We start from the raw sequence: 59,700 nt of genomic DNA, 5'->3' as shown, positions 1-59,700 counted from the left end.
CTAGAAGGGGCAGAACTAGATGAAGGAATTAAGATAGAACCTAGAGGGGATCGCAGACAAGTGTAGAGAGAAATCAGGCTAAAGATGACCTAAATATGAGAGCAGAATATAAGCTTATAACTGTCACAGAATAATAAAGTATATGGACTAAGGAGTTTCGTGTACATAGATTCATTTCTTTTCATCAAAGATTAATTATCAGCTGGTTGTAGATTCTTCCCGGATCCTGGGAGGGGACTGTCGAGGGGCTGGACGCCCATAGTCCTCGATACTAAATGTGTGATTCTGAACCAGCTAAGCAACCTTCTGGACCTCAGCCTTCTCATCTGTAAAGTGGAGAGATTATGGTGTTAGGGTTCGCTTGTAGATCACCCCACAGAAGACCACCACTCATGTATGCAAAAGCAAGAGTGTTTATTTCTCGAGAGAAGAATTCCTGCATGCAGGGGTCAAGCCACACAACAAAATGGCCACGACCCGCAGAGAAGCTCAGGCTCCTTTTATAGACAACCAGGAGGGGATCAGGTCATCCTAAACATGATTGGCCAAGTGAGCAGCAGCCACATTAATATGTTTCTGATTGGCTAGGACGGTAAGTGCTGAATCATGCCTGGTGTGCAATATCTGCTTTATCAGAAACAGAAACTGAGACCTAAAGAGAACTGAACCTTAACTGTAACTCAGGCCTAGTGGAGGCTGGGTTGGGAGAAGCCCATCATAGTGCTCCAGTGGTCTCTCAAGGACAGCTAACAGTTGTTGAATATTATACATGAGACGCTACCTTGAGTGATATTCCACTGGCTTTCCAAGCATCTCTGTAAGAGATTCCTATTATTTTATTGGATTAACAGAGGAACTAAAATAGTGAAAACTCTTGGCACATGCCTTGAACAGTGTGAGCACACAACTGTCATTTCCTAGATTTTTAAGCAGGGGTGGGTTGAGGAGGTAGATTAAGCTAAACATATTGTCACTAATTCCAAGAGTTTGGTTTGTCTCTAAAGAAAAGCCCTTGGTCTCTGATCTCTTTATCTAGTGGAATTCTATGTTCACAAAAAACAAACTTTAGCGATGGACAGATGGCTCATTGGTTTAGAGTGGGTATTGTTAAAAGGTTTCTGCACCCTGATAGGCCTCTCTGCCGACAATCCAAATTAGTACAAATTAAACCAAATTAGAAATAGCCCCAATTTGCCGGGTGGTGGCACACGCCTTTAATCCCAGCACTCGGGAGGCAGAGCTAAGCAGATCTCTGTGAGTTCGAGGCCAGCCTGGTATACAGAGTGAGATCCAGGACAGACTCCAAAACTACACAGAAAAACCCTGTCTCAAGAAACAAACAAAAAAGAAAGAAAAAAAGAAAGAAAATAAGAAAGAAAGAAAGAAAATAGAAAGAAAGAAAGAAAGAAATAGAAAGAAAGAAAGAAAGAAAGAAAGAAAGAAAGAAAGAAAGAAAGAAAGAAAGAAAGAAAGAAAGAAAGAAAGGAGAAAAAGCCCCAGTTTAATGGGTAAAGTATTCCCGGGTAATTCTCCAGCCCCCCAGAGAGGAGACAGGAGAGACAGAAAACCACGTGTCTGCTTTCTGGGATGTTGCTTAAATACCCTGTGGGAATGGTATTGAGCATCTTTAGGTGAGAAGCCACCATATGGGTGCTGGGAATTGAACTCAGGTCCTCTGGAAGAACAGCCAGCCCGTGCTCTTAACCACAGAGCCATCTCTCCAGTCTCCTCTTCCTGCACGGTCATTCCCCATAGGTCTGTGCACACCCCTTCTGTTCCCTTCCCTTAATAAACTTTTACAGTGGTTTTTGTTGTACCTCGTGGCTTTTCTTGCATGGTAAACAGCGCTTTAGTGAATAACACTGCACTGCTTAATAAATAACAATTGTTCTTCCAGAAGACTAAAGTTCGGTTCCCAGCACCCACAGCAGGCAACTCACAACTCTAACTCCAGCTCCAGGGGATCTGGTCCTCTTCTGACCTCTGCAGGCACTGCTTTCACGTGCACAAACACACAATTTTTTTTGTTTTGTTTCTCAAGACAGTTTTTCTGTGTAGTCCTGGCTGTCCTGGAACTATCTCTGTAGATGGGACTGGCCTCGAACTCAGAAGTCCACCTTCCTCTGCTTCTTCCTGAGTGGTGGGATTAAAGGTGTGTACCACCACACCTGGCTCCACACACAGTACGATTTAAAAATAAAACAAATATGAAGTTGAACCATCTTTTAAAATGTTTTAAGGGGTTGGGGATTTAGCTCAGTGGTAGAGTGCTTGCCTAGCAAGTGCAAGGCCCTGGGTTCGGTCCTTAGCTCGGTTCCCCCTTTCCTGGGGGAAAAATGTTTTAAGTATTTTCTTTTGAGAGAGGTGTAAGGATTATGTCCTTATTACGTCATCAGCCGGAGATGCCGTCCCAGCCTAAAAAGTGGGCGTGCCCTCCTGTTTCCTCTCCCTCTCCCCCTCTCTCTGCTAATAAAGCTCTAGAAAGGTAACCATGGCTGGTGATTCGTTTGCCACTGAAGCATCCAGGGCATGGCCGCTGCAGCGGTGGCCAGCCACAAGCACCGCTGCTTAACTAACAGGGTTTCTCTGTGTAGCCCTGGCTGTCCTGGAACTTGCTCTGTAGACCAGGCTGGCCTCAGACTCAGAGATCTGCCTGCCTCTGCCTCCCAAGTGCTGGGATTAAAGGCGTGTGCCACCACCACCACCACCACCACCACCACCACCACCTCACCCCCCTAGCAAAAAAAAAATGTACTTTTAATTATGGATATGTGTCTATATGGGAGTAGTACATATAAGCACAGATGTCTGAGGAAACTTTTGATTGCCAGACCTTGGTAGTCAGCCTCAGGAGGAGTTAAGTGGCCAAATAAGGGACTAGACCTTGGTGGCTAGCTTTAGGAATGCAGTCTAACGGTTTTTATTTATTTATTTTGGTTTTTCGAGACAGGGTCTCTCTGTGTAGTTTTGGTGCCTGTCCTGGATCTTGCTCCGTAGCCCAGGCTGGCCTCGAACTCGAGATCCACCTGGCTCTGCCTCCCGAGTTCTGGGATTCGCCTGGCTAATGGTTTTTAGAAAGGCAGAGGGAATGAATGGGGCAGATGTGCAAGGCCCGCCAGAGCCACGTGCTCCAGTGGTCTAGGGTCCCCTCAGCGCAGGCTCTTGGGGAACTCACTCTGTAGACCGGATCGGTCTTGACCTCAGAGAGATCTGCCTCCCTCTGCCTCCCTGGGCCTGGGATCGAAGGAGTGCTCCACTACACGGGGCCTTCACTAGTTCAACGGTTTCTGCACCAGCTGCCTCTCAGTGTATTCTATAACTGCAGTTAAAGGAGTCCTTTATGTCACTACTTTAAACCAGAGCTCTAATTTAAAGAAACCAAGCTCTCTAAGTGGCCTCCAGGTCCGTCACGGATGGCTCTCACCCGTCCTTTCTCCTGACTCTAGCCACTTTTGGACACGGGGTTTGCATAGTTGACCTTCTCTATGGCGGCAAGGTTCCTTACTTCAGACCTCGGCTCAAATGCCTTCTGATATAGATGGGGGATGCCTTCTGAGAACACCCAGTGTCATTCCATTTCAACACGTCGTCTCTATCCTCTTTCCCCCTCGCCTTTTTTTTTTTTTGTTTTTTTTTTTCTTTTGAGACAGGGTTTCGCTGTGCAGCCCTGGCTGTCCTAGAACTTGCTTTGTAGACCAGAGATCCACTTGCCTCTCCCTGTGCTGGCGGCGTGGCGTAGCCACCACCTCCTGGCTTGTCTTTTTTGTTGTTGTTGAGGGTGCTGGATACTGAATCCAGGGCTTCAGTCCCGATCAGCAAGCACATCCCCGCTTTTCTACGGCCTCTACCCCCGCAGCCCTCCTCCATTTTCTTTTCCCAAGTTAGCAACTGTCTACCATAAACCTTGGTCATCTGACAGCCTCCCTGGAGCACAAACTCTGAGCCAAGGAATGGGCTGGCTCCCCAAGTGTCCCGGCAACCAGCACCATGCCTGGCTCTCCTCGACCGCCTGCGGCCCAAGTGACCAGTGAGGCCCTTTCACTTCCCGGGTTTTCCAACAACCCTCGGGAGACGCGACGGCCTCCGTACGGCCCGACGGCCTCCTTCCTCGGCATCTGCAGAAGACCGGAGGTCTCGGGACGCAGCAGCTGCTCAGTTCCGCGCAGGAAGTACGGCCAGGCCAACAAAGAAAGCCACCGAGCCCGTTTCCGCAGCCGCAGGCCCGAGGGAGGGAGACGCCCGGTCTAGGGGCGGCCGAGGCCATCGGCGCCCATCGCAGGACGGACGGGCGCCGGGGAAGGCGCGGTGGCCCGCGTGCGAGCGCGTGCACGGCCGCAACGGTGACCACAGCCTGTTGGGAAAATGCACGTCAGCGTGAACCGGGGGGGAAACACGGGGCGTCTATGAGCCCGGCTGGGCTGTCGCCCCCTCAACAGCGCGGCACGACGCATGCAACATGGCTGCGGCGCCAGCGCGGCAAAAAAAGCAACGCCAGAAAATGGCGCCGGGGGGTGGGGTGGGGTGGGGTGGAGGCGTCGCCAGCTTGGCGCCCCCGGGGCGGCGGGAAGAGGGGCCAAGGCCACTCCAGAGGGCCTCAAGAGCCTCCCCGCTGACGCCCGACCAAGACAACACGGAGGGCAGCTATTGTGTCTGCACACGGCCGGCCGCCAGCGCCGTTGGAGCTCGGAATGCTGGGGGAAAAAAGTCTATTCTCTAAACAGAATGCGCTACGCAGACTGCGCATCCTCGCCCCAGTGGGCCGGCCAGCCCGGGTACGTCGCCCCGGAGGCTCGCCCCGCCCCCCAGCGCACGTCCTAGCGCTGGCGGCGCGAGAACGGTACGCCCGTTGCGTACGCTGCCTGATTTGGGTGGGCCGCCAAGGGCGCCCCCCCTGCGTCGCTGACGTAGAGCTCTTCCTAGAATGTCCGTAGCGCCGCGCCGAGCCCTCGGGCTCCTCCAGACGCTGTTTACGTAGCGTCTCGGCCGTGCGTAGCGTTAAGTGGGAGCAGGCAGGGTCTCCGCGGCCGCCGCCATTTTGTGCTAGTCGCCGGGCAGGAAGGGAGACGCCTCAGCCGCGGCACCGCCCGGTTTGAGTGTGACCGGGCCTCCCCCCCCACCCGTACTCACCACCCCGATTCTCTGTGGTTTTGCTCCCGTCTCCGACGAGAGAGGCGGCGACGGTGGCGTCTGCGACGGGAGACAGCGCGTCGGAGCGAGAGAGCGCCGCGCCTGCCGCCGCCCCAACAGCGGAGGCGCCGCCGCCCTCGGTCGTCTCGAGGCCGGAGCCGCAGGCCCTTCCTAGCTCGGTCATCCGTGCCCCGCTCCCAGATCTCTATCCGTTTGGGACCATGCGCGGAGGCGGCTTTGGGGACCGGGACCGGGACCGGGACCGTGGAGGGTAAGGGAAGGAGCGGGAGGGGGGGCGGGGTAGCCCGCGGCCGGCTCGCCCCGGACAATGGCGGCCGTGCGCCGGCCCCTGGCTCGGGCGGTCGCCCCCGCGGATCGCCGGCGGGGTGCGGAGGTGGCAGGCCGGCCTCGTCGCCTCGCTCATCCTTGGGCCCCCGCAAAGCCGCAGCGTCTGTCCGGGAAGAACCCGGAGGCCCCAGTCCAGGAAAAGCGATCTCGAGATGACGATTTTCCTTTCCGTTACGTCTCCAGCCGTCCCTTTCGAGGGGCTGCCGTCGAGAAGGCCTTTTCTGAGTCCAAACCAGATTTTACTCCCCTTGCGGTCATATTTCTGTTAATTAGAAAACACGTTGGGATGGGAAGTGCGGGAGTTGCTTTTGAAAAGATCGAAGTTGGGAGAGCCAGACAGGGCCCGTGACGTTTCATGTTTGTTTATTGCCTTTTAAAGATCCAGTTACGCTGCAGCATTAACTTTTAAGGCCTAAGCTAGGGAATTTTGTTTTTACGTTTTTGCAGGACTGAAAAGACCTGGCTTTATATTTCTTGAAGAGTGTTTCAGAGTTTTGTTAGTTGACTGATTTACAAGTGGGGTGGAGTGGAAGAAGACATTGAGCTGAAAAAGTCTGGGGCCTTCTGAAACTGACGGGTGTACTTGGCTGTATATAGTTTTCTGTTGTGTTGGTTCAGCAGTGGTGTTAATAAAATTACCCCAATTCTGCCTACTGAAGATAGATATCCAATGAATCCCAGTAAAATTTCTTGCCATAAGTCTTGTCTGGGTGCCTTAGTCTGCCCCGGTTGACCTAGAATGCACCATATTTGAGTGTCCCAAACTCTGGGATAGCAAGTGTCGGCCACCACACCAGGCTCCACAGAAGGGGATTTGAGGCTGTAGGTTTTGTCCCACTTCTCCCTAACTGGCTGGTCTTGAAATTCTTCAAAGTAGCTACTATTGAATTGTCTCTGACTGTGGAGTCTTTTACACGAGGAATAGGAAATGAGGTTTTAAAATGCCCCATTTGAAGCTGGGCGGTGGTATCGCACGCCTTTAATCCCAGCACTCTGGAGGCAGAGGCAGCTGGATCTCTGTGAGTTTGAGGCCTGCTTGGGCTTCAGAGTGAGTTCCAGGAAAGGCACAAAGCTACACAGAGAAACCCTCTCTCGAAAAGCCAAAAACAAAAAAACAAAAAAAAATTTTTGAGTAGCAAATAAAGCTCTGTACTTTGACATAGAGTAAGGCAGATTAAGGGTGATACTTGGATTGTTCCAGGAATAATTAGCTTCTAGTTTCATACATTTTGGGTTTAACAAGTGGCCATATCTATTCTTGTTTGGCTTACCTGTTTGTTGTAAAAGACATATAAAAAACAAGACTTAATTTTAAATCTATCTGAAGGGGGCTTTGTTTTGATTCAGGACCTCATAGTCTAGATTGACCTTGAACTCTGTTCTTGCCACCACCTTTTCAAGTGCTAAGATTACACCTGTTCGGTACCATATATAGCTTTGAATTTTATTAAACAAACAAAAAAAAACCCTAACCTACATACTGATGGTTTCTTCTTGTAACTCAGTATTATTTGAGCCTGGTGTTACCACCAGGAGACTGAGGTAGGAGGATTGTGAGTTTCTGGGGCCATGTGGCTACAGGGTAAAGGAGGTTCTGCCTCAAAACAAGAGTAGTACTATTAGGGAAAGAAAAGGGGATATAAAGTAAAATATATTGTTATAAAGATGAAGGCTAGAGAGGAAAGGATTACAACTTTTTAAAAAATATTTATTATGTGTACAGTGTTCTGTCTGTATGTATACCTGCACACCAGAAGAGGGCACCAGATCTCATGATAGATGGTTGGGAGCCACCATGTGGGTGCTGGGAATTGAACTTAGGACCTCTGGAGCAGTCAGTGCTCTTAACCTCTAAACCATCTCTCCAGCACCCACAACTCCTTATTTTGGTTCTTTTGAATAGAACACTAGTTCCTGATGTCCCAGTAGTTTGCAGATTAGCTGAGAAGTACTTGCCCCAGCAAGTTGGGGGAAGTTGGCCAAGAAGCTGTTGTAGATTTGAGGGGCTTGCATAAAGTATGTATGTTTTCCTCGAGTCCACAACCTTGCTCTTGCAGGTAAAAGAGTATCTTCTTTGTTCCGAGGGCAGGGACCTGTTTAGGTTTTAGTCCATGCAGAGTCTCTAGTCCCGCTTAAGCCACACTGGGTATGTAGTTGATAGCCAGCAGTTTTGCCAGCTGGATAGAGCTAGTGGTAATGCTGTTCTCTGCATAGAAAACTAGGGGGCAGAGAAGTAAAGTGTGCTCCCAGATTACATAGTAAGTTTCAGAATTAGAATTCAAGCTGGGGGGTGGTGGCGCACGCCTTTAATCCAAGCACTGGGGAGACAGAGCCAGGCAGATCTCTGAATTCAAGGCCAGCCTGGTCTACAAATCGAGTTCTAGGATAGGCTCCAAAGCCACACAGAGAAACCCTGTCTGGAAAAACAAAAACAAAAAAACAAAAACAAAAACAAAAAAGAATAATTAGAATTCAAGAATTCAAGCCTTGTGAGGTTCCAGAATCTCTTGAGATGATAAGATGAATGGTCTTTCTAAAGGGCTTTCCAGAAGCCACCACTTCCTGTGCTTTCCTGTCTCATGAGATGGATACTTATGCATCAACATTTTCTGGTGTCTCTAGGTTTGGAGCAAGAGGTGGTAGTGGCCTTCCCCCGAAGAAGTTTGGTAATCCTGGGGAGCGTTTACGTAAGAAGAAGTGGGATTTGAGTGAACTCCCCAAGTTTGAGAAGAATTTCTATGTGGAACACCCAGAAGTAGCCAGATTGACTCCGGTAAGGGGGTGGGGGAATGAGAGGGTTTAAAAGGGGTTAATCCGAGTGCTTTATATTTTGCTTTATATTAGGTCATAGCTTTTTCATGTGTTGTAGAGTGTTTTGTGTTTTAGGTAATCGTCCGTCCTGGTCCATCGTTGTCCCCTCCCCCAGGATTTCTCTGTGACAGCCCCTAGCCGCGCTAGAACTTGCTTAGACCAGGCTGGCCTCAACCTCACGGATCTGTCTGCCTCTGCCTCCTCCCAAGATTAAAGGAGTTTACCCACTATGCCCGGCCATGTGTTGTGCTGTTTCTTCAAAACAGGGTTTCTCTGTGTAGCCCTGGCTGTCCTGGAACTTACTCTGTAGATCAGGCTGGCCTCGAACTCGGAGATCCACCTGCCTCTGCCTCCTAAACCATGGGATTGAAGGTGGTTGTCACCACCACCCAGCTTGTTTTATTTTTTATTTTCCTTTCCCTTTTTGGTTTTTCAAGACAGGGTTTCTCTGTGTAGCTTTGGAGCCTGTCCTGGAACTCGCTCTGAAATCAGGCTGGCCTCGATTTCACAGAGATCCACCTGGCTCTGCCTCACGAGTGCTGGGATTAAAGGTGTGCGCTACGCCACCACGTCCGGCCGTTTAATTTGTTTGTTTGTTTTAAGATTTATTTATTTATTTAGGTATATGAATAATGTCTTCATGCATGCCAGAAGAGAGCATCATATCCCATTATAGATGATTATGAGCCCCCATGTGGGTAACTGGGAATTGAACTCAGGACCTCTGGGAGAGCAGCCAGTGCTCTTAACCTCTGAGCCATTTCTTTATCCCCTGTTTTTATGTTTTTTAAGTAATGTTGTTGTTGTTGTTGAGATAAGGTCTTGATTTGTAGCCCTAGCCAGCCTGGAACCTGCTATGTATCCAAACACTGGCCTCAGACTCGAGAGATCCACCTGCATCTGAGTGCCGGGCTTGAAGAAGGACACCACCACGCCTGGCTTGCCTTTGTCATTTGTTTTGTTGAATTTTTATGTGATAAAACTATTCTGTTTGTGGCATGGTCTCATTATGTAATTCTAGGCTGGCCTTTAACCTGCTATCCTGCTACTTCACCTCTGGATGCCAGGGTTATAGGCATGGGCAGGCACATCAGATTTATGATGTTCTCTCTTTGATCAAACCCTGAGTTTTGTCCAAGAAGGCCAGTTCTTCTCAACCATTGAGCTAATTTTCTTTTAGCAGTGCTGAGTTCAAACCTAGCACCATATGCATGTAAAGCTTAAACTTTACTATGGAGCTACACCCTCATAAAATTAGTTTTTAAAATAAATTAACATTGTGTGTTTGTGTGCTTTTAACCACTTGATAGTGTATTCTACTCAGAAATGATTGCTTGTCCAGAAAAGCTCTGTAATGGAAAGAGCATTTGGGCCAAGTTGTACCTGTTCTCTTCCTCATTGTAGTTTTAGGTAGAAGTGAACTGTTTGTAGTAGACTCTCACTAAGTAACCCTGACTAGTCTGGAAGTGTTTTGTAGATAAGGTTAGCTTTGAACTTGGGCTGATCCTTCTACCTGCTCCATTGGGATTACAAAGCACCTTGCCTGGCTAGGACTTACTTTTGAGAGATTGTTCAAAAGCCTGTGGAAACTGGAGCTCTTTAGTCAAGTACATCACAAACTTGAATTCATGTAAAAAGTATTAGTATTTACCATTGTGATAATAAAACTTAAATTGAGAAGAACTTTTATTGTCTTCTTTTTCCACCCTGTAGTATGAAGTTGATGAGCTACGTCGAAAGAAAGAGATTACTGTGAGAGGGGGAGATGTTTGTCCAAAGCCTGTCTTTGCCTTCCATCATGCTAACTTCCCACGTGAGTGTTCTTTAATCCTGCATTAAGTGGTAGGTTGCTTAAAGGTTTTGAAAGGCTCAGAATTTTGTTAAAAAGACAAATAGAAACCTTTCAGAAAGACAAGATAATGGCTCATGCCTTTAATCCTTAGCACCTGGCAGGCAGAGGCAGGCAGATCTCTGAGTTTGAGATTAGCCTGGTCTACAGAGTTTCCAGGACAGCCAGGACTCCACAGAGAAAAGCGGGTGGGTGGGGGGGTGGATAGTAATTTAGTGTCAGATGGCTCAGTGGGTACCTAAGTTTAGCCGTGGAAGGTCTCCTCTGACCTTCACAAACTCACTCTGGCATATCATGCTTGCACACACAAAATATTAAAGTTCAAAAAATTTTTAAATAGGGGAACCCGTGGCTGATATGTAGAACTGAATGGTATTGTAAAATAAAATAAAAGAAAAAATTTTTTTTTTATTTTATTTTTCATGACATAGTCTCACTATGTAGATCAGGCTGGCTCTGTCTCCCAAGTGCTGGGATTAAAGTCAGGCACCACTACCACCTGGCTTTAAATACTAATTTTATGTGAATTTCAAATTTTTTTTTTTTTTTTTTTTTTTTTTTTTTTTTTTGGTTTTTCGAGACAGGGTTTCTCTGTGTAGCTTTGCGCTTTTCCTGGAGCTCACTTGGTAGCCCAGGCTGGCCTCGAACTCACAGAGATCCGCCTGCCTCCGCCTCCCGAGTGCTGGGATTAAAGGCGTGCGCCACCAACGCCCGGCTCGAATTTCAAATTTTTTAGAAGCATGGAAACTACTAGTATTAATAATACTATTTTTGTTTTGTTTTTTCGAAACAGGGTTTCTCTGTGTAGCCCTGGCTGTCCTAGAACTCCCTCTGTAGACCAGGCTGGCCTCGAACTCACAGAGATTCACCTGCCTCTCTGCCTCCCCAGTGCTGGGATTAAAGGCGTGCGCCACCACCGCCCGGCGCTGTTTTTGTTTTTTAAAAGATTATTTGTGTGGGGTGAGGTTCCTGAGGAGGTCGAGAGGACATCCGATTTCCTAAAGTTGGAATTACAAACAGTTGTGACCTGAGATGGGTATTGGATACCAAACTTGAGCCCTCTGGAAGAACAGCAAGCACTCTTAACAGCTGAGCATCTTCTCAGCTTTGGTTTTTTTGGTTTTTCGAGTCAGGATTTCTCTGTGTAATGGTCCTGGCTGTCCTGGAACTCGCTCTGTAGACCAGGTTGAACTGGAACTCAACAGAGATTCACCTGCCTCTGCCTCCCGAGTGCTGGGATTAAAGTTGTGCACCACGACTACCACCCTGCTTCTGCATTGTTTCTAATGCCAAAACTTGTGGTATTTTGCCCTGTGTTTTACAAGGCAGCAGAATATTGCTTCTAGGATATAGTATAAACTTTGGGAACAGTCAATGACTCGGGCTGTGCTGTTAGGTGTGTTAGGATAGTAGTTCTCAAAGGTGGTAGTGGACTGGAGAGGTTGGGTTTCAAGTTCTTGATCAGTTTGTCTTGTCTTCAGTAACTGCTACTTCTTAAGACCTCATGTGTGCCCTTAGTTTGCCTAATAAAAGTAGTAATGCATTTCCTTTTCTTTCAGAGTATGTAATGGATGTGCTGATGGATCAGCATTTTACAGAACCAACTCCCATTCAGTGCCAGGGATTTCCTTTGGCCCTTAGTGGCCGTGATATGGTTGGCATTGCACAGACTGGCTCTGGGAAGACATTGGCGGTAGGTACCAAGTCTTTGACATTGTAGTCACTTATTTTGTTATCCTAGTTGTCTTAGATTTTTCTCAGGTTTCCCCCACCCCTGTCCTGAGACTGGGTTTCTCTGTGTAGTCTCTGCTGTTCTGGAACTGGCTCTGTAGACCAGGGTGGCCTCCAACCAGAGAACTGCCTGCCTCTGCTGCCTCCCATGTACTGGGATTAAAGTTATGTGCCATCATGCCCAGCTCACATTTTCTCAGTTCTTAAACTTAAATTAAAAAATACTATGTGCAATCCTGGAATGGTGGGGCACCCCTTTAATCCCAGCACTAGGGAGGCCGAGGCAGGCACGTGGACCTCTGTGTTGGAGGCCAGTTTGGTCTATGCAGTGAGTCATATAGTGAGACACTGTCTCAAGGCCAAAAAGTAAAATACGTGTGGTATTTCAGCTGTGTGTTTTTATTGTACTTGAGTGTGGGAATGTGTTCTGTTTTTCCTCACTTTCTAGTAGGGCATTGTTTATTACTGATTTTAATTGGAACCCGTTGAGATTATGGCTTGAGTTTGTATAACATTGTTCATTCTCATTCCTCCTCAGTATTTGCTGCCTGCGATTGTTCATATAAACCACCAGCCATACTTGGAAAGAGGAGATGGCCCAATTGTAAGTGTGTTACAATCTGTAATTTTTAAGAATAACTACTTCAAATGATAGTTGAGTTTTAGGCACTGTGTGTAAAAACCCAATTTAATTCTTTTTTAAAATGTTTATGGGTATTTTGCCTGCATATGTGTCTGCATGTGTGTTGCCATGGAGGCCAGAAGAGGGTATTTAATCCCCTGGAACTGGAGTTACAGTTGTTACCTACAATGCGGTTGTTAGGAATTAAACCCAAGTCTTCTGGAAAGGGGGCCACTACTCTTAATCATTCCAGTTCCTTCCCTAATTTAATTCTGAACCTTTTTCTCCTGTCTTATTTGGAATTAAATGACTTACCCAAAGTTACACTGACACTGAATTTGAGGCATTCTTCCTCTTTTCTGTTTGTGGTCCTGGGTATTTTGTTTGTGTGTGGTAGGCATATATCCCACCACTGAGCTCTACCTCCCTGAACCTAGTCTTTGAACCAGTCTTTGCAACAAATTCAAGTACAAGTCTTTGTTTTAGGGTTTGTTTTTAGTACTGGGGGGGGTGGAATTTAGGGCCCGATGTATGCTAGGTAAGTATTCAACCACTGGGCTACATCAACAGCTCTTAAACACAATTCTGAATTACTCATTTTTATTAGTTTTGGTTATTTTTCTGTAGGGAATAAATTCAGGGTCAACTTGTTAGGGTCAGTTCTACCCACCATGTGGGTCTCAGGATCAGGTTGTCAAACTTAGGGGCAAGCCTTTTTACTATTTACGTAGACTTGGCTGGCTTGGATCATCTTTCCTCTGCCTCCTGTGCTGGGATTAAAGACGTGCACCACCATTCTTCCCCCCCCCCCCCCCCACTGTCTTACCTGACAATGCTCTTAACTTCTGAGCCATGTCTCCAGCCCTCCCCCACTTTCTAAGTAATTTAAAAAAAAAAAAATTATGTGCATTGGTGTTTTGCCTGCATGTATGTCTGTGAATAAGGGTGTTGGATCCTCCAGAACTTGAGTTCCAGGCAGTTGTGAGCTGTCATGTGGGTGCTGGGAATTGAATCAGGGTCCTCTGGGACAGCAGCCAATGTTCTTAACCACTGAGCCATCTCTCCAAGCTCACCTTTTATCTGTATTTGCTGCTGATATTTATGGTTTTCTTGTTTGGATTCCACTCCGGCCCCCTCCCCCGCCCCCCCAGGGTTTCTCTGTAACAGTTCTGGCTGTCCTGGAACTTGCTTTGCGGACCAGGCTGGCCTCAATCTCACTCAGAGATCCGCTTGCCTCTGCCTCCTGAGTGCTGGGATTAAAGACGTGTGCTACCACCACCTGACACATGGTTATTTTGTTTTGTTTTGTTTTTGTTTTTGTTTGTTTGTTTGTTTGTTTGTTTGTTTTGAGTCAGGGTTTCTCTGTGTAGCTTTGGAGCCTGTCATGGAATTTGTTCTGTAGACCAGGCTGGCCTCGAACTCACAGAGATCTGGCTGTCTCTGCCTCCCAAGTGCTGGGATTAAAGGCGTGTGCCGCCGCTACCACCTGGCCAACGTGGATATTTTTTAAGCTTGTGAGGTTAAACATTGGTCATACAAAACTGGGTGTGATAGTGTATGTCTTCAATCCTAGCCCTAGTAGATAGAAAGAACTTTAGGGTCATCTTCAGCTACATAGTTAAGGGCCGGAGAATCTATATAAGACCCTTTATTTGTTTGTTTGTTTATTCATTCATTCATGTATTTATTTGAATTACATAATACAACCTAAGGGGGTCATTTATACTTCACCTAATCATAATGTATCAGAGTAACCCAAGTGGAGAGGATGTTGGTATCATTTCCATTTCTAAATGGTAAATTATATATTTTTCATTTTGAGCTCCATTGCTCAAATAACTTGATGTGCTAAATTAGACAATAAGAGGAAAATGAGACTTCCTGGTGGTTCTTAGGGTTGTTTGGGTGTTTTTATTAAACTCGGGGTGGCTTTCTCACTTGCACTTGCTGCCCGTCCCCTTGTCTCAGTGTCTAGTGCTGGCTCCGACTAGAGAACTGGCGCAGCAGGTGCAGCAGGTGGCTGATGATTACGGCAAGTGTTCTAGGTTGAAGAGCACATGCATTTATGGAGGTGCTCCGAAAGGTCCTCAGATTCGAGACTTGGAAAGAGGTAAGAAAAACCTTTTCATGCTTGCTAATTTCTGTAAATGAAATTGAATAAAACGGGTTCTTGTGAGAAAATTCAGTATTTTTAATAGTGTAGAAATTCTTGGGATGCAGTTCTATTAGCTACTTTGTTGGGGGCAAGCTTGTGGCTAGAGCTTAACCTACTCTTTGTGAAGTTCTCTTTACGTCATGCTTTCCAGATCCTGTTAAGTTTAGCCACTGCTGTAGCATTGAATACAGCCCCCAGGGCTGCTACCTCCTAGTTTCTGTGGACTGAGGTCTGGATACTTCATATCCAAAGCTTCTTCATGGCCTAGATCTTGAATTTTGCTTTCCAGGCGTTGAGATCTGCATAGCCACTCCCGGGCGCCTGATAGATTTCCTGGAATCGGGAAAGACAAACCTTCGCCGATGTACTTACCTTGTGTTGGATGAGGCTGACCGAATGCTTGATATGGGCTTCGAGCCGCAGATCCGTAAAATTGTTGACCAAATCCGGGTTCGTAAAGCTGACGCTTCTTTGTTCTTTCTATTCATACCTGTTTGACTGTGTAGAGTCCCTTAATCTAAAGGAAACCTTCATTTCCTGATAGCCTGACCGGCAGACACTGATGTGGAGTGCAACTTGGCCAAAGGAAGTAAGGCAGCTTGCAGAGGACTTCCTGCGTGATTACACCCAGATCAATGTGGGCAATCTGGAGTTGAGTGCCAACCACAACATCTTGCAGATTGTGGATGTCTGTATGGAAAGTGAAAAAGATCACAAGTATGAAAGGAGACTTCGTTATCCTGTTTTTACGTTTGGTTTATTTCTGAGACAAGGCTGAACTAGATATCCTAAGGTTGCCCTCAAACTCCTGACCCCTCCTTCCTTAGCCTCAGAATGCTAGAATTACAAGCTATACTGTACCATAGCTGAAAAGGCCAGGATTTTTTTGAGATTGAAGCATTCTTTGGGTGTCATTCATTGGAGCATTGAAGTTAAATGCATGATCTTGGATTGTTGGATTTGAATCCAGGCTTTTGTTTAATGGCAGCTGTATAATTTTAAGGCAGATTTAAGTTTTGCTTCTCATGGCCTCCATTTGTCATTTTCAGATAGGTAGAATGTCAGTGCATCAGGCCTGCTGGAAGCAAGTGGGAATTGGTGGGAATCAGTTTTGTTCATGGATCCTTGGCAGGCTTGGAACTTGAGGTGTAACAGAAGATTAGATTTAATTCCTGCCTCCCGTGTGCTGGGATTTAAGGCATATGCCTCCTCCACACTTCGTTAAGGTGTTGCTGGGCATTGAATCCAGGGCATCATGCATGCAGGGAAATAGTATAACAGCCAGAGTTCGTTTGTCTTGTTTGTGTTCATGCACTGTGCTCATAAAGGTAAGGAAATAGTTCAGATCCCCTGGTGCTGGAATTACAGGTGGTTGTGAGTCACTCATAGTGGATGCCCAGAGCTAGATTCAGTCCCCTCCGTAAGAGCAAAGACTTAAATACAGATGTATGTGCTTATTAAAGTATCTCTCAACAGGCTGGGTGTGATGGCAGGTGCTTTTAATCCCGGCACTCAGGAGGCAGTTTGAGGCCAGCCTGCCTGGTCTACAGAGTGAGTTTCAGGACAGAGCTATACAGAGGAACCACGTCCCCTGCAAAACAAAAAACAAAAAAGTTAGTTTTTTGTTTTGTTTTGTTTCCTTTTTGGAAGAAAATATTCTTGTTGTGTATTGAGGTTGACCCTTGAATTCTTCATCCTGCTTCAGCCTCCTGAGGGATACTGGGATTGTAGGCAAGTGCCACCACACTCTAAGCTTTGGGAGTTAATAGCATCTGTGTGATTGATGGAAGAACTTTACTGTGTGAGACTGCATTGTTGGTCTTTTCAGATTGATCCAACTGATGGAGGAAATTATGGCGGAAAAGGAAAATAAGACTATAATATTTGTGGAGACAAAGAGACGCTGTGATGACCTCACTCGAAGGATGCGCAGAGATGGGTGAGTACAGCACCTTGATAGCTGTATACCAGCAGATCACAACCTGTGGGTCATGGCAAGGTTGGCGGGGCCAGGCAACCCTCTCACAGTAGTCCTACATCAGATGTCCTGCATATCCGATAGTTTTTTTGAAATTTATTATATATATAGTGTTCTCCCTATGTGTGTGCTGCATGCCCGAAGAGGGCACCAGATCTCATGGATGGTTGTGAGCCACCATGTGGTTGCTGGGAACCAAACTTGAGACCCCTGGAAAGAACAGTCAGTGCTCTTAACTGCTCCACCATCTCTCCAGCCCCGCATATCAGATATTTACATTATAATTCATAACAGTACCAAAATTACAGTTAATGAAGTAGCAACAAAATAATTCTATGGATAGGGGTCACCACAGGAACTGTATTAGAGGGTTGCTGCATTAGGAAGGTTGAGAACCACTGCTGTGCTAAGGCTGATACATGTGTGTATGCTATTTTAGCCTGATGTATAATTGTGTGGATGCATAAACGAGCAGTCTTATTATGTAGCTTACAGAACTTGATCAAAATTATGTACTAATACTTTTGTAAACATTTCTAATATATAATATTCTTCTGATAGTTGGCCAGCTATGTGTATCCATGGAGACAAGAGTCAACCAGAAAGAGATTGGGTACTTAATGGTAAGAATAAGACTAAGCATTTTCTTTTGAGATAGGATCTCACTATGTAGATCAGGCTGGCCTTGAACTCAGAACTATCCACCTGCCTCTGCCTCCTAGGTGTTGCTGGGCCTAGCACAACAATACAGTTTTTTGACACCTGTCCTGCCTCTCCCCCTTCCCCATTTTATAATGAATAGATTACTGGGGCTTTGTACACCAAACAGTGGGTTCAGTGATTTCTACACAAAAACGAGTGTAGATAGGACTGCAAACATGGCCTGATTGCATTCCCAGAAAGGTTTGTTTGCAGAAAGAAGTGTTGTACTCAATTTTATTTGGAGATGAAAGTCTACCCAGCCCTGTTCTAGTTAACCGAACCCCGGGCATTTTGAGTACATCTCCAAAGTTCTTTAAAGTTTGTAATAATATAAATACAAATAAAACTTTTCAAATGAAAAGGGCTAGAGAGGTGGCCCAGCCTTAAGAGCACACACTGCTCTTGGCGGATCCCGCCTCCTCTGTTGAGTGGCTCACAACCACCTGTAATTTCCCCTACAAAGGGATTCGATGCCTCTGGCCTCTGAGCACCTACACTCAACATACACAGACACACAGTTTGAACATATTTAAAACACTTTTTTTTCTTAATTAAAATGAGTGTGCTGTGAGCTGTAGATAGGTGTACAAAGCCAACATTATGAAAGGCGTGTATCTTGGGTGGGTGAGGGGAATTCTTTTTCTTCAGTTCATGTCTTCTACGGATGTTCTTTATGGCCTCAGGTCCCTAACTTGGCACCTTTTCTCTTCTTCTTCTTCTTCAGAGTTTCGATCTGGAAAGGCTCCTATCCTCATTGCCACAGACGTAGCCTCCCGTGGGCTAGGTTTGTATAGATAGGTGTCTCTGTTGATGGTTTGTGTATCTTTTGGTTTTAAAATGTTTTTTGTCATGTCAAATTTAGAGTTGTGTATGTATATGAGTTTAGTCAAAAGAGAGTGTGTGATTCCCCCCTTGGAATTTTTTTTTAACCTTTGTGGGTTTTTAATTTTTTTTTTATTATTTTGGGTTTTCTGCCATCATTCAACCCAACTCCCTGTTATTTTCAGAGTCTCGTTGGCTCCTGACAAACAGGCTTTGGTCTGCAGCAAGGCCTAGGCATGACTGTTAAGTTATAGGGAGAGGAGACATTCCTTTACAGCTTCATTTCTTTTTGGTTTTGTTCAGTTTTCTGGCTGGATAGAAGGAGCCTAATTAAACCTAGCTAGCAAAAGCTGGTTTCTTTAGTTTTTCCCTTATACCAGTCCTATCTATTATAGATACAAACATAGAGGCCACTTTCCATGAATATTTACTAAGAAGGGTTTGATTACTCTGTACTATAATGTCATTCTATTGAATCTGCATTGCCTGGTGTCACTTGAGTAAAATGATGGGCAATTTTCCCCTCTTCTTACCCATCATTTGGCCATTGATGTGTTGTCCGTTTAAGAACTTAATCTGAAGATGTTCTTTGGGAGTTTGAACCCACGATTTAAGATACATACAAGTAGCCTGTGATACTTTGGCTTATTGTTTTGAACTGAACAAGTCTGACCCAAAATGTTTACATTCATAAAGATTATTTCAGCTGGGTATAGTAATGCATGCCTTTGATCCCAGTATTTGGGAGACAGAGGCAAGTGGTTTCTTTAGTTGGAGGCCAGCCTGGTGTGCCTAGTGAGCTATGGACCAGCTAGGGGTACATTGGGAGACACTATCTCCACAAAAAGATTCTTACAGCTGGGCATGGTAGTATATGCCTGTAAAATCCAGCACTTGGAAGGCTTAGGCAGGAGAATCGATAGTTTGAGGCCAACCTAGGTTATATAGCAAGATCTTGTTTTTGAGAGTGGGGGTCATGTCTGTTGTGAGGAATCCATTATTGCTGTGTTTAATTTCCTGTTGAGGAGGGTGAGAAGTACCAAGTTTCCCTGTGCACTTGAACATAGAATGCATAACAAGTTTTGAATGCAGCAGTGATGGAGCTTTTTTATCCCGTGAACTCCTTCAGAGGTTGTGACCTGCAGCCATGGCGGGGGTTTCGCTTCCCTCTGAGGTCATGTCTGGGTCTGTGCCATTAGAACTTGGGCCTGTTGGGAGAGGAGGCAGAAGCCTGAAAGCAGTTTATAGAAGCGCTTTCAGTAATGGTGGTTTTTAAAACAGGCTTGCTATGTGCTGGTAGCTTCTTTGTGCATCTTGCCTAGACAATTAAAATCTTTGTTCTATGTCCCCTTGCATATTTTAACAAAATCAATTGGCTGCCATTAGAATAACTTAGACTCTTGATCCCACCCTCCCTCATTCCGGTGAGGGAGAGGGAAGGTGCCTGAGTCTGTTTCTTGTTACTCAACATCAGTGCTTGTTTTGGGCCCCTTTGTTTGCTGCCTTGTAAAAATCAAAAGGAGGGAGAAAACCCACCACAATGGCAGATTCTGACCAAGGTCCTACAAGATCCTGGAAAGTGAAGGCTTCTACCTCATAGACAGGGGTGCGATTTTCAGCTGAGTCACCAGGCCTTTTTTCACTTGTGTGGAGCGATGGTCTCTTAAATGATCCCTTCAGGTAAGTTCTTGGCCTCCCATAGTTTCATGATAGTCATCTGCAGGCGACCACTGTTCCCTTTCCACTGGGATATTTTTTATTTCGCTTTTTTTCTTTTTCTTTTTTGTTTTAAACTACAGACTGTTGAACTAAAAGTATTGAATTGATTTTGTTTTGTTTTTTAGCAGAAGCTTTGATATCAGCTGCAGATCACTCAGTACATGGCTGAGGCAATCTCCATTGGCCCGAAGCCGCTCTAGATGAGCCTGCTGGCTAGTCTTAGATTCTCCCTCCCAATTAGTGATTGACGCTGCAGGCCACGGCCTAGGTTCTCCTAGGCCATTGGCCAAAACATGGCACTTTCCATTTCTTACCCTGCTACAGCATCTTCTATAGACAGCAAGATAATATTGTGGGTGCACCAGTAGCCTCAGGGCAGCCTGGCCTGGGGAAAACCAGACTCTGGGCTTGCTCTCAGGTGGCCTCAGTCAGCTTTGTGTACCCCGGACACCTTTGTAGTATGAAGACCTTGCACCGTGTGTGTCCACCCTTTATCGAGCCTCTCCAGAAGTACTCCCAACTTTAGCATCTGGAGCCCGCCCAGTGCTTGCTGCTTGGAAAGCACACTCCTGTGCATCCAGCGCAGTCATTCAGCATGGTCTGTTGCCCATGGTCACTCAGTGGGAGTGACGGAGGGCCATTATCCAAGCTCTGAAGATGTGCTTACGGAGTTAACCCCCCACCCCCACCCCCGCCCACCCCACTCTTCCATCCTTGCCCTATAATATTTTTTCTTTGTGGCATCAACGACCCAAGCCGGAGACTCAAGCTGCCCCCTGTGATAAGTGCCTTCTCGTCTTTCTGGTGTGATTCAGGACTTTAGGGGTCAGTAAAGACTGAGGAGCCTTTATTGTAATAAGAAACAGACATAATGCCCCTACTTCACATGCCCCTAACAACAGCTGAATTTTTGTTTTTTAATCATCTCCCCTTTCCCCTGAAATTAATCCAGTCTGGGCAATAGATGCGTCTGACCCTTTGGATGTAACTTTTTTTTAATTTTTCTACAATCACCCCAATTACCTTGGGGAGGCGTTGGAGGACCTGAAATTTTTACCTGAACCCAGGTTCTCCGGCGCTTGGCAACCAAATGGGGCTACAGAGAAGCATCTAAGCCAGTTCACAGAGCGAGCGTGTGTGGGGACTTCTCACTGCCACGGACCCTTGATGCATGCTCCCCGCGCTCCAGTGGTCCCGTGTCAGAAGGCGGAGTTTTCGAAAGGAGGCCGCCAAATATAAAAGACAAAGAGACGGGATCGGCTGCAGCGGTTTCCCAAAGGAGGAGGGAGTGTGCATCGGTCTGGTAACAAACAGAGAATGTTTTTTAATTATTTCTATCACAGAAATCTGTGTTTTATCTAGGATATCTTCGGAATATTCTTTGTAAAATGCAGATTTTTTTCCACAAAAAATTAGGATTCTGTTATTAAATTTGTTTGTTAAGTAGGTTAAAAAACTACATTTAGCTGAAAGCATTACACTAACATTTACATGATTTTAAGTTTTAGGGGGTTACCCAGCCCAATTCCTAGCCGTGTACAGAATATTCAATGTGTGTCTCAAGGTTTCATGGTTTTCCCCACATTGTTTGGCTATTGAATCTCCAGGTCACTTAGACAATCTGATCATTGATGATACAAGTACTAAGTTTGCAATAACCTTGAGTTGAGTGGAAAAAACCTCACTTGAGAAGCTGGGCTTGGTAGTACAGTGAAATTTTAGTGTAATGTGTTCTTGTGACTGCAAAGGGAAAGATAATGTGGGTGTTCAAACAAAGCAAAAGAGGTGTGTACTTTGGCTTTGGTTTGCTTTTTAACTACTACACAAGCGAAAAAACCCTAACTGTATATATAGTCTGAGAATGTAGTGAGTAGCTTGAGTGCCTTTCCAGGTTGCTCTGTGACTGGTCTGAAGGTAAGTTGGTTGTTGTTGGTAGTCTGTGCCAGGCTTCTCCCAACAGAGTAGAAGTGATTTGGCCCTGCACTTTCCTGGTGGTTACTGATTCCTTCTCCATCCCAGTTTTGAAAGGGGTGGGTGGCACTCGAGTGTGTCCGTCTGAACTCTGGTCTAGTGTAGCTCCTGTCAGCATACGGTCACAGAAGAGGCAGGAGTTTGGGGATTCAATGGGACTCCCTGGGATTATAGCAAATCCAGGCGCAGTGCCCGCTTGTGTCCTGAGAGTCCCTGATCCTCTTTTACTCTGTTGGGATGAGTCTTTTTTGTGCCTGCTCAGAGTGGTCACTAACTTGGTCCTCTCTCCTCTTGCTGTCATCTGCACTCGTGCTCCCCTCCTCTTGGCATTGTCCTTGACCTTCTCTTTCTCTGCCACATCACCTTACACGACGGCTCACCATTGACTTGGAAGATGTGGAAGATGTGAAGTTTGTGATCAACTACGACTATCCAAACAGCTCAGAGGATTACGTTCACCGTATTGGCCGAACGGCCCGGAGCACCAACAAGGGCACTGCCTATACCTTCTTTACCCCGGGGAACCTAAAGCAGGCTAGAGAGCTGATCAAAGTGTTGGAAGAGGCCAATCAGGCTATCAATCCAAAATTGATGCAGCTGGTGGACCACAGAGGCGGTGGCGGCGGAGGGGGTAAGGGTAAGTCCTGGAATTTTCCAGGTACTACCAAGGACTCCTAATACTAATTGTGCCTTGTTTTTTGCTGGTGTGTTTTCTTCTTCTCCTTCTCCTTCTCCTCCTTCTTCTTTTTGTTTTGTTTTGTTTTTCATTTTGATCTGTGAAGGCTCTTGCTTGGAAGTCAGAGAATACTTAGTGTTTTTTTGTGACCTCATTTGTAAGTCAGAAAGCAAAATTTGTCATTATGCTGCCATTACTATTGTAGCCTGGTATGTGAGAATCTAAGACCCATTATTTAAATTTTGGGTCACATGCATATTCAAAATGAAACTAGTAGTACATTCCAGTAAATTTTTGGGGAGTGGGGGGTAGCTCAAGAGGTTTCTGTGTAACAGCCCTGGCTGTCCTGTAACTTTCTCTGTAGATCAGGCTGGCCTCAAACTCAAAGAGCTACTTCTGCCTCTGCCCCTTTCCCCCAACTGCTAGGATCAAGTGTTTGTCACTATATACCCAGCTGCCTAGAATTCTTGACACCTGGAGGTAAGGCCAGCTGTGACTCTTTAGGGACAGATTGAGCTTCCTAGAACCTGTCTCTTAATAAATACATGTGAAGCTAAACTCTTGTTGGCTTCTTGATACCCTTAAACTGTTTCTTAATTTTATTAAGGTTTCAATTTTGCATGTGGAGAATTTGGTAATTTTTCATCATTTCATAACATAGTATTAGCTGAGGCATACAGCTGATGTAGAGTTGTGAGGTACACTCAGCTTTATTCTCCTGGCCAGATTGTTTTTGTGGTCTGGCAGTGGTGGCGCACATCTTTAATCCCACCACTCAAGTGGAAGAGGCAGGCAGATCTCAAGTTCAAGGTCAGCCTGGTCTACATTGTGAGTTTCAGGACAGCCAGGGCTAAACAGAAACCCTTTCTCATAAAGCCTGTTCCTGGTGGCACATGCCTTTAATCCCAGCACTTAGAAGGCAGAGGCAGGCGGATCTTTTGAGTTTGAGGACAGCCGGGGTTACACAGAGAAACCCTGTCTTTAAAAAACCAAAAAAAAAAAGATTGTTTTTTGTTAACTCAAGAAGAGTCTAAAAGGCACCACGTTGAGTGAAATATTAACTTAACTTAGAGACTAGCATTGCTGACAGTGAAGACGTGGTGAGTAGTTCTGTTCCCCTTTATGTGCAGTTTGTTCCGATCACATACTAGCATTAAAGATCCCTTTATCCTCCCACCAGGAGGTCGCTCTCGATACCGGACTACTTCTTCAGCCAACAATCCCAATCTGATGTATCAGGATGAGTGTGACCGGAGGCTTCGAGGGGTGAAGGACGGTGGCCGGAGAGATTCTACAAGCTACCGGGATCGCAGTGAAACCGATAGAGCCAGCTATGCCAACGGCAGCGGCTATGGCAGCCCCAATTCTGCCTTTGGGGCCCAAGCAGGCCAATACACGTATGCTCAAGGCACCTATGGGGCAGCTGCTTACGGCACCAGTGGCTACACGGCCCAGGAGTATGCTGCTGGCACCTACGGGGCCGGCGGCACCGCCTCGAGCGGGAGGAGCTCCCAGAGCTCCAGCCAGCAGTTCAGTGGTCTGGGCCGAGCTGGGCAGCAGCCACAGCCACTGATGTCCCAGCAGTTTGCACAGCCTCCAGGAGCTACCAATATGATAGGCTACATGGGGCAGACTGCTTACCAGTACCCTCCTCCCCCTCCCCCTCCTCCTCCCTCTCGTAAATGAAGCTGCTTGGTGGAGTGCCTCCTGCAGATTCATTCCATCTAAAGGAATACTGTCTATTCTTTTACCCTTGTAGCCCTTTGCGTTTTTATTTTTCCTTTTTCCAACCATTGTGGTTTATCTTTTTTTAATGCAGATTAGTTAAAATTCACTGCCAGGTTTCTTCTGCCCACCCAAAAGATCCAGTCTGTAATAACACATTTTGTAAGGGAAAAAAATACATATATATATATAACTATATATATATAAAACTGACTGGAAAAGATTAATTTCTTCCCCCGAATTAATGCATGTTGAGGATATTGAGCTATTTTTCATCTTAAAGGTATTAGGCATTTTTGTTGGAGCCTGTTGATAGGGAAGGAGGGGAAGGCGGGGAGGGAAGGATGAATGGTCCCGCAGAAGATGGTGGCATCTGCTTCAGACTGTTCTCCTTCCTGGGAGAAGCCAAGAGGGACTTCCATGCGCATTGTCCATGGTGGGTTTTAAGTACTGGAGTTAGATTACTCAGGCCTGCCTGATGGATTTTAAGACAACCAGTCATTTTGGCTGATGGCTTATGACATGCATTTGACAGTTAAAAAATTCCTAATTGGTTTTGACTCTCCTGCAGTTATTAAATATTAACCAGGTTAGTGTTGAGTTAGAAATTAAATTTCTTGAGTTCAAGCAATTTTTTTTTTTTTTTTTTTTTTAATTTAAAAAGTACAAGACATTGTTTTTGCTGGGTAGACTGGCATCTGGGTAGAGGCTGCCTGGCCTGCCGCCCGCCGCCCCCCCCCCCCCCCATATAACCAGGGAACATCTGCAAGTCAGTTTCTAGCCAGATAGCCATCATGAGCCGTAAGCATCAGTGCTTAGCAGAAGCTTCCTGAGCGGCTGAGTCTACGGTGTAGAGAGCGCCTTTAGAAATGATGGAATCCAAACAGGCAGATCTTCCTCTTAAACTCAGTATTTTTAAAGTAAGAATGACTCATGGGCTGCTCTGCACGTGGAGAGCTAGTCTCCACAGCCTGTTCTGTGGTACTTTGTAGCAGCTGGAGGCACTCATCCTCGGAGTCCCTTTGCACTCAGCTTTTCCAAGGTAGGTAGTGCTTTAGGAGGCACTCTGGAGGACTAGAGCCCACCCCACCTTACTCTCCAGTGTGAAGGTGGGTGCGTTTGTCTCCTCGTCCATTTGTTCAGTGTTTTCTTACTGAAACTCCCAAGAGCAACAGATGCATCTGAAAGAATATTCTGCTCTTGTGTCACCTAAGAGGATAGGACGACAGGAGATGGCCCCAGTGCCCGTGGTAGATCAGTGGTGGGTGGGCGGTTCATTCACAGAACAGTTAAAGGGAGGAGGCCCCACTGCATTCCTTGGCTGTGCCCTCAAGAGTACCCTGCTGCTTTCTAACAGTCTCAACAATACTCTTGAGGTGTCCTTCAGGAAGAGGAAAGGGGTGGTTTTGAGGGCTCTGAAAGTAGGATTCAGTGTGCGACATAACAGGTAGGTTGTCAGCATATGTTGGCTATACGCATATGAACGCTTGGCATCCTTTTGTTTTCCTTACTATTTACAGAATGTTAAGCTAAGGGAGAATGGTGGGCACAGATGTGTAGCAACCCTCCTCTGTGCTTTGGAACCAAAGTGTGTGTCTGTCTCTCACCCTGCTAAAAGGAAGCAGTGTCTAACCAAGGACACTGACCAGCCTGTTACAGATAACTCTTTCTACAACCAAATTCAGATGTATTTATTAAGCATTATACCATGGGCTATCCTGTGGTACTGTAGCTCTTCAAAACGCCTCTTCTGTTAACACCTCTGGGGATGAAGCAGTGGCACCTCTCCTCCCCATCAGAAGCATACTCCAGATGAAATTAACATCTGGTTTCCTAGTTCATGAGCTCTTTTGGCCTGGGTACAGCAGAAAACTAGCAGTTTTCCTATTTAGTGCAAATGACTTCTGCCTCCTTGTCTGTCCTTTTGAGTTCTCAGGACAGACTAGGCAAACCCTTGGAGCTGGGTTGATTGCCCTGGTGGTTAACTCACTTAGGGAAAGGGCTTCGGTATTAAGCTGTGGGCTGCTTCCCCTACCCCTCCCAAACAATTCATGTGCAGACTTCTCATCTAAAAGGTTGGTGGCTTTTGCTTGGGATCAGTGCTCTGCTAATGCCTTTGCTGATCTCTCCACACATTCCTGTCATTGAGACTTGAATTGTAGGTGTGATGTTAAGGCACAGGATGATGCTAAGAGCTGTTACTACTATTCTTAGTTTGTAAATTGTCCTTTTGATACCATCTTGTTTTCTTTTGTAGGTATAAATAAAAACAATTGACAATAAAGGTGTGAATTTTTATTACATTCAAACCTTTCCAAGAGTTGAGTGTAATCTTAACATTTTGCTCCAGACAACAAATATTGATAGTTGAATGACTAATTATCCTAGTTAGCACCTCAAACTGGGAGGGGAAAGTGGGGTTGATGATGGGTCTTGGCACAGGAATGAGTCACACAGTGAGATGACCATGGTGGACACCTAGGCTGGCAACTGAGTCTAAGATGTAGTGTGGGAGTGGGTTGTGTGATATCATACACACATCCAGGGTCTTCAGTTCCACACTGACCTAGGAAGGATCTTTGTGAATGTGTCTACGAGTTCCGTGGCATGAGCCCTCCACTGTAGTCAAAGGAGCAACTGTTGGTCATTCATGGAGGAAGTATCTTGTGGCTCCTTATTTTCACTTGCCCATTGTAAGGCCTCACACTCGGGCAGTTGGACCAGGCATTGATGGTATGTAAGTAGTCCTGCTGCTGATGGTAAGAGGAAGGTCTGCCAGGGCTTTGCTCCAATTCACACCAGCCATGTAAGTCACCAAGGAGATCAATCCAAGTGATTTGCTCTGGGTGCCTTACAGTGTGGCCCATCTCTTCAAACTGGCATTGGTAGGCTTAGCTTCTTTCCTTTGAGGACTAGAAGAAAAGGAAGGTGAAGTTACAGAATATACTATACTTAAAAGAATTGTTTTCACACACCCCCTTCCTTTTTGAGAGTTTGACTGACCTGACTCCCTAGTCCTAAGATTAAAGGCACAATCCACCACAACTGTGTTCCTTCAAAGTTGTCATCTGACAGGAGGGGTTGCCAGAAGTTCTCTTTCAGGTTAACCATGGGCTCCATGTCCCTCTGCCTGTTTTGGTTACTGGTGCTCCTTCCTTCCCTACATAGTTGTAGACTCAGCAGTTGGCCTCAGTTCACCTCTGTTCCATTGCCATAGACTATCTTGATCTCTTCACCCTGCACTTAGCTGCCCTGACTACTCGGCCTGCATGGCAACTAATGGGTTGGCTGAAATGAGTTCTAGATGATGCTCTTGGTGATGGAGTCACAAACCCGAGGCCTCGTGCGAACTTAGTTGGTTTGCATTTCAAGGTTTATGACTTTCTAAAGCCCGTTTTGGATCTTAGGAGATTCTCCCAACCAGGTCTGTCAAAAGTCCTCTTCCAGTTCTCTTACCTGTACACAAGTATCATTCCCACTGGTTTGTGCCTCCCCCATCCAAATAAGCTCCAGAAGGGATGAGCCTTGACCCTGCCTCAGACCAGCTGGAGTACCAGAGTGTGTAATGACTTAGGACAGTGCCTACCTTTGGTCACATACAAGTAGAAGAAGTCACAGTAAAAGATCGTTTGTACTACTCCAGACACCACTGAGATCTGATCATAGAAATTCTCTGTCTGGTACCGCCAGATCCAGTTGGCTAGATAGAGTGCCCGATACAGCCCCAGGAAGAACAGGTAGTGAGTGGTGATGGTCTCAGCCTCTCCAGTCTTGCTGATCATGAAGAGCTGTGGCAGGATGGCCACCGACTCCAAATAGATGGAGAAAGTCCAGAGGACCTGTCAGAAGAGCAGAGAAGGCTGGAGGGTCCACTGCTTGGGACGACCCATGTGTAGTGAACGTTGAGAACGGTTGTCGGGGTCCTAGTGTAACAGTAACCCAGGTAGGCTTTGAGCTAACGGTCCCAAGGAAGGGCTGGGGTGACACACCAGGCTTAAGAACTTGTTATTTGTGGCTTTCTGGTGTTGGGGACAGAAGCCAAGGTCAGACGCGTGCTGGACAAGCACTCTTCCCCATGGTGTCCCCAGCCCTGAACTGCAGTAGCTGTTCCTTGCCATCGCTGTCTATGGAAACAAACTCGGGGATGGAATGCCTGCTTGTTTTTTAAGTGCAAACATGTCCACACCACAGTTTATAAAGGACATAATTTAAGCCACAGCTTGTCAAGGGTCCATCAATACCAGCAGAGGACCTCCAGACATTCTCTTGAAGCCCTAGTCTGCTGAGTTAATAGTGGCCTGGACTGCTCTTGGGGACACAAGGTCCTAACAGAAGCAGGGTCACCACCTGCTTAACTGGAACCTCATGACTGAACCGATGTGCCCCTTAACGCTGTGAATGGTAAGAAATGGGCTTGCAGTAGGCAGGCTGAAGAGGGTGCTGGGAGGCACCCCTGCCTTGGGATCAGACTCACCTCCGTTGGTGCGTAACTGTAGTTGACCAGAAAGGAAAGGCCAATCACGGGGACCAGGAGGAACTCCAGTCGGAATGTGTCGTTCTCACTGTCAAATGTTTTCCGGAACTTCCAGTAGATCATGTACACCGTGATGTAGGCGCAGAGAAGGAAGACCACCTAGGGAGGGGCGGGCGGCAGGAAGTCTCTAGTTTTGGAGCCTGTGCTGGAATTCACTGTAGCCCAGGCTGGCCTCAAACTCACAGAGATCCGCCTGCCTCTGCCTCCTGAATGCTGGGATTAAAGTGCACCACCACCACCCAGCTTGAAATCATTTCTTTCTTTCTTTCTTTCTTTCTTTCTTTCCTTCCTTCCTTCCTTCCTTCCTTCCTTCCTTCCTTCCTTCCTTCCTTCCTTCCTTCCTTCCTTCCTTCCTTCCTTCCTTCTTCCTTCTTCCTTTCTCTCTCTCTCTTTTTTTTTTTTTTGGTTTTTCAAGACAGGGTTTCTCTGTGTAGCTTTGCGCCTTTCCTGGATCTCGCTCTGTAGACCAGGCTGGCCTCGAACTCACAGAGATCCACCTGGCTCTGCCTCCTGAGTGCTGGGATTAAAGGCGTGTGCCACCACCGCCCGGCTTGAAATAATTTCTTAATGCTCATGTTAAGCTGTGATATCTGTAACCCCAAGGACCAACATGTTATTGTCCCCCAACATGCAGTGTGTGTGTGTGTGTGTGTGTGTGTGTGTGTGTGTGTGTGTGAGTGTGTGTGTGTGTGAGAGAGAGAGAGTGTGTGTGAGTGATAAGTTCCTGGGGCCCCTAGTCTTGTGGGCTGGTGGTCACTGGCTTCTCTAGTATTATTCTCAGGATCTTCTCTTTTGCAGGTCTGGACAGCCTTGGAATTTGCATTTTTTTTTCCGGTTTTTTGAGACAGGGTTTCTCTGTGCAGCTTTGTGCCTTTCCTGGGACTCACTTGGTAGCCCAGGCTGGCCTCGAACTCACAGAGATCCTGGCTCTGCCTCCCGAGTGCTGGGATTAAAGGCGTGCGCCACCACCGCCAGGCTTGGAATTTGCATTTCTAACAACTTCCCAGGTGGCGCTAATGCTGCTTAGCTGGCACTAGACTACACTGGCATAGAGAACTCAATTACTCAAACGTCACTAGAATGACATGCTGTCACCACAACCTGTAGCGTGGGGGTCACATGCCCTGCGAAGACGTATGAGTCTGTCTCCCCTACAATAGGACACACTGGCAGGACTCTCCTCTGAATCCCCCAGCTCCTTACTCAGCACAGATTAGCGAGGAAGGGAATACAGGAAGTGACGACCACTTTTCCATTCCATTCCAGACTAGACACCTCATCCTGCCACACAAGGCTGGGTGTGCAGAGGAAAGAACTGAGCAGGTGAGGAGTCTAAGTAGGGGGTGATGTTTAGACCCCAAATTCACACCGTTAAAATGCTTCACAGGTGACATCTCCCCCACCCACCTCCCCTGCTAGGGATGAGCTACCTGGACTACCAAAGAATCTCTGAGACAGAATTCCCTTTAGTGTACCATATCCTCTCTTGGAATCTTCACAGTTACCCTGTAAGATACAGATAAGACACTCCCACTCCACACATGAGCAGGTAAAACTGGGACTTCAGATATAATGCACTCAACCAAAACTACATTTCCAGAGTAGGCGGGAATCACGGGGGAGAATTTTCAGAAAGGCTTTGGGTCTTTTGTTTATTTGTTGTGGGGTTTTGCTTGCTTGTTTGTTTGTTTGTTTGTTTGTTTCAAGACAGGGTTTCTCTGTGTAGCCCTGGCTGTCCTGGAACTTGCTCTGTAGACCAAGCTGGCCTTGAACTCACAGAAATCCGCCTGCTTCTGCCCCCCCAGTGCTGGGGTTAAAGGAGTGTGCTACCACCATGCCTAGCTATTTGTTTGGGTTTTTTTTTTAAAGAGGGTGTGTGTGTGTGTGTGTGTGTGTACGCGCGCGCGCGCGCTGCGCGCGCGCGCGTCACTTGAGATTTTGGATAAACTTTCTAAAAAGAGCTTTCTCCAGATGGGTGATGGTGGTGCACACCTTTCATCCCAGCACTGGAGAGGAGATCTCTGTGAGTTCAAGGCCAGCCTGATCTACATAGTGAGTTCCAGGACAGCCAAGGCTATATAGAGAGAACCTGTCTCAAAAACAAACAAACAAACAAAACCAAAAACACCAACAACAACAAAAAGCTTTCTCCACAATCCCAGCATATGGGAAGCTGAGGCAGGATGATTTCAAGTTCAAGGCCAGCCTTTACTATGTGTTAAGATCCTATTTCCAAACCAAGAGAAGGTTGAACTGGGCGGTGGTGGCGCATGCCTTTAATCCCAGCACTTGGGAGGCAGAGGCAGGGGAATCTCTGTGAGTTCGAGGCCAGCCTGGGCTACAGAGTGAGTTCCAGGACAGGCTCCAAAGCTACACAGAGAAACCCTGTCTCAAAAAAACGAAACAAAAAACAAGCAAACAGGGTTGGGGATTTAGCTCAGTGGTAGAGCGCTTGCCTAGCAAGCACAAGGCCTTGGGTTCAATCCTCAGCTCAAAAAAAGAAAAAGAAAAAAAAAAAACAAGCAAACAAAAACCAGGAGGCTGGAGAGAGGTGGTGAGTGCTTCCTGCTCTTGCAGAGAAGCCAAGTTTGGTTCCCAGCACCCATATGGCAGCTAGCTCACAATGGGTGTTAACTCCAGTTTCAGGGAATCCAACACCTTCTTCTGGCCTCTGTGGGTACTGCATACATGTGGCGCACATACACACAGGCAAACATTCATACATAGAAAGTACAACTAAACCATTAAAAACTAAAACAAGCCAGGTACAGTGGCATACAGTGATTGTAGCATGCAGGAGGCAGAGTCAGGTGGATTTCTGTGAGTTCCTGGACCCCCAAGGCTACATAGTATAACCCCATCTTCTTAAAAAAAAAAAAAAAAAAAAAAAAAAAAAAAAACTTATCTAGCTGGTAGGTACCTTACTGGGCCACCAATACCCTCTGCCTTAGGAGCCACACACACACTTGGTAACCCTGTGGTAACGGAGAATAGATATGCTCATGACTAGTCACACAACTTACTTTTTGGCCCACTGCCAAATGAAAATGTGAGGCCCTTTGTTTATAACTAGGAATTTCAAGATGGCAACAGCAGAGGCGTCAAGCAAGTGCCGGGCTCTGCTGGACAACTGTATAGTTTAACTGCCCACGAGTCCTGGCCACCCCAAGGCTGTCGAGCCAAGAGTTACAAGGAGCCTAGGAGTCCAGGGGACTGCCAGGCCTGCCCTGGACTGCTCACATCCAGATGTTAGGTAACAGGAATGTGCCTTTGCTCAAGTCACTCATGCTGTTAGCATCTGAGCAGCTGCACTCCACTCTGCTGAACTAGCAATCTGTTCTTATCTCTGATGTACCTGCCTCAAAGCCAGGAAGGTTGATGAGAATCTTCACCCCCAAAGCACCCAACCATGGCACAGAGATGAGGCATGGTGGTGGGACTGAGAAAACCAGTCTACACTTCCAGACCATAGCACCACCAAAGCCTTTGGTCCCTGTGGCTAACCGAAGTCACCTGGCACTGTGCCTAGTGCCCCCTGGCCTCTCTCCCTACAGCCATCCCCCAGGGTTCCCACTGCCTCAGCCTCACACCGCTTCTCTCAAGAGGCCAGCCTGTTCCTGTGCTTCGAGGGCCCTTTGCCCTGGCTACGCGTTTGGTTTGGTACTCGTCCACTGATCTCAGGTCTGTCGCTTGTCACAAACACCTCGGTTAACTCCTCAGCACCTGCCCACACTCCCTGAAGTAGCTATGCCGTGGTCCTCTATCAGATGACCCTTCAAAACTTTTTAAAAAGTCAGATGTTAATACTTTGCTTAGCCCCCTCCACAACCAATGTTCTCATTTGTTTCCGGTGTTCCCCGCAGGATCCATGAGTCTTGCATGTCTCCAAGTGCCTGGCACAGCAGAGGCAGAACATGCTTGCTGCAAGCCAAGTTCACCAACTGTCCAGGGTCCAATAAACAAATGTCTGAATTGTTTGTTAAACCATTCTGTGTTACGGCTAGTTTTTAGGAAATGTTCAGTCCATGGTAGAGTGATAGTATTTACATTTGTGTGTGTGTGTGTGTGTGTGTATAGTGTCGGGTGTTCTTTTGAGACACTGTCTCATTGTGTAGCCCTGGAACCAAGTATGTCAACCAGGCTGGCCTTGAACTTGCCGCAATCCTCCCGCCTCCCTGTTCCCCCAGGGCTGAGACTTCAGGAGTGCATCATGATACCTGCCTCACATTTAAATATGTGACCTTGATGAATTTCACAGCCCCCCTCTGAGCTAAATATAGGTACCACCTTGGCCCTGAGGGAACCGTACAGAGGCCCGTACCTGAAAGGCCCTGACAGCAAGGCAGGTGCGAGAGCTCCACCCCTGGCCTGAAACTTCCCCACACAGCACAGCCCCCCAACCCCCACCCCACCCCACCCCATCCCCCCACCCCACGCTCTCACCTTCATCACTGTGTTGTAGATGGAGATGAAATTGTAGACGAGGTCCAGGTACCTGGTGGTGAAGACCAGAGCAAAAAGAATCTGGCTCTTCCCAGAGATGCCTGTGCGGGGTGAACAAGGGACCATGAGAACACAGTCTTCAGGTGGCCACACAGGCGACAGGTACGCCTGTCCCCGCCCCGCTCCAAGTCACTGGAGTTCCTCTGCCTCTCGTGGAGCTGTGATCTGTCACCAAATAAAGATCTGAACACTACGTTCCCAGTCACCCTGCGTGCGCCACCTTGGTGCTTCTCTGTGGAGGATGCGGGGGTAGTGTGAGTCGCCCCGGGTGGGGGTGTTGAGGCTGTTCTGTGAGCCACCCCCGGAGCTCCAGTGGCAACCCCAGAGCTCCATCCTGGGAGAACAAGGCACTGACTCCAGGTGCTGATTCACCGGGGAGACAGGCAGGCAGATGAAGACGCGGGCCAGCAGCACTCTGTTTCCCAAAAGGCACAAATTTAAAAAGCCCTTTCCTGACTTACAAAGGTTATGCCTATTTTTACTCATTATAATACAAAAATCAGGGGTGCAACTCAGTGACTTGCCAAGCATGTGCAAGGCCCGGGTTCCGTCCCAACAGTGCAATTAGTAAATAATAAACACCAAATAGAGCATGCACAAGCAACCAAGCCTGAGTGCACAGACCTCGGGCCACTGCTCACTGTATGCGCCTGAGTGCGTGACCCACTGGTGCCTTATTCTCCACGCTGTCTCTTTTTTCTTTCTCTCTTTTGAGACAGGGTCTTGCTGTGTAGTCCTGACTGGCATGGAGCTTGCTATATAGAATAGGTTGGCTAGCCGGGCATGGTGGTGCTAGCCTTTAATCCCAACACTCGGGAGGCAGTGGCAGGCCTTTTGAGTTCAAGGCCAGCCAGGGCTATACAGTGAAACCATGTCTCAAAATTAATTAATTAATTAATAAGTAATAATAATAATAAATAATAAAAAGGGCTGGCCTCAAGCTTCTAGCAACTCTCCCTTCCTCTACCTTTTCAGTGCTGGGGTGTAGGTGTGTACCACCACCTGCCCAGCTCCAAGGTCTGCCTGTCTGTCTGTCTTTCTTTTTAAAAAGGACTTATTTACTTTGAGCCGGAGAGATGGCTCAGTAGTTAAGAGCACTTACTGCTCTTGTAGAAGACCAGGGTTTGGTTCCTAGCCCTCACAAAGTGGCTTACACCTGCCTGTAACTCCAGTCTCCAGAGATCTGATGTCCTCTTCTGACCCCCACCATCAAGGCAAGCAAACAGACTCAGGTACACACACATACACATAAAAGGAATAAATAAGTGTAATAAAATACTATTTCTTTTAGCTAGGTGTGGTGGTGTACACCTTTAACCCCAGCACTCAGGAGGCCAAGTTGGGTGGATCTCTATGAGTTCCAGTCCAGCTATAACATGTTTCAAAATATAAACAAAAAGATTGTGTGTGTGTGTACTGCCGGCGGTGGCATATATATATATATATATATATTCCTTGTGTAGCCCAGATTGATCTTGAACCCTTTAAGTCCTCTGTCTCTGCATTCCGAGTGAGAGAGTTATATACCGAACCGCTGCACAAAGGTCCAGCCCTTGTTCTTGTCTTCTTTTGAGAACCTTTATGGCCACTAGGTGTGACGTCAACCTTAGTAGACGCTGAATGAAAGCTCAAGGGAACTCTCTGGACTCTGAAACTCTTTCATCTGAAAGTCCCTGGTAGGCCGGGTGGTGGTGGCGTACACCTTTAATCCCAGCCCTCAGGAGGCAGAGGCAGGTGGATCTCTGTGAGTTTGAGACCAGCCTGGTCTACAGAGCGAGTTCCAGGACAGCCAGAGCTGTTAATGCAGAAAAACCCTGTTTTGAAAACCCACCACCACCACAAACAAACAAACAAATAAGGATTGGGTGTGGCCTAACGGTAGGGCACTTGCTTGGCATATACAAGGTTCAGGGTTTCATCTCCGGCACCAGAATAAGTGATCAAAACAAACGGGGAAAGCTCTCTCCTCCTGACTCCACTCCCACCTCCCCCCCCCCCCCCCCGTGCCCCCCACCTTCCCTGCTCGGACCCTGAAACAACAGGTAACCCTCTGCACTCCTCTGGCCACTGCTGGTGGTCACGGCGGTGGTGCCAAGGGCCAGGTGCCTCGGTTCCCTTCTTCCTTGCCCTGTCCTCGTCAGTCTTACCATTCCCCTTCACAGTGCCCATGTCTCTGCAGCCACGGTCAACTGACCTCACCCCTGGTCTCAAGAGCAGCTAAAATCACTGGCCCGCCATCCCTCTCCTGGCCCGCTCTACCTGTCTCTACCAAAACAGCAGCCCCCACCCATCCTGCCCATGACGTCCTCTGAAGCACAGGCACAGGTCCAGGGGACTTCTGTCTTGGGCCTCCAGCCTCCAGGTGCCCTGAGCCAGACCCTGAAGGACTGTGAGTGAGTCTCTCAGGAGACTCCAGGCCCCGGTAACTTCCAGTTTGGTGCAGAGCCACTGGATCCAACCTTACTCAGCCCAGTCCTTCTCCTATCCAGTCTCCCAGGTGACAGACATCTCAACCTCCATCTCCTGATTCAGGAGAGACCTGCTGTGCCTCGTCCTCTGCCTCTACACCTTCCATCTCCATCTTCTGAATCGTCCATGGCTTCCTTAGTCCTGGATCCTGAGCACCTCTGGACCACCCTACCTTCCGGATTCCTCTCCCTCCTGTGTGTCCTTCCCAGGATATGCCCTATGCCCTGTGGCTTTTATGTGTCTGCACTGGTGTCCTCAACTCTGTATCCTGTTTCTGGGGCACACACACTGCCCATCCTCTTCCTCCACGTAGCGCTCAGCTGTTCTCTGCTTCCTCAGCCCTGGGGGAGTCTGAGCTTACCCCATAGCCCCCATGGGAATGCCTAACACGGGGACAAAGATGGCTGAAAGACAGTTGGGCAGCTTTTCATCGCACCGCGGGGGACTGCAATCATCAATCCAACCTGGAAACTTCTCCCACCCCAGCGAGGCAGCAAGGCAGCCAGACCAATACCTCCAATATCTCCCATCTTCCCTCGGGGCCAGCTCCAGCCCCCTGGGCCAGACTGGGGTCACTAGCACGCAGGAAAAGGAAGACTCTCCCTGGGGAGTGGAAGGCGGGAGAGTGGATGGAAAGACCCTAAGACGAGGGGTCTTCTAAATACGCACTCTTCCCTCCTAGGGAGGGGGAGGGTGTCCCCCCCCCCCCAGTCCTCGCCCAGGAGCAGTGGCACCGCCCGCTTGGAGTGGAGGACAGGGCGAGGGAGGTGCGGGAGCAGTATCCGTGGAGGCGGAAGCCACGCTCGGGCAGAAGCTCCCGGATCCTCGGGTGTCGAACAACTTCACTGAAGTCTTCGGAAGCGCGCGCGCCGCGCGGCTCCCTCGGAGCCCGAGCCCCCACCCTGGTCCCCGTCCCGCCCAGCCCCGGGCGCCGCTCACCGGCGCAGCTCTTGGACCTCCAGATCTTCCCCAGGAGCAAGACCATGGCCAGGAGGTGGCTCAGGTCGCCGAGGATTCGGAACACATTCATGGTCCCGCCCGCCGCTTCCCGCGCCGCGTCGCGCGGAACTCCCAGGGAACTTTCTGGAGCGCCGAGCGCCGCCGCTGCCACGTCCCCGTCCCCGCGCCGCGCGGTGCCCCAGGCCGCTGCCGCGCCTCCTCGTGCGCGCGCGCGCGCGCGCTCCCCCCGCCGGAGCGCGCGCACCCTTGGCCGCGCGCGGTGACGTGGCGGGGCGGCCGGGCGCGGGCGAGGAGCCAGGAAGCGGCGCTTCCCACGTCCCCAGGCCGACGGGCCGGGCGGGTCGCGCGGCCGCTGCTGGCCTACGCCCCTCTCCGGGCGTGCATACGCACCCAGGGGTCCCACCCCATCCCCAGAAAGCACCGTCACAGCCTGGCACTTGGCTAAAAGCGGAGTCCCACGGCCAAAGCTCGACTGGGGCCTGGGAGGTGGAAGCAGGCTCTCTGCGGGGCTGTCAACCTCCTGGGTTGGAACTCCTGGGAAGCGGGGCTGCAACTAGCCCGGAGCCTCTCACCTGTTGATCTGGATAGCTCTGGGCTCACCTTGTTGATGGCTTTGGGTGTGGAGTCAGGCTGACCCCGACTCCCCTCTCTGGGCCTTAGTATTGACCCCCTTACAACCGAGCTGCTGTCGAGAGTGTGAACGAGGCTAAGTGTGTGGCTGGATCCCACGCCTTCATTTCTGTTCCCCTCTTCTTCGTGTGAGAAGACGCTGGAAAACACTTTGCTGACCAGGAAAAACTCCAAATGGCAGAGAGGTGGGCAGGGTAGAGTGGGAAGAACCTTCAGTGGGCTTGAGGCCTCCCCCTGTGTGGGTCCTTGAGCAGGGCAGCCGCCCTCTCTGGGCACAGGTCTCTGAACCTGTAGACATGGAATCAAGGGTCCTACTGCCCTCTCCTCGGTCCCGGCATCCCTCCCATTCACTGGAGCGCTTCATCTCTCCTCTTCCAGCTCCCACTGCTTGCAAGAGAGGCTTTGGCAGGATGCAGATCTGCCACTACCACGTCCACCAACTCTTTCCATGTCCCCCCTCCCCAGTGCCCTTCACCACCACTTCCCCCACAAAGCAGTCCTGGGGGCTTGTGGTGTGACCCCGAGGAGTATCATGGACATGGTCTGAGGGAGTGCAGCATATGACTGGCTTGCTGTGAATCTGCAGGTAAGAAAACACACAACACACACACACACACACACACACACACACACACACACACATGCACGCACACACGCCACAGTAGGGCTAGGCTTGTGGCTCAGCTGGTAGGGTGCTTGCCTAGAACACACAAAAGCCTAGGTTCAATCCCTAGCACCACATAAAAACCTCATATAAGGCCTGGTGAGATGGATCGGCCAGTAAAGTCACGTGATAACCAGCTTGACAACCTGAGCTCAGTCCCCAGAACCCACGTGCTATGGCATGTGTTCACAACGTAAATAAAAAACAAAACAAAGCTGGGTGTTGGTGGTGTGTACCTATAATCCCTGCATTTGGAAGGTGGAGGCAAGATCAGGAGTTAAGACCGCATAGTGACTGGGCTAAATGTCACACACACACACACACACACACACACACACACACACACTATTGTGTGACAAAACTTTTCCTGGGGAGATGAAACACACTCCTCTACTCACAGATAGGGAGCCCACCACAGACCAAAGTATGGATATCACCAAAGTCCAATTGGTGAAGGAGTGAGTTTTATTGGGGTCACTTACAGGAGCAGAAATGACTCAGCCAGCTGCATCCCCAGCGCTCACCCCAACTCCGGGGACAGCTCACACAGCTGGGAACCTGGAGCTCACTGCACAGCCTGCAGGCGGCTCCACGGGGGGGCGGGGGGGGGCCGGGGGGGGGCGTCCTTTCCAGGGGCCTCAGTTGTCCAAGCCTCTTCCAGGCAGCTCTTCTGGTTTGAGTCTTCTAATACACAACACACACACACACACACACACACACACACACACACACACACACATCGTGTTAGCCCAAGGCCCAGCCCCAATCTGACTGCACTGACCTGCTAGTAGACATGATGAGGTGTGCGTGGGGGGGGGGGGTTCCCAGTCCAGAGCAGAGAGTGAGGAGGTGGGACCCTGTGTAGCAAGGATTCCCACGTGACAGGGAGCTTTCCCACAATGAAAGCCACAGGCTTGCGCATCTGCGGGAGGGTTGCACACCCATTGCGTGCTGGACCTCATCAGGTGTGCTGGGCAGCTTCTCCCAGTTCAGCCTTCAAGCCTGTGGGGCAGGCAATGGAGCCTGAGGTCAGTGAAGTGAGAGATGCCTGAGGTCAGTGAAGTGAGAGACGCATGACCGCATGACCTGACCGTGGCCCTCTGAGAAGATAAATGATCCTCAGCCCTCTCTGTCCCCTGCTTTCATTCCACCCTGCCTAGATGCCTTCCCGAAGTCGATGCCCAGAGAAGGCAGTGGCTATTTAAATCCCTCAGGTGAGGCTACCCAACCTGCTGGCATCTCCTTCCAGCACCCACGTCCTGCTCAAGCCAGAGAGAAGTGTGTGTAACACATCTGTCCTCTTGGGAAGCAACCCAGCTGTCCATGGGGCCTGGGGGCTGGGATGGGGCTGTGTCTTCAGCTTCCTGTAATTCCTTCCAGGAGACCTTGGCAGGGGAGACTGGCCAAGGCCAGCAGGCCTGAGAAGTGGACACTGTGGTGCCAAATGGGAAAGGTTGAGAAGCCGCAGGCCTTGTCCTGGGCCTGCCACTGTGGCCGTGAGCCTTATGCACGCCTCTTCTCTGGGCCTCAGCTCGCCTGTCTGTTAAATGGGTCTTCCTGAGGCTCCTGCGAAATGAATGCTAAGTCTGCCTTTCACAAATGGGGAAATGGGTGGTCCGAGTTGTTTGTGCCAGCAGCCTGCATCAGCATCCTTTCCCCCAGGACTCTCCAGCCTATCCCCTGCCTCCAGCCGCCTGCACCATCATCGTTCCCCATCAGTCCCTGGCACCGTCCCTGGTGAGTGGGAAAGAGTGCCTCACCCTCCATGCCTCAGTTTCCACACACCACCCCCCCCAAAAAAAATATACTTGCTAAGGTGAAGCCAAGAGGGAAATTTCCCTCAGCTCAAAGGGTGAATAGTGTTCCTTCTCATTACCAGAGAACCTTGTGTGTTCAAGGTCAAGTTGTGGGAGAGAGACTGAGGATCACTCAATTATAGAAAAAAAGATACACAGGCATAGTCCCATAATAATGTTTTCCTTATTTCCCCCTTACTGACCTCCGTGCCTTGTTAGATTTCACCATTGTGTGGGCTGACTACCCAGCAGAGTCCCAGAAAGCAGGGAGACTCTATTCTATGGGCTACTGAGACTCACTAAGGGGGTCCCAGGCCCCTGGGGCATGGCCTCAAACAGCCAGCCAGGGTTCTCTCCCTGTAACCTGGCCTCAAGTGTCCCAAAAGTTCAATCCCTGGCAGGTTCAGAGCTGGTGGCATTTTACAGATCAGACAGCCAAGGTTGTGAAACCTCCTTTCCACGTTTAGTGCCAAGTGTATTTATTGAAGACCAGCTGTGTGCCAGGCGCCCTGAGGACTGAAAAAAAATCAATGCAGCCTGCAGGATTTCTTTGGGTGCCCAGCGTGGAGGAAGGGACTATTCACAAACAGGGCAAGACCCAGGGGATGGAGTAAGAAGCCTCCTTAGAGGAAGTTGCGAGCAGGGTTGTAATTAAGGAAAGTGTCAGGGCGAGTGAGCTTTGAGATGGAGTTTGCCTCAAGAACAAAACCTGAAGAGAGGGCTCCAGGAAGTAAAGACCTTGTCTAAGGACAAGAAGATAGGCTGGGGCCCACTGTTTCAATGCGTCCTGTCTGCCGTGCTTCTAAAAGGATGTCAGCAAACGGAACTTGAAACACAGATGAACTTCAGGCTAGGCAGATGAGCTGGGAGTCTTGGGCTTCATCAGCCGGGGAGCTACCCATTTTAAACTATTGACTCTCTCACGTCCATAACCTGTGTGGGTTTTTTTGGTTTTTTGTTTATTTGGTTATTTGTCTGTTTTGTTTTGTTTTAAACTGACTTGGGGGATGGTCACAGGGCCAAACAAAGTTAGCAAAGTGTCTAAAGCGCCTTGCATAGAACAGGTAAAGTTCACGCGCCAGTTCCTCGATCCCCCTTTGCAGGAAACTGAGGCCCAAAGAGGGCCCGAAAAGCGGACCTGAGAGGAAACACGGAACCCGTGCCGCTTCAGAGGGCAATTCCCGGTAAGCAGCGCCTTCCTGGCGCGTTAGATTTTTGCCGCTGGAAGTGCTCGGAATTGACCGTGCGGGGGTGACATGGGTTTACGCACTTCACGGAGCCGTGCTTCTAAGGTGTGTGCGCTACGCTGGGAGCGTTACTCTAGGGACGGGTGTCGTTTTCTGAGACCCCAAACGCCGCGGTCCTCTCGGCTGCTCCAGCCTGGTACCGCGAGTCGTGAGCTGGGCCTGGCCCGGGCGGGGTTCCCACGGCAACCGCAAAGCCGCTCCCCGCGTCTCCCGAGTGACGAGGCGCGAGCCAAGACCCGGAGCCTGGATTTCTGGAGCCGAACCACGGAGCGAGGCTGGAGAGAGATCGCGGCTGGCCAAGAGAGGAGGGGAGCGACGCTGCCTTTCGTCCTTGCGCTGGCGTTCCCGAGGGCATCCGGCAAACGCCACTCCCACTCACCCCGGCCTCAGTGTGGTCACCAGCTGCGGCCCGGCCGGATACCCGCCTGGGGATTCCTTCCCTGCTTTCCAGGTGGGGAGACCGAGGGCTGGGCTGCACCCCAGTGTCACTGGGTGAAGTGGGCAAAGCCGGGACCTACTCTTGGTGGCATCCCGACCGAGAACTGTGCAGAACCACGAGCATCTCCTCGGTTGGAGACCAGCCCAGTTAGTAACCCGCTGTGTGGTCTCGAAGTCCCCACTCCTCTCCAGGGCTAGGAGATGGGACATTGCCACCAATGTCTCAGAGAAGCTCTCACCAAGTGTGGGGAATAGTCACCAAGTTTAAAAGAAGGTGTCGAACTGCAAAGTGCCTCGCACATGCCAAGGGCCATCTCCGTGTCGGCTCTGGTCCCGTCTGTCACTCCAGCCCCAAGGGCAGTCTCTGTGACAGCCAGCTGCACCCTGAAGTTGGGTCTCAGAACCTTCCATGCCTAGAGGTTCCAAGCCTGCAGGTGAGTCCACCCTTACCTTTTTTCTCCCCATGGACAGAGCCCAGGGCAGTTCTCCTTAAGACTCTGTGTGCCCCAGATGTAGAGGGGTTCACAGAGGCATGGCCTTCCACCTACTCACCCACCTGTCCCCCTCAGCTGTGACTGAACAGATCAAGCGCCTTACTCATTGAGGTTGTCTGAAGCCCAGGACCTGGCCCCTGGACAGAGCCCATCTGGCACCCCAATGTCCTTTGAGAGCCACGTGCTGGGCATGTGTTTGGATGGATGTATCTGTGAGCCTGTGTGTGTGTGTGTGTGTGTGTGTGTGTGTGTGTGTGTGTGTGTGTACACGCGTGTGCGTGCCCGTGTGCACGTGTGTGTTGGGGGGATGTATACATGGGTGTGTGTCTGTGAGCCTGGCATGGCAGGCCTTCGTGTGTGTGCACTTTGGTTGGATGTGTGAGTCTGTATATGTGAATGTGTGTATTTATGGCTGTGTGGAGTGTCATGTGGTATGTGTTGTTCATTCCTGGCATATGTGTTTACCGGGCATCTCCGTGTGTCTTTCTGGTGCGGATGCCTATCTCGATAGGCTTGTGTGGGCTGTGCTCATGGTGTGCTGGAGTGACTGTGTGTGGCTGCCTTGATCTTAAGTGCTGTGTGTCTGGGAGTGGTGTGGGGGTGTGCCGAGGGTCTTGGGAGTACAGGCTTCTCCCTCCCTTCTCTGCTCACCTGGTGACCTTCTTCCCCAGCTAAGGACTGTGGCGAAGCCACTGGGCAAGCAAAGGCCACCTCCTGCTCCCTCCACAGACCTGTGGCTGCTCAGGTCTGTGGCCACAGTTGCCGCCCGCCCGCCCCGAGGCTAGGTTGGATGGGTGAGCCTGGGGCCAGGGCTCATGTGACACCCCTCACTGCCTTGCCTCCTCCCCTCCCCACAGCAGGAGCAGCAGCAGGAAAGGTTGGCGGAGGGGGGCTATTTTGGGAGCATCTCCTTAGCAACAGCTGCCACTGCCGTCTGTGGCGGTTTTTCTATAGGTGCTAAAATATTCCACCCTGGTGACTGAGTGCTGGGCGGTGGGTGAGGATGGGGATTGAGGGTGGGAGAGACCCCTCCAGGCTTCCATCCCAAGGGCTAGCATGCTGGCATGATGGACCCCTAACAGCCCTTTTCCTCACTCCGGACCTCTTCTCTTGGAGCTGACAGGACTGTGGAGCTTTGAGGCAGGCCAACTGTGTCTTGATCTGATGTCTCATCTAAACAGCTGGTGGCCTCAGTTTGCCTCATCTGTGGAATAGGCTGGCTGGATTCTCAGAAACTTTCTAAGCTCAAAAGAAAACAAACAAAAAAAAACCACCTCTGGAATCAGTAATACTGATATTTCTGAGTGCACTCCAAACCCCACCTGTCCCCACCTGTCAGCCCCTCCTCCCCTTCACCCTTCCCAGATCTATGCACAGGCCTGAGCAGGCTCCCAGAGTGGGCGGGTAAGTGAGCCAGCCCTCTGCCAACCTGGAATGATCCTTCCTTAGGACCTAGGCAGGCGCCAAACCCAGCTCCAGGCCTGGCATCTGCATTTGTTCATGCCCACTGAGCCAAGGCAAGCCACGTCCTCTCTGTACCTCAGTCTGTCTCTGCACCTGGAACTGAGTCCAAACCTCTGCTTCACAGAGTTGTGGGGGTCAAATGGGGGCCGCGGCACAATGAACAGACGGACACCCTTCGGCATGACACTTGTTTTTCCAGACGGTTGTCCCTGGTGCTGAAGCTATGCGTTCAACACAATGCTGTGCCTCAGTCTCCCCACTGGAACGGTACCTGAAGTATAGAGTTCGTGTAGAGATTGAGGCAGTGCTTCTAAGGACCCGGAACAGTGCTGGGCTGATGGGATGAGTCTGTGGAGTCTCGGACTGCCCCATCCCGCCCACCCCGTCAGGGCTACCCTATCATGCTTCTGTATTGGCTGAAGAGAAGTCCATTGCCTTTCAGGGCTACAGAAGACTGTCCCATTACAGATGAGGCCTCTGAAGTTGGTCCAGAAAAGATAAACAACTTATCAAGGGACACACAGGTCCTAACACCCAAACCGTTCTCCTTTCTTTCTCCAAGACCCCTTACACACACTTACGCACACATGCATGTACACACACACTGGCATATCAAATGAGGCGTAAGCTACTGGACCATGACATGGCCTGTGGCTAGGTCTTCTGGAAGCATTCATTCATTCTCAGAACAACTGCTTACAGTGGGAAGAGTCTTATTCTTCCCACTTAATACAGGGAGACCCAGAGCAAAGAGACTCCCTGCCCAGTGGCACTTGGGTGTTTATTTGATGGTGAAAAGAGGACTGTGTTTCCTGGGGTCCCTGGACCTCTCCTGGCTTGGAGATGCCCTATCTCTTGCTCCCTAGGTCTAGCCCTGCGGCTTTCCGGGGACTCAGCAGTTGCCCCATAGTGCAGTCCAAACCCATCCAGGGGGCCCCATCCCTCCCTCAGACTTTTCTTGCCTAGTGACCTGGTGAGGGACACATAGCCCCCAAGAGCAGCTGTGATGGGATCTAGGGACCCCTGATTCTGTCTCCCTCTCCTTTCTGCTCTCTCTTTCTCCTGCGCTCACCCCTCCCGGGGCAGCCAGCCACCAGGGGAGGAAACTGCAGGTTACCAGTTGTCCCCGCATCCTGCTGCTTTCAGTCCACACAGAGGTGCAGTAGATCCCAGACATCTGTCAGCTGCTAAGTGAACACTTATTTTGCTGGAAGACGGGCGTCTATGCATCAACACACACACATGCCAGGGAACATTAGTCCTGGCTATCTGCCCGAGGGCACAGCAGGGTAAGGAGAGAGAATGGCAAAGAGAACAGACACTGTGCACAGTGAAGGTCCACAGTGCTGAGGATGGCACCCAGGAGACAGCATGGGCACCTGCTGCTGGCACCCACCTACCTTCAACAGCCTGCGCACAGGGTCTGTTAGCGCTCACAGTTTGTGGACAGGCTAAACAGAATCTCACTCAAGGTCATTACAGTTTCTAAGTGCTTTCAAAGCCAGGTTGGTCTGATTTCCAAGCTTATTCATTTAGAACCCTGCTTGTGCCCAGCCCAGGGGCTGGTGATAGGTGGGTCCCCAGTGCTGGCTGATGGAGTGAATGGGTCCTGCCTTACTTGTGTCTTGGGAAGTGGTGCTGAGGCTGGGCTTGGAGAACAGCCGAAAGGCTCTGAAGGCAGAGAAGACCAGGGGCATTTCAGGCAGGGGGGGAACACAGCACGCAGGCAGAGAGAGGTGTGAAGGCATCTGGTACGTTCTGGAATCCGTGGGAATCGGAGGACATGTGTGAATATATGGTGTGCGGGAGCCGACAGCGTACGTACCACACCGAGGAGTTGAGGCGGGGAGAGCCCACAGAAAGACGGTTGTGTGGCCTGTGTCTTGTCCTGGGAGGTCTGCTTGGTGTAGGAGGTCAGAGATTGGAGACAGTTCTCCACAAGCGTGTTGTGCCCCGCCACCGGTCAGGTCTTCCTCTCTAATCTGGACCTAGTCCTCCATGACCAGACTCCAGCAGGTTCAAACGGCTATCTGCCTGCAAGTGTTCTAGACTCCTCCGGCCACAGAGAAGCACTGTCCTCTCGTGTTTCCTCAGAAGGCTAGATCAAGGTGGTAAATGCTCAGGAGAGTGGGTGACTGGCTCCCCAGGGACTGGGAGGTGCTTCCAGAGTGTGGGACCCAGACCTGGGCTCTCTGGAGGTGGTTGGGGGAGGAGGGTCTGGATCCTTGCCTATCAAGACAGCTTAACAAGGGCTGGAGAGGAGGCTCCATACAGGTTTGCTCCACACAGGTTAGCCGAGGACCCAAGTTGGGTTCCCAGCACCCATATGCCAGCCACAACTGCCTATAATTCCAGTTCCAGGGGAGCTGACAATCTCTCCTGGCATTCACAGGCACCTGCACACACATGGTGCACATATAGTCACACGGGCCCCCACCTACACACACACACACACACACACACACACACACACACACAGAGAGGCACCTGCACTCACATGGTGCACATACACACACACACACACACACACACACACACAGAGGCACCTGCACTCATGTGATGCACACACACACACACACATACACTCACACAGGCACCTGCACTCACATGGTACACACACACACACACACAGAGGCACCTGCACTCACATGGTGCACACACACAGGCACTGGCACTCACGTGGTGCACATACACACACATACACTCACACAGGCACCTGCACTCATGTGGTGCACACACACACACATGCACAGGCATTTGCACTCGCGTGGTGCACATACACTCCACAAGGGCACCTGCACACACGTGGTGCGTGCGCACACACACACAGACACACAAACACATTCACATAAATAAAAAAGAAAAGACAGCTCAATACGATGAAGAAGAAGAAAACAGGGACGAGGGTTTGTTTGACTTCCACCCCACTGGATGACCTTTTGCGAACTTAGGGGCCTCTGTGGGTCCTCAGTCTTACTAAGTGACTCTTAGGATCACTCCAAGAGCGACCTCGATCTCCTCAAGTGGGCACGGTGCTTAGGGCCCTTAGTTGCCAGCGCTTCGGGAGGGAATACAGACCTCCCAGGAGAGGGTCAGGGCCAACTGGACCCCAACTGGACCGGTTCCCACCTACCCCTCTCCTGGGCTCGGAGAACCCTCCCCACCTGCCCCCGGGGGCCTCGCAAACCCGGGAGCGGATCCTCGGAACGGATTCCGGGAGGAGCGCGGCAGAGTGAGGAGGAAAACCCGGGCAGGATCCGGGCGAAAACGGGACGGCGCAGCCCCCCAGACCCCTGCCCGAGTCGCGGGTCCCGGGAGCGAGTGGCTTGCCCGCGTGGGCTGGGCGCACCCGGAGGGCCAGGGCGGGGTCCGCCTGGGGCTGGAAGCCGGGGCGCGCGGCCTCCGCAGCGGGGCGCGGGTCACGTGTGAGGAGGGGCGAAAGTCTCCGAAGCGGGGCGCGTGCTGCGAGTTGGGAGTTCTCGGCGCGCCGCGGGCGGCGGGAGCTCGGGCTCCCGGGCGAGCCGGGGACGCGGCGGGGACCGGGTCCCAGACGGAGGGGGCGGCGGCGGGAGTGGGAGGGACGGCGACAGAGAAGGACACAGCCGGCTGAGGAAGCGGCGCGGGGCGAGCCGGGGCCGGGGCAGGGGCCGGGGCGCAGCGACGAGGTCCAGAACCCCGCGGGAGGAGAGGCGGGAGCGAGACGCAGCGGCGGGGACCGTGCAGCAGGCGCGAGGTGGCCACAGAGCCCGGCGACCCCAGAGCCGAACAGCGGGAGTGTCGCGGGGCTGTGGGTAACAGCGGGCGGTGGGGCGCCCTGGGCCCAGGGACCCCACAACCTGAGCCCGGGCTCCACGATGCTGCCGCCCGGGCAGCGCCCAGCTCTTGGCGCGGGACAACGCTGAAAGTTGCGCAGGAAGAGGCGCGGGACGGCGCGGAGACCCCGAGACCCACGGCGGCCGCCCGGGTCAGCGGCGACATCGCGGGCAGGCGGCGCCCGCGCCCCGAGCCCCGCGCCCCCGGACGCCGCCCGCCGGACTCCGCCGGGGGATGTAGCGGCCACTCGCCGCCCAGACCCTCCTCGGACCTTGCGCCCCGGGGTAAGCTCCGGCTCGCCGGTGGCGAGCGCTGTCAGTCCGTGAGTCCGTCGCAATGTCTATCTAGCCGAGGGAGTGTCTGTTTGTCCTACCGCTCTGGCCATACCCACCCTGCGCTCATCTCTCTGACCCCGGTCCTGAAAGGTCCCTGTGTAGTCCTGTGACTTCCCCGAGTTGGCGTGCCCTGTCCATTTGGCCATTTGAGCGTCGCCTATGGGTTGCGGCTGGCAAAAGAAAGGAGGAGATGGATGGAAGAGATTTTTGACCTCCTGCCCTGGCGATGGCCCTTCTCTGCCCCCCCCCCCCGCCCACCTCCATGCCAGGAGCTTCAAGGCAGGTGACTTGCAGCAAGATGGGAAGGGGGTGTCTCTACTTTTCACCTCCCACCTGCGGTCTCTGTGAATGGTTCTGAGTAGGACAAAAATCCCCCTTCAGCTGTGTTGAGTACCTGCCTTGAGCCAGATAACCGTAGGGTAGGTGAGCGGGGTTCAGTAGATGAAGCATTTCAGGGTTTATAGTGGTGGAAACTGAGGCTGTAGAGAGAGGAGGAGATGCTTCTTTTTTCCCCCTTCTGCAAAGGGAAAACACAGCCAAGAGTGAACCTTGAGCTCCAAGCGGAGAGAACTTCCCCCACCACCTGCAGAATGTTCCTTAACCGGGGTCAGCCTCTTAGCACCCCTACACACACACACACACACAAACTATGCAGGGGAACCCAGACTTCAGGGCAGGGAGAGGCAGAGCCCAGAGAAGCAGGCACCAGTGCCCTCTAGGCATCGGGAAGCAGGATGGCTGGGCTTCGCTGACAGACAGGGCCTCCAGAGCAGGGGAGCGCCAAGTGGTAGGTTGAAGGAGGTGGCGATAAGAGGGAGTGTCTGGCCTTGGACAGAGAGGGGCTGGACCCAGGGATGCCATATCCACTCCATTCCCCCACCCCCATCCAGTCCTGCATCTTCCAGGACTTGTGGGGACCCAAGAGCGCTGCATAGGCTTGACTTGGCTTCTGATGAGGAGCAAATGGGGGGGGGGGGGCAAGCGTTTCCATGCAGTGTGGTAAGGGCAGCAGCTGCTTGGCCGTGGGGCTGGAGAGTGGAGGGCTGGATCTAGAACATCCAGCTCTATTCTCCCCCTTGGAAGAGGGGTCTCTTTCTGGAGTTTTCCGTGCTGGGCATCATGCCTCATACGGCACTCGGTCCAGGCTTCAGAAATGAGCCCAGCTAGCTGAGAAACTAGCATCCTGGGCAAGTTATGCTTCCCGAGCCTCTGCCAACACATCTGTGGAATGGGGACACCAGACCTGCCCCACTGACCTCCAGTGGAGGGCCCTGAGCTCTGTGAGCAGAGTCCTGGTGGGCTGGGGAAAGACTGGGGACATGGGAGTAAGGACTCGATTTACTTTGAGGGGAAATGAGTCGCTAGCGAGGGGCAAGGATATGGCTGGAAATACAGACTGACGATAATGGAGGTGTCTAGGCATTAGAGACTTGGGAGAGGTGCCTAATGATCCCTTGTGTCACCTTTGAGGAAACAATTCCCTGGGGAGGGAGAAAAAAAACATAGAGGTGACTAGCCAGACAGAAATGTCCGTGGGCTTCTGCTGGGGTGACCTTGGGCAGTTGGCTTTTCTTCTCTGACCTCAGTTTGTACCAGTGGAAAATGGGAGTGTAGCACTGAGTTCGCTGCGATGTCAGCGGCTTGCACACAGTGCCAGGGCCCTGAGAAGAGCTTGCAGAGAAAGCCAAGGCGTGCAGGTTCTCAAGCGTTTGTGGATCAGAGGACAAAGTCACTCTAGGATGCTGTGGGAAGATTCGGGGCTCAGGATGAGAGGGAGGGGGAGGAGGAACTGTGTGGGCTCACACGGGGGGCGGGCTGGTGCTTAATGTGGATCTGGGGGCGGCGGGGGCGAGTGCTAAGGGGGGTGTGAGGAGGTGGGGGCCCCTCTGCGGGGACCACTGAGTCACGAGGACATGTAAGCGACATGACAACCAGCAACATGGTAACCAGGAAACTAGCGGTGGGGAATTGGAGCTGGAGCAGTGTGTCGGGGTGGGGGAGGGTGGGCTGGCAGCACCCAGGCTCGGAGGGTCCCTGGTGTAGGTTAGGCTGGCTGGCCCGCGGGGGTGGGGGGGGAGATGCGCGCCAGGGCAGGCTAGGGAAGGAAGGGGGTGTAAGCAGAGGAAGAGGAGGCACCCGGGGGTCTGCTGGGCAGGGGGGCTTCTGTGGTACCTCCCCAGGCTCCTCTTCTCCTCCACATCTCCACTTTTCATGCCTCTCCCCCTAGGATGCCAAATTTGGCTCACGCAATCTGTCGTCTCTCTTCTGAGATTGGCACGGGGACGAAAGCATTACATCAGCGCCTGATCCCCCTGCACTGGAGGAGGGAGGGGAGGACCGAGGAGCGGTCCAGGCTGGGAGGGGAAGGGCAGCAGCCAGACTCCAACTTTCTTTGCCTGTCTCTTGTTTGCTCTTCTTACCCTAATCTTAGGTGTAGGGGGAATTGAGGCGCGTGGGGGGGGGGTGGCGGGGGGCATGCAGAGCCTAGAGGTGGGACCAGGACTCCAGTCTTGGGGAGGTCCTGAGGCTCGGGCAGGAACTCAGGCCCTGTTGTCCCTCTGGCTAGGTGAGGCCTGAGAGTTTCTCAGGACCTGGTGTGCTATGGCCTGGCTGTGTGACCTTGGGCAGAGTCCCTGCATTGAGTCCACATCTGTATAGCGAATGTTGGCCACTTGTAGTATTGGCGATTCCCCCTGGGAGGAGGGGCCCTCCGCCACTTGGGCATTCCAAGGGCCCCAGGAGGGATCCTGTGACCTTGAACAGCAGCTCTGCCCCTTGTGCCTCCTCCGTCTCCTCACCTGTGAAATGGGAATGGCGGAACGTTCAAAGTGACCCCACCGGGACCCTGGACATGAGTTGTGGTGCAGGAAAGAAAGCAGCCCCCTGGCTCCAAAGCCACAGATGTGTGGGAGTCCTGTGGCCTTCCACATGCTGGCCAGAGGTGTGTGTGTGGGGGGGGGGCAGGCCAGCCTCACCACCATGGGGCCGGGTGGCATGGGAAGATGGTTTCATGCATGCAGAGACTTGGTGCTTATATCATTGGTCTGATGCTGTCATGTTACAAAAGTGAAAACTGAGGTCCTGGGGCCACACTGATGGCCTAGGAATAGCCTAGGGGCTCCGGCTCCTGATTCTCAGCCCACTCTCGGGGACGCAGGCAGACAAGAGCCAGGCAGATCAGGAGCGTCCCCCCTCCATCCCTATTCCCCCCCACCTCCCCACCCCCCGCCTAGCTCTGGCCTCGGCCCCTCCTCTCCCTTTCCTTCTTTCCTACCCATCTCCACCATCAAGGACTTCGCTCTTATCCCCTACTTGGTCTGCTTAAGGGATTCCTTTAGAACCCCTTTGAAAACTAACCTGGGGCTGTCCCTGTGAGGGACTAGCTGGGTGTAGGGTTAAGCTAAAAGGTTATGGTGCATTCTAGAATATTGCTTTCTAGAACATCCCTCTCCCTGGCTGAGTTTTAGGCAGGAGATGATTTATCTAGTCGCCTCCAACAACATAACACCTCCTCAGGGATCCTCTGGGGGAAGAACTCGTTTTTATAGATGGGAAGATGGGCTTAGTGACAAGGACTGAGCTGGCCGGGTTGTCCCGAGTCAGCCAAACGGCCTGTTACCCTCTGGGGGCTGAGAAAGATGGGGGTACCCGAGGTTTGGCAAGAGAGTGAGCACCCTAATCAGGCAGAGGCTTCCTGCCTGGTGACTTTCACCTCATGGGTGACTATGAATGACCTGCCCCACCTCGGGGATCCTCGTATGTATGATCTTCCCAAAGATGGCCAGGAGGCCATGCATATCGCTCTGCTGCCTCACTGGGGGATATACTGCCTGACCACCTAGGAGGCTAGGAGCTTCAGCACATTCTTACCTAATCCCCTCCATGAATGATGTTCTGTCCCTGTATTACAGATGGAGAAGTGGCAGCCCAGAGGGGCTGTGCTACCTGCCCAAGGTCACACAGCGAGGAAGTATGGAGGGACTGGGTCTGAGTTTAGATGGATCTGGTTCCCCGGGGGCCGTCACTGGGGCTTCCCCAGAAAGAGTGGAAAATATTCCTCCCCTGGGCCGGGGTTTGGCAGGAGATGGTCTAGTCGCCCCCACAGCCCAACACCCCCTCAGGGATCCTCTGGGGGCTCCATTCTAGAGACAGACGCAGTCATGAGCCACTGGGGAGGGCTCATTCTATAGACAGGAAGACTGAGCTGGCCCAAGGTTGACCAGAGTGTCAGCGTTCAGCTGGGCGGCCTGTTCTCTAGCCTGGGACTCCTTGGGTGGATGGTGACATGATGTGTGGATGTGGATTTGGGATGCTGAGATGTTGATGGCTCCGGGCTGGTACTTCCGGGAGAAGAGTCAGGTTCTATCATTCCACGGAGTAGAGAGAGCAGGCATGGCAGGTCCTGTCTGTAGTCCTCCTGCCTTGTCCCTAGACCTCCTGCATCAGCACCATGGCCTGATGAGGTTTGGGGATGTGGGAGTCAGAGACCTGTCTGGAGTCAGTAACCTGATTGTGGTTCTCTGTGTGACCTTAGGTCAGTCAATCGCCCTCTCTGAGCTTGGCCCGACCAATGAGGTGACAAAGTTCTGGGAAGAATTAAAAAAAAATCTCTATGCCCCACCCCACCCCCCGCCCAGTAGCTGCCACTAGGCTGTGTCATCTCTAAATGCTCCTCCCTCCACTTGGGGACCCTGGGCCCTGGAAGGGGCAGGCAGGAACCCTGGGGGCTGGCATAACCTTTAAGCCTCCTCAGGCGGACTCAGTCTTCCTTGGGGTGTGTGTGGGGGGGCGCCTTTCGGGGCTCAGCCCTTCTTCTCTTTTTCATCTTTATTTTTTCTCCTGCTGCCCTCTTCCCTGGCGACGTGGGCTGATCGCTGCTCAAACTTTTAATTCACATGGTAATTGTAATAATAACATGGGCCGAGGCCCCTCTGCCTGTGACACACTGCAGCTGGCAGAGCTCAGCTATGAATAGAGCCTGAGTCACACACGCTCGCCTGGCGGGCACGCGCTCCCGCAGGCCGCGCGCGCACGCTCCGCTGGCTCAGGGGTGGGTGGGTGGGTGGGGTGAGCCATGGGGGCAGGGGGGCTCACACTCAGGCTGGCTCTGGATCCTGACCTCCTACTCCCCAAGGCCAGTGCAAGATCTGTCCCCACAGACTGCCCTCTGGTGCCTGGGTGAACCTGTAAGACACAGGGCACGGTTACTTCTCATTCGCAGAAGGGGAAATCGAGGCTGCCTTAGAGAGCGTGGCTGCTGGAAAACCTGTGGGACGGGATGTGTGAGTTTGGGCTGATCCTGAGGCCGTGGTTCTGTTTCAGGATACACAAGCCGGGGGAAATGGGGGGTACGTGGGGTTAGGCTGCTGCCCCTGCAGGGCCCTCCCCACAATCTCCTCACAGCCGCCTCCCACCTGCAAGCAGCAGGTGCACACCAGAGCCCTGCCTGGAAGGATGGTTTCTGTTGTTTGGCGACACAGAGATTGTATGCGGCAGAGAGACCTCAGACTTCTGATCCCCTGCCTCCACGTCCTGAGTGCTAAGATTACAGGCGTGAGCCCCCATGCCTGGCTCAGACGGTGTTAGGAGCTGTTCCGTGCGCTCTGCCAACGGAGCCACATCTCCAGCCCTTATAGGTTGTCTTGAGGGGGTGAGCAGAAGGTGCTGGGCTTTCTGTGCCGTCCCAGTCAGTGCTCCCCAATGTCCCATGAGCACAGCACCCCGTTTTCGGGTGTGAAGACAGAAGCATGGTAATAGGGTTTGTTCCCGTAGGTATGTCCTGTGAATCAGCACATGTGCCGGCCCCAGCCCTTCCCTTAGCCGGTCTCTGCCTCCGACTGCTCCCCCTGTGCCTCTCCCACCAGTTCCTCGTCTCTTCCCTGTAGGTATCCGGCCACTCCTTAGCCAGCACATGGCCTCAGCAGAAAGGGTGAGGTGAGGTGAGGTGAGGTGAGGTGAGGTGAGGTGCCCCCGGGAGACACTGTCAGGCCCTTAGAGGCTACCAGGAAAAGTGAACTTCTGTATTTCCCACCCCACTAAGAGCCACGCTGTGGGAGGTGGTGTCGTCATGGCGACCTACCCCTGAGAGCATGGGCTGGAGATGCCTGGAGGCCTGGGGGGCCTCCAACTGGGCAGAGATGAGCTAGGGTGTGGGGATGCAGGTTGAAAAGATGGGACGGGGCTGAAGAGAAATTTCACCTCAGCGTCAGGCCTGTCTCCTACACCTGCCCTGCCTAGAGCAACTCACCTGGGATAAAGGGCCCAGAGACCACGCAGCTTCGCTTGCCTCCAACGACAAGCATTTGCCTAGTAAACGTGGCAGAGGTGAGGCCGGTCCTGCTCTTCTCCTGAGGGCCTCCAGCGTCCCTGACACCCTTCCCCATTCCGTCAGGTACCCATATCTCTCCATGCTCCTCTCCCGGGCAAGTCCATGGATGCCGGACAAGGGAAGATGCGGTGGGAGGAAAACTCAGCCACTCACAACTTTTGGTGACCTTCACTAGGACCTCTGTCACTCTGGGAGGCCCTCTGAGCTCTGTGAAGCCAGGGCCACCGGAGGGGACATGGGTCAGTGAGGTGTGCTTAGCTTTTCCTTCGGCCTTCCTTCTCTGTTGCTGGAGCAGGGATGGGAGGGGAGAGAAGAGGGACCAGGTGTCCTGTGGGGCTGGGGTCATGCCGTCTGGAGGAGGTGTCGGCGTCGGCACCGGCACCGGCCTTCCTCATCTGACCTCTTCCCACTCCACAGTGTAACTCTGCCTGTGTGGAGATGTCACTGGCCTGGGTGCAGACAGGGTTGGGGGTCAGCGAGGCACAAACAGAGGCCATTACTTTCAGAAACCTTGCCTCCAGTCACTTGGTGTCTGTCCCCCCCATGCCTGCTGAGCCCTGCCCTTGCACCCCAGCTCTCTCTTCCTGTCCCCAAACCTGCTGCAGCGGGGACGAGAGGCACTGAGTGGGCGCCAAGCCATGCAGCTGCAGATTCCAAAGCCACCCGACCTTGGAGAAGTCCTAGATGGGTACCAGGGCCATCCCCCAGACGCCAGACAGTGACTGGACAGGAGAGCAGACGGTACAGCCAGGGCAGAGAGACCAGGGTCCCGTCCGTCTCAGGGCTGCCCTGGGTCCCCGAGTCCTTAGATGAACCAGCCAGCTGAGCGTCATGCCTCACAGTCAAGCGGGCTGCCTGTCCCAGGAGGTTTGTGAACAACCGCTGAATGGTACCTGCTGAGGGACAGCAGGGAGTCCCAGAACAGGGCCCTTGAAGGGACTCAGAACCCAAGTGAACATCTTGCGGGACCTGAAGTATGGGGACCACAAGCAGCCCATTGTCTCAGCTTTTCACTTGGCCTTCCTGAGGCCCCTGTGCCTTTGCCTCCAGAGCGCACGGCATCCCCTGAAATGCTCCTGCTTGCTTGCTCGGGCAGTCTAGGGATTGAACCCCAGGCCTCAAGCATGCTGTCTGCCTCCCTAGCCCCCCTTTCCCACTCCCACCTTCTTCCTTTTACTCCCTGTTTTGAGACAGGGCATCCCTAAGTTGTCTAGACTGACCTTGAACTCTGCAGTGGGCTGACCTTGAATTTGTAGTCTTTCTGCCTCGGCCTCTCCAGCAGCTGTGACGACAGGCCCAGACCACCAGACTTGGCATTGAGAGGTGCTGGTTCATCACCTTTCAGAGCAGGGCTTTTAACGTCACAGAAGGGAAGACCTGGATGTGGTAGTGGCCCAAGCTTGTCACCCCAGCCCTTTTGATGGGGTGAGGCAGAAGGATTCCTACAGGTTTAGGGCCAGCATAGGCTGTGTGGTGAGTTCTGGGCCGGCAGAGTGAGATTAACAACCAAGTCACAGGCAGGGCCTGGCCCGTAGAACACCAAAACACAGGGCATATGTGAGGGTGGGTAGCATTTTAGGGTGCCACTGGGGTGTGTGTGTGTATATATATATGTGTGTGTGTGTGTGTGTGTGTGTGTGTGTGTGTGCGCGTGCGCAAGCATGCACTTGTGTGCTTATTAGAATACAGGATACCCATCATGTTGCTTTACTCTGGGTCTTGTTTGGAGCTGAAAAGTCAATCCTCTGGGTAGAGATCCCGAAGTTTTATGGATACGTGGCTTCCTTTTCTGCCAGGCCCCTCGGCTCCTGGGGACCCAAGGACCAAGACCTCTAGGAAGCTGCTGCTCTGCCTTGGAGCATCCTCCTCTCCTGTGTGTGGCCGCCCACCCAGCCTGGGTCGCCAGTACCCTGTCACCAGGGCTTTAGTCCTGCCTGAGCCATATTCCAAACTCTGTCTTGCCCAGCTGCCCCTGCATTCTAGAACTCGTATATCTTTCCAGGGACCCTTTCTTTCTTCCTTCCTTCCTTCCTTCCTTCCTTCCTTCCTTCCTTCCTTCCTTCCTTCCTTCCTTCCTTCCTTCCTTCCTCTCTCTCTCTCTCTCTCTCTCTCTCTTTCTTTCTTTCTTTCTTTTTTTTTTTTCAGATTTTTTGAGACAGGGTCTCTCTGTGTAGCCTTGGCTATCCTGGAACTAGCTCTGTAGACCAGGCTGGCCTCGAACTCACAAAGATCCGCCTGCCTCCTGAGTGCTGAGATTAAAAGTGTGTGCCACCAGGCCCTGCTCGGGGACCCTTTCTTTAGCTCCTGATTATGCAGATTCTTTGACTCCTGTCCTAGAACAAGATACTTCACAAGATCTGAGCTGAGTAGGCCCTCAGAGCTCATTTTTTTTTTCTTTTTAAAACATGGTTTCACTATATAGCCCTGGCTGTCCTGAAATCGCAGGGATCTGCCCTGCCTCTGCCTCCTGAGGGCTAGGACTCAAGACGTGTGCCACCATGGCCAGCTCAGAACTCATTGCTTCTCCCACGGCACATAGTGGGTACTCAAAATACCACTACGCACAGTGCACCCTCCAGAGCATAAGTACAGACATGCCAGGCAGAAAGGCAGGGCTGAGCCAGCTCAGGATACCTATTAGGTGGTGAGTGAATGAATGAGTGGATGAATGAATGAATGAATGAATGAATGAATGGGCTGGCTGGAGCTGGTGGGAGGTGGTCAGAATCTATGAGTCAGCACTCAGCACTCAGCCGACAGGTAGATGTTCTTTTAGCCACAGTTCCTTGGCTGTTGCCAAATAGTACTGGGATGTGACCACAGCCCCTCACCCTCTGGGGCCTCTCTGCCTGCTGTGCCCTCTCCCCTAAGCCCTGCTCCACCCCCCAAGCCCCCTTCTCCCCAGGACATCCAGGACTGGGCTCCGTGGAGACTCGAGCCGTCCTGTCCCCGTCTCCCCTGCTCACGGCCGCTGTGCCGTGTCCTGCGGTGCAGCCGCACAGAAGGTCCCTCCTGGTCTGTGCTCGGGGCCACCTCTGCTCCCTCATTACAGCATCCAAAATAGCTCGTCACGTTCTGTGACATCGCCCTGCTCGGGCCCTTCATGGGAATTATGACAAACGGCACAGACCTCGTGTCCTTGCCCCCTGTCAGCTGTGTGTGGAGGTTTACTGCATGCCAGGCTCCAGGCCTCGGTGCGTGGTCAAGGATGCCCAGCATGGGTGCACCAGTGACAGAAGGTCCATGAGGGCCGTGAGGAAGAGGAGGACATCGGGAAAGCACAGGACACGCTTTGAGCCTAACGTCTCTAAATCAAAACTCCCTCGGGGAGGGGGCTGGGAGATAAAGAGCCACAGAATGTCACTGAGAAGGGCAGAGACCAGTGCAGAGGCCCCCCCAGGCGGGGCAACTTGACAGGTTGGAGGGATGGGGAGAAAGGCCGTGTGGCTGTGTGGCAAGGGTTGGGGTAAAGAATGAAGGGGGGCAAGATCTGTATGAGAGCAGAACCTTTTGTGGGCCCAGAGTTCAGCCTGGGGAACGTGGGGAGCCCGGAAACTATAGCCGGGGAGGCCAGGAGGGGGCTGTGGCTAGGCAGGACATGGAACAGAGCATCCAGCATCCAGCATCCCATGGGCCTGCTCCTCGGCTCTCTGTGAAATAAGAACAGGACCACCACAGCTTGGAATGAGGACCAGAGCATGGCTGGTGTCTGGCCGTAGTGTTCACCGAACATGTTTTCCCCCTGCCCTTAGGTTCTCGGGGTGAAGGAGGGCCAGGGCTTAGGCCTGAACCAGCCTGGGAGGGCTCCCAGACTGAGTAGAAGGCAGGAGGCCATGGGCACCTCTTGGCCATCTAGCAGACACTCAGAGCGAGTCTGCTCTGAGGGAGATGTGGCTGCTGGTATTTTAAGGCTCAGGACTAGATGAGATCACGGGGGGGGGGGGGGGACTGCAGAGGAGCTGAGGAGGGGGGTCAGCGGTGGAGAGAGGGAGGCTGCTGGCGGTGATTGGTGGCTGAACCTGTGCCCCCAGAGTACGTGGCTTATAGGAGTGGGAGGAGGCAGGGCAGCCTGAGAGGGGCTCTCAGGCCTGAAGGAGTCAGGAGCAAGATGGGGGGCTAATCACAGGCCCCCTCAGAGGGGAGAATGGGAGGCACATGTCGTGCCCTGTAAGAAGGGCTTTTATGGGCTGGGGACATGGCTGGGTAAGGCAAAGCGCTTGCTATGGAAACAGGAGGACCTGAGTTCCGATCCCCAGACCCTGTGTAAAATGCGGAGTGTGGCGTGTGCTTGTAACCCCAGCACTGTGTGTAGGGCGGGGGGGAGGGGGGCAGAAGCCCGCAGATCTTGGGACCTGCTGGCCAGCCAGTACAGTCAAAATGTCGAGCTCCGGGTTCAGTGAGAGACTGTCAACTGTCAAGAAATAAAGTAGAGAGAGTTGATGAGCACTAACGTCAGCTTCGGGCCTCCACGGGCCACAGGCACGCGCAGGACTTAGGAGGGTGCGTGCCCACGCACAAGCACACACTCACGAATACCCCAGAGCGTCTGCATCTTACAGTTTACAGTCTCTGCCCTCTGCACTTCACGGTCTACACCCCTCGCCCTCCGCTGGTTATGCAGCATGCCTGTACAGCGGGGGTTATTCTTCCCCCCATCTTGTAAAGGTGACGTGGGGAAATTAAGGTGTGTCCCCCCCCAAGGCCCCACAGCCCCTGGGGGATGTGTTCTTAGGCCGTCTGGGATCATACTGTTTGCTGAGGACCTTACGGGTGCTATGGCCCCTCTGACAAACACACATACGTCCAATGCTAATTTTAAAACTCACGGGTATTTTCCATAGGTGATACACCCGTATGCTTCTAAAATTAAAAGACAAATGAAAAAAACAGTGAGTATTCCCCCACCCTCCTCCATCCCCAGCCACCTGCTTCCCATCCCGAGAAGCAGTCAGTGTCACCGGTTTCCTGGGTCTCCATCCAGACAGAAAGAAGCAAATATGTGTAGCTATAAACTCCTCTCTCTTTTCACACGAGGCAGCGGTTCTACTCACCGATCATTGCTCCTGCCCCCCCCCCCCACTTAAAAATACATCTTACAGACCCACAAGGCTCCCAAAAGGACTGCCTCCTTGGCTTCTATGGCATGGCTGCTGCGTGGTGCCACTCATGGATGGGCAGCTGGATGCTTCCAGGCTGCGCTTCAACCAGGAAGGCTGCCTGCCTCACTCTCGAGTGTGTGTGTGACTGTGTGATGGTCTCCAGCGGTGAGAAGGTTCCATCATCAGTGTCCCGGTGCCCTCTGGCTGGGCAGAACCACCCAGAGGGAGGGAGGAGGTGGGGAGGGGCACCAGCCTAGCTCTGAATCCCACCCCTCCTCTTGTATCATTTCTTCTCTCTCTCTTTCCCTCTGTGTCTCTGTGTCTCTGTTTCTCTCTCTCTCTCTCTCTCTCTCTCTCTCTCTCTCTCTCTCTCTCTCTCTCTCTCTCTCTCTCTCTCTCTCGGACAAGGTCTCACTGTGTAGCCTTGGCTAGCCTGGAATACTCTATGTAGACCAGGCTGGCCTTGAACTCCTAGAGATCTGTCTGCCTCTGCCTCCCAAGTGTTGGGATTGGAGACATACACCACCGCTCCCAGCTGTTATTTTTACTCTTTTGGGGTGGAGTTTCACACAGCCCAGCCTGGCCCGGAATTCACTATAGAGCCCAAGATGACATTGAACTCTTGATCCTTCTGCATTTACCTCCCACGTGCTGAGATTGCAGTCATGTGTTAGGCTGGTGCCTCTTCTG

The 59,700-nt window shown here is 51.3% G+C and overlaps 3 protein-coding genes across 4 annotated transcripts in view; 2 read left to right on the top strand and 1 right to left on the bottom strand.

The window, feature by feature from the left end:
• Window positions 1–4,974: 4,974 nt before the first annotated feature.
• Window positions 4,975–26,520, top strand: Ddx17 (DEAD-box helicase 17). 2 transcript variants are annotated; one of them, XM_006979152.4, is made up of 13 exons: window positions 4,975–5,398; window positions 8,098–8,248; window positions 10,000–10,099; window positions 11,695–11,828; window positions 12,405–12,470; window positions 14,457–14,598; window positions 14,933–15,093; window positions 15,188–15,360; window positions 16,472–16,582; window positions 17,183–17,244; window positions 18,048–18,107; window positions 22,230–22,466; window positions 23,692–26,520. In XM_006979152.4, exons 1-13 carry the CDS (start codon window positions 5,349–5,351, stop codon window positions 24,195–24,197), a joined length of 1,953 nt encoding a protein of 650 aa, XP_006979214.1. In that variant the 5' UTR covers window positions 4,975–5,348; the 3' UTR covers window positions 24,198–26,520. The 2 variants fall into 2 exon arrangements, with proteins under 2 accessions (XP_006979214.1, XP_006979213.1); XM_006979151.4 differs by having other exon boundaries at window positions 4,982–5,398; window positions 22,230–22,472.
• Kdelr3 (KDEL endoplasmic reticulum protein retention receptor 3) lies at window positions 24,868–36,903 on the bottom strand. Its single transcript, XM_006979150.4, has 5 exons — window positions 36,682–36,903; window positions 33,214–33,314; window positions 28,711–28,869; window positions 27,823–28,075; window positions 24,868–27,148 (listed from the first exon to the last, which is right to left on the bottom strand). The coding sequence occupies exons 1-5, from the start codon at window positions 36,770–36,772 to the stop codon at window positions 27,108–27,110; spliced, it is 645 nt and encodes a 214-aa protein (XP_006979212.1). The 5' UTR covers window positions 36,773–36,903; the 3' UTR covers window positions 24,868–27,107.
• A 10,493-nt stretch (window positions 36,904–47,396) lies between these two features.
• Kcnj4 (potassium inwardly rectifying channel subfamily J member 4) overlaps window positions 47,397–59,700 on the top strand; it is a 21,926-nt gene continuing 9,622 nt past the window's right edge. The window contains exon 1 of the mRNA XM_006979149.4: window positions 47,397–47,532. The gene's annotated coding sequence lies outside the window, so the exon portion shown is untranslated. The remainder of the gene's footprint in view (window positions 47,533–59,700) is intronic.

This window comes from Peromyscus maniculatus, chromosome 20 (assembly GCF_049852395.1).
Source record: "Peromyscus maniculatus bairdii isolate BWxNUB_F1_BW_parent chromosome 20, HU_Pman_BW_mat_3.1, whole genome shotgun sequence".
Lineage (NCBI taxonomy): Eukaryota > Metazoa > Chordata > Mammalia > Rodentia > Cricetidae > Peromyscus > Peromyscus maniculatus.
This window is presented reverse-complemented; position numbering and strand designations above follow the sequence as displayed.

Bases quoted from the DNA above. Each gene is read 5' to 3' on its own strand.
- Kdelr3 (XM_006979150.4), bottom strand. From the start codon at position 36,772: ATGAATGTGTTCCGAATCCTCGGCGACCTGAGCCACCTCCTGGCCATG. The intron at 33,315-36,681 runs GTGAGCGGCGCC...CACCCCGCACAG, and splicing joins GAGGTCCAAGAGCTGCGCCG to GCATCTCTGGGAAGAGCCAG. The intron at 27,149-27,822 runs GTAGGCACTGTC...CTTTTCTTCTAG, and splicing joins CTACTTGTATGTGACCAAAG to TCCTCAAAGGAAAGAAGCTA.
- Ddx17 (XM_006979151.4), top strand. From the start codon at position 5,349: ATGCGCGGAGGCGGCTTTGGGGACCGGGACCGGGACCGGGACCGTGGA. The intron at 16,583-17,182 runs GTGAGTACAGCA...TTCTTCTGATAG, and splicing joins CGAAGGATGCGCAGAGATGG to TTGGCCAGCTATGTGTATCC. The intron at 22,473-23,691 runs GTAAGTCCTGGA...TCCTCCCACCAG, and splicing joins TGGCGGCGGAGGGGGTAAGG to GAGGTCGCTCTCGATACCGG.